Below are 72089 nucleotides of genomic sequence, written 5' to 3'. Positions count from 1 at the left end.
GGTGGACATTAACTTTAAGAAAGTCTATTCTATATCATACATAGTAAAATAAAATATTTTCTGTATCTCTATAGCATGTAGCATGTCTCTACATGTATCTGTTGTATTTCTGTTGTGTTTTTTTTTTTTTTTTTGCATTTCTCTTGCTCTTTAATCAATTAAGCCTATTTTGGTATTAAATGGGTTTTTTCTCATTAAAACATTGATTCCCTATGTACATGGATAAATGTCTGATATCTGGGCATTGGATCACTGGGACCCTACATGATTCCCATACCAGTGCATCTGAATGTCCCACGTGAATGAAGTGGTACACATGCTGGACTGCTGTTCCATTTCTTCCTTGCAATAGAAGTGAATGGTGGGATGGTCCTACCTGTGTACCAGTGCTTCTTTCACATCCGACATTCTGGTGCCCTGGTGTGGGGATTGCTGGGGGGCCTAGCGGTCAGACCCCAGTGTTTGGAAATGTATTTTTCTTTCTTGTTGATTGGGAATAAATGTCTTTAGTGGTAAAACCCTTTTAAAATCCACAGGATTTTTTTCAGTTTTGCATTCAGAAAGCCATAACTTTTTGTTTTTCTGTGCTGGTATCAGTATGAGGACTTGGTGTTTCCAGAATTAGTTGTGTTTTTCAATAGAAGCATTTTAAGGTACATACCACTTATTACTTATCTTTTTTAACACATTCTTGTGGAAATGGAAAAAAACCCCAGAAATTCTGCCATTGATTTTGTGTGTTAAAGGGGTTGTCTCGCGAAAGCAAGTGGGGGTATACACTTCTGTATGGCCATATTAATGCACTTTGTAATATACATCGTGCATTAAATATGAGCCATACAGAAGTTATTCACTTACCTGCTCCGTTGCTAGCGTCCTCGTCTCCATGGTTCCGTCTAAATTCGCTGGCAGCTTGCTTTTTTAGAAGCGCTTGCGCAGTCCGTTCTTCTCCTTTCAGCACGAGCCGCTTCAGTGTGCTCCCCGCTACAGCTCTTCTGCGCATGCGCAGACGAGCTGTCACTGCTCGGGAGCGCGCTGGAGCGGCCATTCTGTACCTTCCTCTGTTAGAGGAAGGTGCAGAGCTGCCGAGCTGTCCGGAGAAGCCGCCCAGCTGTCCCGCCGTCCTGGTAAGTGATGGGCCGGGGGGGCTGCCACTGTGATGAGCTGTCGCTGCGATGGGGGGGGCTGGTGTGTCGGGGGGGCTGCCGCTGTGATGGGGGGGCTGCCGCTGTGCCGGGGGGGGGGGGGGCTGCGCTGGTTACCTGCTGCCTGGCGGTGGGTGACTGGTCGGCCGTGTTCACTCCAGGGGTCCAGTCGGCGGCTGCGGGGCGTCTGGTTGTCAGGGAGACACAGCTGGTAGCGTCTCGGGAGCGCGCACGTCGGGCTGCAGCAAGCGAAGGGAAAAGAGCCGGCGGCCATCTTGGGAAAATTTTTATAAGTTGCTGAAACGCTGGAACGGTAAGTACAAACCAGCTAGAAAAGTCATTTACCGGGGGGCTTAGTAATGTATGCTTAATTAGGGGGACTGGGCAATAAAAAAAAATCCACTCCTGCCTCGAGACATCTCCTTTAAGTTTTGGGCTGTTCAAGTGCAACATGAGTAATGTTACTTTTATTCTTTGGGTCTTTACAATTAGGGTATTACAAAATGTATATAGAATGTTTTTAATTTTACTGCTTTTACACAATAATAGCACATCTCAATGAAAAAGAATACCAATTCTCCCATAGTAGTTTGCATGCTAAATTTATGCTGTCCACCGTGAGAATAACTGGTAACTCACTTTTATTCTATGAGTCAGTACAACTATGACATTACAAAACATGCAGCTTTTTTATGTTTTACTACTTTTGCACAATAGTGGTACTTCTCACTCCAAACTTTTTTTATGTCACCGCATTCCAGGGTCCATAACATTTTGTAATTTTTCCGTCAATGTGGTTGTGTTAGGGTTTTTTTTTTCTTTGCATGATGAGATATAATTTTCCTTGATACCATTGTAGGGTGCACAGGACTTATTATTATTTATTATTTATAGAGGGGGGTGTTGAAAAAAAGCTATTTTATTGGGTTTTCTTTTTACACTATTCGCTGTGCAGTCCCATTAATTTACATTTTACTGTTTTTTGCTGCAGAAATTTAGCTTGCATTCCGCAGCCAAAACTTTGCAGCAATTTGATAATGTGTGAACTCACCTTAACAGAACAAATAGTTTGTTTTTAAGTAATCTTTTAATAAAGATTTATTTAACTTTTTATTGAGTCCCACTGGGGGACATCATAATGCAATTGCTTGATTGCTTTTATCATGCTTTGGTATACCCAGTATACTAAAGTCTTATAGACTGTCGGTGTAAAAGTGAAAGCCAATGTATTAGACACTGCTGAAGGCTGTCACGCCTGTCTCCTGAGTCCTGTGGTTCTACAGGGGCTCTGGAGTTCTCCTGCGCAGGTGTAGGTGATTGTACTGGCTGGGCGTTTGTGTGTCTCCAGTCAGCCAATCACTCTAGGTCAGTACACATAAGAGCTGTCTTCCCAGGTGTGAGTGTGTTCAGCTTTCTCTGTTCTCATTCTCTCTCTGTGTGTGGTGTGAGCAGGTTCTGTGTGTGATGGCTATAAGAAAGGTTTTTTGTTTTGTGTCTGTTTGGTTATGCCGCTGGAGTCGTGGTTAGTGTAGGGACTAGCGGTATTGCCGGGAGCCGTGACGTGGCCCGCTAGCTTCCATATTTTGAGCAAAATGTCAACTAATACCTGACATTTATAGTATTTACATCTGCTACTAGTGTTTGCGTATTGGCTGCTGTATGGTGTTATTTAGCTCTGTGTGTCTTCTTATGCTGTCCAGTTGTCCCTGTCGGTGGGGGCATGTGTATGCGTCCTAGCCTGGGTGTGTGGGTTCCTAGGAGCAGCAAAGGCCCAGATCAGAAGACCACTGGGCCGCCCCCTATTGGGGCATTGTTCCCGCTCAGGTAGGTCCTTGGTCATCTACCTTTGCAGAAGATAGGGAGAGGTGTTAATCAGTAGTTGTTTCACCTGGTGTTCCCTAACCAGGCTATATTTTGTGCGGGCTCACTTGCCCACATGAACATAACAACACCATAGCCTAATCGACATTCAACCATGGAAGGTTTGGAAGCCCTTGTTAGGCCAGAAACCTATTGATTCTCAGTGACTGTGTCACAGAGGTTGAAGGGGCCTGGTTGCCATGGTTGCTATTGACAGTGGCACCTAGTTGGTTAAACAGCTGGGATCAGAGTTATCTCTGATCCCCGCCATTGAAGCAGGAACCTGGCATAGATTTCATTAGGTGCTCATAATATTGGATTCAGGGTTCATCAATTCATGCTGCTTATGCTAGATTCTGGTTAGCAGTTGTTGAATTTCTGGTAAGTCTAGCATCAATTTCAGGCCTCATTGGAAGTTGCTCAGATCGTTTCATTTTTCCATTCTAATGTGGATCCTCACTGAAAATGATCGAGAGAAAACTTGCTTAATGTTATGCTGTATTTTGGAATCCTGAGGCTCCAATCATGAAAGGGTCAGTGTGTGTAATAAAGTAGCCGTTCAATGTACAGTATATATGAATCCATCTCTAGCAGCACATTCTATTTTCTAATACAGACTTGTGATCACTTAAGTTTACCATGTTAGGTATACAGTATTTCCTTGTCATCTCTACATTTTAAGAATTCCTCTTTCTGGGCTAAAATTAGGAACTTGTGGTGTTGTCAGGCTTTATATATTAAAGAGCAAGAGGAAGTTCCTGAGAATAGAATGATCTTGATTTACATCGGACCATCCTTCTAGTATTTTGTTGGAACAAAGCCTTAGAATCCTAAATTTCTAGAAAGGTGAGTTTTTCTAATATTTCATGTAATATATAATCAAGGAATGTTTCATACCACTCTGATAATCTAATCCATAGTAAGGAGAACTAGATCACTTTATTTACATTTCTATATTTTAGTTAATTATGATGATTGCCTGGATGCTGGATATGGTTTTTTGTCCTGACTATGTAGCTGATTAAGCATCAAAGGAGATTTACTGCTGAATTTACTAGTCAAAATGCGAAGGCGTCTTATTCCCTCATGGATCAAGGAACTGTTGGCCTTTAGACTGGCACATTCTAGTGGTTATAATGTTGTTTTTATATTGTGGTGGATGAGGTTTTTTTTTCTGTTTCAAAATGTACTATATATAACATTTTAATTAATGATTATGAAGACTTTGAATAGGTATAGTATGTGTTTAGTACAGGTTTTTTTACTTTTAGAATTTTTTTTTTTTAAATGCAAAACTTTTCGGGGGTGTTTATTTATTTATTTTTTTACGTCTGCAACTTTTTTAAGTGTTAAGCTTTTATTAAACTTTCTTAAACTTTTTCCAATTAAGTTTAACTACTCTTATTCTAAAATTTCTATATTCTTTACTGCTGTGCACTAATTAACTGAGGCATAAATCACAAAGAAGTACCGATTTAAATGGCTAATGAGTTCCAGATGTGTTCTTTTTCCAGTGGAATTCTGCAGTGTTTCACGCATCTCCTTGCGGATTGCGTGTGCATTTGCGCACCCCCCCCCATTGACTTCTATGGGAATCTTTGATGCAAAAGTATGCAGAAAAAACAGAGCAAAATATAGAAAAGTGCAGAAACACATTGAAGTCAATGGGTTCTATTCTTGGCATATTGCAAATTTTGTGCACGCAAATATGCCTGTGTGAAGCTGGCCTTAGCTGATCTTTGTTATTGCCAGTTATTGCATTACTATGGGGTTCATAAATGAGCATACATTTACTAGCAATTGTAGAATATTTTAGCACTATTTATTTTATTTTATTATAGAGAAGCAAATGCATCATAAAAGTAGTAAAACAACCTTTTTTTTGCACAGTGAAGTAAAGCCTCAGATAAGACTTTTGGAACAATAAAGCCCATATGCTGGGAGTATCATTTAGGTAATCTTCATAACTTTGTTGGAGCCTCTATCTAAGATTGTCATTTATACATAAAAACAATGCTGTATGCTACTTTTCCCATTGGAACATCAGACACCTTGGTGAAGACTGATGAACAATATTATAAACACCCTTTTACATGGCAAGATAAATTGGAACGGACATGCAACCAGCGGTGAAGCAATGATTGTATATTGCATACTTGGCATTCATTTGCATTGAACAATAATTGAGTATGTGCAGAATGATTGTATTGTGTAAAGAGGTTTTAAGCCAATGACATTCATTGGAACCAGTAGAGCATTCTACATAGAAGCCACAGTGCGAATGTGGACAGAACCCTATACATACATTTTTAATAACCTTTTCTTTGCATGTTGTATTTTATGTATATGTGTACTTACTGTAAGCCTTCTTCTAGGAGAATGTGTGTAGGCAAGTGTGCCCGCTGTACTGGACTCTCACTAATGTTACTGGCTATACTCTCTATTATGGCAAACCTTTTCCTTCTCTTCCCCAACCTTGATGGGTCATATTTACGAAGAAAGCAGATCAACAGCTATGCTACGTTCCTGTCAGGAGTTTGGGCAGGAGGGGTTATGGTATGTAACTGAATAATGTCCAGTTCCCTCTTCTCATTGGTTGACATGTTTGTTAAAGGAGTTGTCCAGTAATAAGCTATTGATGGACTATTGTCATCAATAACAGATCAGTGAGGGTCTGTTGTCTGGGACCCCTGCTGATCAGGTTTTTAATAATCCAGGGCACTCATGAACTGAGCTGATTTCTGCAGGAAGCAGACAGCTCTGTTCTCACTGCAGTGGCCAGACTTGCGATTGCAGGCCAAGATACCATGCATTTCAATGAATAGCTGATCGGTGGGGGTCCTGGGCAACAAACCTCTGCCAATCTACTACTAATGACTTATCCTGTAGATAGGTTATCAACAATTTACAATTGGACAACCCCTTTAACTTTATGTGTAACTCTGTGATTGTATAATCATTGTAATTGTGTTAAATTTTTGATGTTAAGGTCCTGCACCTGTAATAATAAAAACTCATCCAACCACCATTGTTAGTAGACTGTGACATAGTAACCTAGACTAGCCACAGTTTACTGTAGGCAAATTTATATAAACATTCCACAGTTCAGATACTATGGATACGATCTTCTTAAGAAATACAGTTGCAATAGGATTTATTTGCCCAGACACTGGAAGACTCCAAATCTCAGCTAGTGAGCAGCGGGGCCAGGTTCCAAATGTGCAGACAGGAGAAGGTCCACTTTAGCAACCTTTTTTTTTTAATTGTGGCAATGTATCAAACATAAAAAATGAAGTAATTTTGGAAATAGCCTTAAAGGGGTAGTCTCATGTATGCAACACCTGTACATATGCCCTATAGACATCATTGAGAGGAATTCTCTGCTTGATACCCCTTCTATTTCCAGAATGTAGAGGCTCTTTGTATGAGCAAATCTTGTTAGGCCCATCCTTGTATTATATGGATGATTGTTCAGCCTGAATGGCTGCTGTGTCATACTAAGGGCCCATTTACACACAAAGATGATCGCTCAAAAGGTTACTTTTGAGCATTAACTTTGCATAAACTACAAATTGGTACTAATGCCAATTAGTAGCTTATTAACGCCTGTGAGCTGCCTGGAGCTATATTCATAGAACAGTGGGTGGTCTCTTTTTCTAAATACATTCCCTTTGTCCTGCCCCGGGACTGACAGCCGAGACAATGTTATCAGCGCTCCCCACAGAGGACACAGCGTGAATCCTTGCTATCAGCTCTTCTGCTGAACTATGGATTTTATGCCGAACATAAAATCATTGTTTGGCAGAAAAGTGAAAGATGGGCACATTTACAGAATACACCCCAACCTGCTCTCACACCTGTCAATTACCCCTAGCTAGCCTGGGATTGGATAGAGATATATACCCAAGTTTAGGATTGATTGAGGAGAAAGATATAAAAGGTAGAAAGTCAGTCAGTCTATTCTAGCAGTCTAGCCAGCTCAAAAGAGTCTGATGGAGACCGGGGAGAAGGAGAAAGACTCTGAGAATCCTCACAGAGCCAGTGCATTGGGAAGTTAGAACAGCTAAGAGTGAGTACCTAAAGCAAAGTTATGTTGGAGTGTTAGCAGTGGAGAGAGAGAAAAGAGGAAGAGAGCAAGGAAATCAAGTTAGCAAGTCATCTTTAAAGTAAAAGTCAAAGTCAGGGAGAAAGGCTGGAAGTATACAAGTATAATTTCTTATAACCGTGCCCTGAGAACAGTTCAGAAATAATCGATGTCTGCAAATGTAATGCAAGTTCATCATCTACCTCAATTGAATGCAATGTAATTGAGAAGACAAGTACCCTCTCTCCCTGCAATAAAGAGTTAAATTATTTTCATCATCTCAAGTCTGCTTCCTGAAGTTTCTTCCCATCATCGACATACTGCACTGAGGTATCACATGACACTACAGGAGACCAAGGACTACTATCCTCATTATTGTTTATTATTTTTGTCTGGAATGGGTACCTACGCATATACAGACTGGCGTCACGAGAAACCAACATCTTCCCCTATCCGACTCCATGGGTAGCAGGCTATAACAACTGCCTATTTTTATAATTTTATTTTAATATTTTTACCACTGGTGTAGTCGGCATCTTTTCCACTCTGCTGGGAGGAGCAGCAGAGCCACTGTGACTACCATCTCATTTTCCCTCACTGCCTAATACCTCCTACGTGTGGCTCGCTGCAGAAGAACTAAAAAAATTGCACCTTTATTTTTTGTGTCTGCGTTCAGAAAAATGGCTGACTCTTGTCCATGGACTGTGTGTAGAATTGCATTTCAGTCCTTTTTAACTTTTAATCTCAGTTGATTCCTCCACATTGTAGGAACAGATCTGTGAGCTATGTGTTAGCTTGAATCTCTTGACTACATAATTTATAGACAGGTTGATTACTATTATTATAATTTCTTTCTTAGGTGCTTCTGGCCAGTATACAAATCACAACCACGGGGTTTAAAATGAGAAGATTGTCTTGCAGTGGACCACGTTGTTATGATGTAAGTGGTAGGGAAAATTTTGAGATCACCTGATGAATTCCATTACTTGTAAGGGGAGGTAAACCTAATTTCCAAACACCTTTAAGGAGCTATCTCAAAATTGACTCCTATCGGCTATTCATGGGTGGGATGTCCCACTCTCTTCTGCACCCCCTCCATTCATCTTCAATGGGACTGACATTGTAATAAGGGGGTCCATTCAGAACCGTTTGGCTCTGGCATGTGTCAATTCTGGCAGTTTTAGCATTTTCATTGTTAGTCTCCAAAGTGGAAGCCGAATAATGGAAATATACAGGATCTTTTAGGAATACCAGACCATTGCCTAATGTTTTCGAGTACCTTAAAGGAGTTAGCCCACTTCTAGCTATTGATGGCCTATCCTAAAGACAGGTCATCCATAGCAAATCGGCAGGGGTGTACCAACTCAAACCCCAGGGATGAACTGTTCTCCAAAGGGTCGGTGTCATTGTGTAATCAGCTGTTTTGCTGCAGCAAGCAGACAGCTCTGCACATTGCATAGTGGCCTGGGATGGTACTGCAGACTTAGTCCTATTGTGAATGTAACTCAGCCAGTCAGCAGTACCAACTTGGGTCACTGTGCAAAGTACAGAGCTGTCTGCTTTCTTTAGCAAAACAGCTCAGTACACAATGACACTGACATAAGAGAACAGCTGATTGCCAGGGCATCCCAGTCAGTAGACTTTTACCAATCTGCTATTGATAACCTCTCCTGAGGATAAATTACCAATAGTTAGAAGTAGGACAACTCCATCAAGAAAGTGCATGACTTTATTTTCTTCTTTCAGATGTTCCTATTGGGTATTTCTTCCTTTGTGGCTTTGCTTGGAGCTGCAATCTCTCTGTTAGTCTCTATCGCTGGGTTATTCAGTGGTCCCTACTGCTTGTATCAGGAGAATGAAGGAGCAACACAAAATTGGGGCTATCCTAAGCTTAAAATCTTAAACAATACGTAAGTTGCAATATATTTAATTGTGTGCACCTATATAAAGACCCTTTTACATGCAAAGATAATCTTTTAAACGAATAAAAGATTTAGCATTGTATTTGCAATTGTTAATGACCATTAACACTTTATCATCTTCATTTGCATGTAAAAGGACCAGCAGGAGTTGTTTACAGAGCCTAGTGTGTGTTTAAACACATGTCCAGCTGCCTCCGTACTCCATTGCTTTCCTCATGGCTAGTGTAGACCTGCTGCCAGGAGAACATCCTGCAGTCCTTTGAAAGATGAGCAAAATGCATTCAAATGGAATGTATTTGCTCAGTCTTTCAGTGGCTGAATGATGAATATTAAGTGAACCAAAATCCATTGTTCAAACAAACTCCATAAGGCCCGCGTTTACATGTAACGGTTATCACTCATTTTCTGTCGTTTGGACGAATTTTGAACAATAATCATTGCGTGTAAAAGGGCCTTAAGATTTGAACTAGCAACCTGTGCAAAATGGCAGATGCTCAAAAGACTGAGAATAAATTGTGCTGGTGACATGTTCTGCACATAACCTTGGATTACAGAAATATGCATCCCTTAGGCCTCATGTCCACGGGGAAAATAAGATCCGCTGCAGATTCTCAATGTAGAATCTGCAGCGGGTCCCTCCTGCCCCGCGGACATGGGCGCTGAAAATAAGAATTTAAAAGCATTTACCTATCCGGCGCGGGCGGGGAAGGTCAGCTGTTCCTCACGGCCGGATCTTCTTTTTCGGCCGGCGGATGAATTCGACACGCCGGCGGCACGTCGTCGACGTGCCGCGCGCATGCGCCGGGCACATCCGCCGAGCCGAAGCAACAAAGATGCGGCCGTGAGGAAGAGAAGACCTTCGCGGTCCGCTCCGGATGGGTAAATACTTTTAAATTCCTATTTTAGGTCTCCCGCGGATCCGGACGGCTTCCATAGGCTTCAATAGAAGCCCGCGGGAGCCGTCCCTGCGGGAGACCCGCACGAAAATGGAGCATGGTCCAGATTTTTTCATGCTCCATTTTTTTTAAAATGCCTTTTATTGACCATCCGCGGGTATTTATCTATGGGTTGCTCTTCCGCATGCGGGAGATCCGCTGCGGATCTTAAATCATATTTTGCCCGTGGCCTTAACCCCTTAGGGTGGTTTCACATCTGCGTTGGGCCTTTTGCTTTCCTGCTCCGTTCGGGAAAGAGAATCCCCACAGTCCAACGGTTCTGTCTCCGGATGGAACTGAACAGTGCTGGGTGGACTCCATTGACTATAATGGGGTCCGCCTGCTTTCTGTCCAGCTGCCTGGGCTTTGGACGAAAGGATAAGCACTGCATGTATTTCCAGCCAGGATCAGCGATATATAACCTCTGGTCGGAGGTTCTGACACAGATGTGAAGCCGGCCTTACTTATGCAATAAATAGAAGAAAGAACATAATACTTATAGGAGACTAAGAGCCTTTTTAATTACATTTTACATTATAAACATACAGACTTTGAGTTTTGGTGCATCCAGATATGTAGATAAACTGAAATGCAAATGAATGGAGGATAGGGACCTTGGTCCATGCTGATTTCAAAAATATTTTATGGCATCACTTCAGTCAATGTGTGTAGAACCATATATATATTTTTCCATCCTGACCACTACTGGTTTATAATCTAGTACTATATATTTGATCTGCAGAAGCTTGGTGTCAATAATGTCTTTGAAGGTTAGCAGCATTCAAACACATATAACATGAATATAAATGTGCATTTAATAGACAACCCTTTCTTTTCTGTCTTGTAGCTCAGAGGTCATGACTCCAGATACGTCCAGCTGGATTGGTGTCTGTATCGATCCTCCTTACATTGAGACATGGCATTCCAGCTTCTTCATTCTTTTGGCAATGAGCAATATTTTACAGATCGTTTTGTGTTTCTCGCAGATTGTTAATGCAATTTTTGGACTGCTGTGTGGACACTGTGACCAGAAAAAAGTATGTGAGCTAAAGTATTTTTTGTGTTTGTTGACCAGTAGTAGCCATCCGACATCCCATGGATGATTGTTGTTTAAAACCACCATATTTGTGCATGGAAACAATAATGGCAGGAGTCAACAATCGTTATCTATTTAACCAATGCTCCCTAATATAAGGAATCAAGTGGGGCTTGTGCATCAACTGTTCAGAGAACAGTTGGTCCGCTGGAACAATGCCTCTACAGCGCCACCAATTGGAAGGCAGCATTCCTGCAAGTTAAAGCCAGGCCTTGTCAAAATGACTGGAGATATAAGACAAAGCCAAAGTCTTCTCCCGAAGGAAAAGATGACCATGTACAGACAGACTGCTTCAGGGTTTTTGCCTTTCATCAGTGTGTAGTAGGTTACTGGCTTGGCTGGGTGAGGGGTTTATGATGCAAGTCAGGGAGGTTATAGTTTGTCTTTAAGGAGAAGAGCATGCATGGCCTTTTAAGTCTCCTCACACCTTCTAGGTGCTCTCTTTAAGCAAAACTATAACCTCTCTGACCCCTTTGAGAGGTAAGACTTTGCCATTATCATTCTCAGAGTCTTTTAAGATGTTGAACAAATTCTTTTTATACCATCTTGTTTCGATGATGGATGGAGAAAGGCAGAGTTGGGGGGCAAGTTCTGGATAACTTCGTATAGTGTAAACATGCTGAATGATATCTGCTCATAGGGAGATTTTATACCATTTTCATAAAGACAACCAAAAACAATTATTGGTGCAGTCTTCATTGCTCCAAGTTCTCCAGATTGTATCTCTATATATGCTAGGTCAGAGTAGGCGCTCGGTCCTTCATAGATAATCCAAGGGCTGGTCCAGCTATCAGAATCTTTAGGATAGGGACTGAGGTAAACACCCAGATTCACACGGTTTTGAGCACTAGTTGGATGCGAGTACAAGACCCAAGTAGGTAACTGGAATTGGTAGTCAGTCTTTGAAAGACTTCTTTGTACTTGTAAGTTTATTAATGATGACTGCACCATATTATCTCTACTGTCCATGCCAATTGTCTGCCCTTTTGTCGGTTTGTGAAGCCTTGCTTTACAGATATTGCTCTTTCTATCTAACTGATAGCGTTCTAGATTGTTTCCACTTTTTTGAAAAAACGGATTTACTCCTTTAGTTCCAATGTTAGTTCCTATGTTCGATGTCTTAGCTAGACTAATTGCGTTCATGAACTGCTGCAAAAGTACATTTTGAGCATTAGGTCTTGAGGAAAATTTTAGTGGAGCAGGAAAACCAATTACACTGCCATGGCATCCACTAGGTGTCTCAACCAATTTTTCCACTAGTTGCCCTTGCTGGAAGAAAATACCATTATCGGAGCTCAAAGCTTGCACTCTGAATCCTAAAGAGCTTCTGGCATTGCAATACAAGACATTGCTGCCATCTTCCTCATCCACTGACACCAGTTGGCATTCCACTGTTTCCAGGTTTGGCACTAGGTCTCCAAATGTCCAAGTCTTCCCATGATCATCGCTGCGGAAGGCAAATGCTCGTGGTGTAGTACGACAGAGCTTCCCAAAGCAGTCTCTGCAATCTATGTGATAGGTGTAAGCAGGTAAAAGGAGACGACCAAATTTTAGCTGGATACCATGTCCTGGTCCCAAAGCAAAGGTAGCCCACTCTGCAAATAGGAAGTAAAATAGAGAAATTAACCCCTTAATGCCACAAGATGTAAGCAACAGGATGTAAACTTATGTCCTGTGTTTAAAATGTCACCAAGGTGGCAATCACATCAACATTGTAGTGATGCCTGCTAACATAGTTAGCAGCTAATCACTACTTGCTGCTGGGCGACCAATCGGAACAGTCCTGTTCCAGTGATTGGTCAGTCAGTGTAGTGACAACGTATGATGTGTCAAGTATAAGGACAAGAGGGATGTCCTTATATTGAGCACAATGCATAGCCATAGCAGTAACCCCTGCCCAGTAAGAGGTACCAGTACAGAGACCCTCAGACCAGACTCTGTCCTTGACTACAATAGGATTGACCTGTTTGCTCAAACACTTGGGCCGTACAATGCAATGCTGAAAACAAGGGTGTGGTATATAAAACTGGCTTTGTACAGCATACAGGTGACACTCTATAATGACTATGTGCTATATCAATGTGTGGGCCAAAGGGGCACCTTCCTTGAATTCCAGGAGGAGGTCATCAAGTCCATAATATTTGGAGACCAGTAAGGAGAGGGAAGCTCAGTACTTCTGGAAGTGAGGTCACATGTATAGTATCAGGGCAGCATTTTCCTAGTGAAATTTCCTCTACTAGTAAGAAGGGAAGGACCCAGAAAAGGTGCAGAGTCTGCTACAGACAAGGGATTAGGGAGAACACCATTTATCATTGTGGAACGTGTCCCACACAAGCAGGCCTGTGCATACAAGATTGCTTCACAATATACCACACTTCTCTGGAATTTAAATTCTATTGTGTTTAACCACTATTTTATGTTTAACCCTGATGTACTCCGCACAACTTATACATGAAGACACATGCTGACCCCTCTGAGTCCTCCCATGTGCCCAAACAGCAATATACATCCACTTACTGGGCATTTCTGTGCTCAGGAGAAATTGGCTAACACATCATGGAGTGCTTTTTTTCCTATTGGCAAAAATTAAGAATCTGGGGCTAAACTTATACATTACTGGGAAAATTTGAATTTTTAAATTCAAATTAAAATGTAAAAAAAAAAAAACACCAGTCGATGAATTCCTTTAGGAGTCTAATTTCTAAAATGGGGTCACATCTTGCGGATTTCAAAAACACTGGTACATCAGGGGTACTGCAAACACAACATGGCATCTGAAACTTACTCCAGCAAAATCTGCATTGATAAAGCCATGTAGCGCTCCTTCCTTTCAGAGCCATGCCATCTGCCCAAACAGCAGTTTACGTCCACAGATGGGGCACTTCTTAAAAACTGCAGAATCAATTTAGCCTGAACTGGATGGATATATGTCTTTTTTCAGCCTTACATACTATGTTACTAAGGTAATAAACGTTTTGTTGTATTTCACTGCTAACTCCTGCTGTGTTTATAGAAAAAAAGGATTTTTAATTGAAAATCTGCAAAGAGATAAATGAACTGTTCTAATTTCTGATGTACTGTTTCAATTTCTGTGAAAAACTAAAGGGTTAAAAAAAACTTCCTAAATGCAGGTTTAAACACTTTGAAAGGTGCAGTTTTTAAAATGGGGTGATTCATGTTATATATATATATATATATATATGCTCTTAAATCCATGGCAGAGATGAATTGGTCCTGGAAATTTGCTCGTAATTGTGAAAACTTACTGCTAAACCTATATACTATGTGGAGTCCTAAAAGTGATCACTTTCTTGAAAGTTACTCAAAAGCTATAAAAAATTTTGAAATTGAATATTCATCTATCCATTTTCTTTGTACCTTTTAGTGATTCTCCAATGACCTTCTGAGTCAAATCTGTGACATCACTCCACGTTCTGCCTTGGTCCAAGCTTGTGACATAACACAGTCTTGCTAGATTATGGCCAGTGATGATCTGGTAGGATTCTGTGACCCTACCCTGGATAGCAATGAAGAAAAGGAAGATCTGTCCTGTAAAGTCATCATAGATCGGACAAGGGTTCATTGAGCGGTGTCCAGGCAAATGGGCTTTCTCCACTGCAAACATATCCTCCCACTGCAGGAAGACGTAATAAGACTTTAATTCTAGATATTTTTATCAATACATTTAACTTCAAGAAAATAAATGTATAATAACCATCATGTTATTATGTTAATAACACTTCATGTACAATTGTATGTTATCACTGTAAAATACATTAATTTTAGATATCAGGACTTCATTGTATTGCTTCCTTGGCCTTTAGACTGTGCCCATCTATAATTTTCCTATATGAAGTAAATCCAGTACTGGAATCGTTCCAATTACATGTTATTCACATAGATACATAATAATGGATGTAGGAATCTGACGCATTTCGAGCACACCATGTTCTTAATCATAGCTATGATTAAGGATCCTTGGTGATAAAAATGTGTTTGTTCCAGAAAAAACTGTTAACCTGAATTTATAGGCTTTATGGTTAATTTTGTACTTCAGTATTTCTAACAGCTACTGTTATGGCCCGTGTGGATGAGTGTATGAGTTCTGAGCCCAGACACAGTGACAACTGAGAAATGCTCTGCAATTGGTCACAGTGCTGGGCAGAGCCTGTGCAAATCAGAGAACATGTTGTGTGAGGTTGTGCAAAGTGAAGTATAAAAAGTGAGATGTGGCACCCAGAGGCGTAACTTGAAGATTCTGGGCCCCAATGCAAAACCTGGAACGGGGCACCCAACTATAATGCTTTATTCATAGTACTGGGCTCCCTATATGGAGAAGCTAGGCCTTATGGCCCCCTAAGGCTCCTGGGCCCGGGTGCAACCGCATCCTCTGCATCCTCTATAGTTACGCCCCTGGTGGCACCTATCCTGTTGTCTGTTATTAAGTCAACTGCGCAAGGAAGACTGAGCGAGTGGAACAAGGTTGGAAGCCTATGCAAAAGGCAGAGTCATTTGAACTGTGCAGTAATTCTCTGGAGCCTTCTGTTCAGACTGGGGTGCCAGTGGGAGCTGATCATTTACTGCTGCGTTGTTGGGAGAGTGAGAAAAATATCCACCACAAGGACTGTGATTCTTAAAAACGCTAAGTGTCATGTTGAGTACCCACAAAACTATGAGAGGACTGATAATGATTAAGAAACTCAATATGCTTCACAAAGGCTTGTTCTTTTTACATGTGGGGTATTGCAATCTTACCAGAGAATCTATAACAGGAGACACTAAGGCCTTATAAACCTTCTTTGGAGTTTCCTGTTGTCATTTGACCCCAAACTTCCTGATGACGCTTGGCTGTTCAGCAAAATCTTTCATAAGGGGGAGCTAAATTCCGTTTTTAATTTGCTAGGTAGGAAAACCCTAGACTTACAAAGTTGACAGAGACGCTGTGCGTTGTTTCGTCATCGCGTGGTGATGTCATGACGGCATATGAATGCTCTAGTGTATTTAAGGAAGGGAATCATATATAGATGGATGCTTCAAAAAGGGGCTGTTTGTCCCGAAACTCGTTTGCATCGTCACCATGGGTAGGCTATTTGTTATGTATGTTATGGTATTTTTGTTTAATAAAACTAGTGTTTGCTAATCCTGGAGGATTGTGACTTGGACATCCCGCCGGTGGAGATATCTTAAGGCCTTTTCATCCAAAAAAAGGGGGGTCTCTAAGAAGTAAGTGCTTCTTTTTCAACATAAAAAGGAAATTTGTGTACACATCCCATCCATATAAAGAGCGCGGAACCACATATATATTTTGTTTGTTCTGGTTCTTTCTGTTATAAGATTTTTGTTCTCATATTTTTAGTTGATTACCAATTAAATTTAATTTTTTTTACAGTGAATGTAGTATAGTGAATAATTTTTTATGAGAAATTGTTGTATCCAGCACATTAACAGGGGGTCCATTAATTTCTGCATTAAGCAGAGACACAATACACTGCAATATAGAAATACTGCAGTGCATTGTTCAAGTGCTCAAGAGATAACATGTTCTAGTTCTACTAGGGGATTAATAAAAAATGTAAAATAAAGTTCAATTAAAATAAATACATATTGTAGCAATGTCTACAAGGGAGTTGGGTCGGCAACGTCACAGAGGCTCACGTAAGGCCCTTTTACATGAGAAGATAATCGCTCAAAGATCGCTGAAAAGACAGTTTGAGCGACAGCTTTGAGCGATTATTTTGCAAAAAAAATTAATTGGTATTTAAGTAGCTACTTAAATACCAATTATGTATGCAAATGGAGCCCGGGAAATTTAAAATCTTCTTGCTCCTGGCTACTAAAGGTAGCTGAGAGCCTGGATCAGTGACCAAGGGCCGCAGTGAGCAATCTCTGGTCATGTGCTCGCTGCTATCCTATGAATAATGACAATCACGTAAAAGTAAAAAGGCATTTGAAGTTTGATGCTCCTTTCAGCTTGGGCCCCGTTGTGCATACGGACATAATATTAGGGCCACAACGGGTATGTTTCTGAACACAGGACAAACAGGGAGATCCATTTTGGGGTAAAAGTCTTCATTCATGTGTGTGCTGTACAAAAAAAACTGTTTTTAAAATGACACAATTGCCAAAAAAAACCAAAAATCGTAATTTTTTCCTTCTGCTTTGCTTAGATTCATTCAAAAACTGTGGGGTCAAAATACGCAGTATACCCCTAGATGACTTTGTTAAGGGGTCTAGATTTCAAAATGGGGTCTTTTGTGGCGGTTTTCCATCATTTTGGCTGCTTAAGGGCTCTACAAGTGCACAATGGGGCCTAAAACACCTTCAAGCAAAATGTCTGTTCTGAAAACCACCAGCTGCTCCTCTAGCTTTGGGCCCCATTGTGCATATGGACATAATATTAGGGCCGCAATGGGTATGTTTTTGAACACAGGACAAACGGGGATAACCATTTTGGGGTGCAAATCCTCATTTCATGTGCACTATAGAAAAAAAACCCTGTCTTTAAAATGACATATTTGCATAAATATGACATTTTATTTTTTCTCCTCTAAATTGCATTAACTCCTGAAAAGAAACTATGGGGTCAAAATACTCAGTGAATATATTAAAGGGGGTATATTTTAAAATGGGGTCATTCGTGGGGGTATCTATCATTCTGACACCTATGAGCCTTTGCAATCTTGGCTTGGTGTAGGAAAACAAAATGTCCGTCTTCTAAATGGGTAAAAAATTTTTTTTAATTTTTTCAAATGCGCATTCAGAATAAAGTAAATAGATGGAAATGTATGTCTTATCAAAAATCTGTACAGTATGTTTGCATATATTTGAGATCTTGCAATTGAAAATGTGACAATTTGTTTCCCAATTTTGGCGCTTTTAATAAATATAAGCAAATTCTATCGGCCTATTTTTACCACCCAAATGAAGTCTAACATGTGGTTAAAAAACAATGACAGAATCACTTGGATATGCAAAACCTTTACAGAGTTATTTTATGTTAAAGTGACGTCAGATTTCCAAAGTTTGTCCTGGTCATTAAAGGGGTTGTCCCGCGGCAGCAAGTGGGTCTATACACTTCTGTATGGCCATATTAATGCACTTTGTAATATACATTGTGCATTAATTATGAGCCATACAGAAGTTATAAAAAGTTTTATACTTACCTGCTCCATTGCTGGCGTCCTCGTCTCCATGGTGCCGACTAATTTTCGGCCTCTAATGGCCAAATTAGCCGCGCTTGCGCAGTCCGGGTCTTCTGCTTTCTTCTATGGAGCCTCTCGTGCAGGATGCCGGCTCCGTGTAGCTCCGCCCCGTCACGTGCCGATTCCAGCCAATCAGGAGGCTGGAATCGGCAATGGACCGCACAGAAGAGCTGCGGTCCACGGAGGAAGAGGATCCCGGCGGCCATCTTCACCGGTAAGTATAGAAGTCACCGGAGCGCGGGGATTAAGGTAAGCGCTCCGGTAAGCTTTCTTTAGGTCCCTGCATCGGGGTTGTCTCGCGCCGAACGGGGGGGGGGGGTTGAAAAAAAAAAAAACGTTTCGGCGCGGGACAACCCCTTTAAGGCACAAACAGGCTTTGTCACTAAGGGGTTAAAAAATAAACTTTTCTCGCAAAATACACATTGTCATGTGGTTATGCTGCTAGACAACTCCTAGATCCTCTCTTCTCTCTTCTTTTCTCTTTATCCGGACCCTATCTGGCCACTGTCTTGAACATTTTGTTCTCTTTCTATTTGACAATTAATCTCAGCTTGTTTTTCTGCCATCTATTATCTATCTAAATCTGGTATTTCCCTTTCAGGGTGTGGTACTACCATAACTCCTTGGCAGTACATTTGCTGTTTACGGGTCATATTTAACTCCAATCTTTCTTTCATTCCCTATATTCAATCCCTTGCACACTCATGTCACCTGCACCTCAAAAACATCTCCAAAATCCGTCCTTTTCTTACTATGGAAACAGGAAAAACTCTTATTGTTGTTCTGATCCATTTCCGTCTTTACTACTGTAACTTACTACTAAATTAGGGTTGCTCATCGTGAACTGCTAGGTGATAAATGTGGGCCAATTTTTGCTAAATTGGATCAGATAATCCATTACAACTTTTAGTTTGGAGCAGAAAGGACAAGTGTTGGCTTGGCACTGCTGCCTTACAGTCCAGGAGTTCTAAGTTTGAATCTAACCTTGATGGGGATTTAGCCAGATACAAATACCAATTTAGCCACATACAAATACAAGGTACTGTCTTTGTAGATACAATCTTAGCCGGCTATTAGAGCATGAGTGCATGTATAAAGTGCATATAATATGGCTCTTATTCTGTTTGCTTTCACTGTTAAATGGGTAAAATATTGAGGACCTATTCTCAGGTTAATTCATCAATGTCAGATCGGTGGGGTCGAACACCCAACACTCCCGGCAATTGGCTGTGCTAGTGCGTGGAGCCATTGTGTTTTGGTAAACAATCAGCCCTGCATACTGTGCAGTGACTCAGAATGGCATTACAGGCTCAGTACCCATCCCTTTAACTTGAATGTCCAATGTAAGTGGTCACACATGCTCAGTAGCTCAGTTACAGCACCCGGATCCTCTTGTACACAGGCAGTAGAGTGAATCTTGTTATTGTACCGACTGGTTAATAAAGCTGAGCGCACTAAAAGCAACTTCTTCTCACAGGCACTGGACACATTAGTTGAATGTTCTGAGAGGGAATTAGAAGAGCACCAGAGGGCATTATATCAAATATGTAACAAAAAAATAGTAGTGCAGCTTCCTACTGTCTATTAGATGACATATCATAAAAACTTGCAAAAATTGACAATATGTATTCTATAATCAGAACCCTTCTGACCTCTACATAGCTGTGGTAAAGAATCCCACGACGTAACACAAGTAGATTGGCATGGGCATCATCAGCGCTAAGCCTCTCTTCTGCAAATGCCAACAGCGTTGACCAACGTGGGATGTAGAGGAGTGCTGGTATACGGTATGTCACGCCATTCTTCTCTCTCTCGAATAGAACTGTGCGAGCAGGAATACGACGGGACCCCATAAAAAACTGAAAGCGTTAGGAGGAAATGCTGTTAGTCTTAAAATTTTTATACATATATTGCCGTGGCAGTAGGAACAGTGATTGTTCTCAACAAGACAAATCAAGTAATCTTGTCGATATGATACCTTTTAATGGCTAACAAAAATACATGATGTTATAGCGAGCTTTTGGACCTCTCAGGGTCCTTCCTCAGGCATAATGGAACAAATCTAAAGACGGATTTAATAAATACACATGATCACATGGGAGGGTACAAACATGATGAACTTAATTTGCACTAGATAAATACCAGGGGCAGAGGGTAAGAGGGCACATACATGTTGGGATTAATAGCATTTAGATAAATACCGGGGAAGGACGACCATAACAGTAAATAATTAGTCCAGTGACAAGGAATGTGAAAGAAATGTGAGATCTCTCCTTCAGACCTGCCAACAAGGAAAATGGAACAACTCCTTTAATGTATGAGTTTTTACCAAATCTGTAAAACAATTATTGGGAATAGCACCCCTTCTGGGTGCTCTCTTTGGGAAGAGACAATGTCATCCCCTGACCCTCTAACCCCCAGGTGTCTCCACAACCTCCCTGGGTGCTCTTCTTAAAGACACCCCTCTTGACCTCCTTCAGACCTTTCATATTCTCCACTGATGCAAGAACCCTGTTCCAAGGTTCATTCCATTCTTGATGGTATCAATGGCCATAAATTTATACTCCCAAATTCTTTTGTGATGCTGCAACTTGAAGTTGCCCTTCAGTATAATTCTCATCTGCTCTATGTTGTGTCCGTGACCACAAAAATATTTTGCCATAGGTAATTCAGTCTTCCCCTCTCTAATTGTGTGGCGATGAGATCTCATCTTGGCTCTCAGTTTTTGTCCTGTTTTGTCCAAATATACAACATCGGATGTAGAACATGTAAATGTCCCAGGGATCCTATAGTCCTGTTGTGTGTTGGGGATTTGTATCCTGTCCATTATCCGTACATGTGAGCAGGTCTTGCAGCTCCTTATATTACAGGGATAAGTTCTTTTTGGTGTTACGGGCTCCAAAGTACAGGATGAAGAAGCTTGGGTGCTATTTTGTGGGTCCACAGTGTCTCCTTCAATAACAGTCAGAAAGTGCAGATTAGGCAACTCAACTTAGTCTAACAGCTCAACTTGTCCCTGTCTCAGGGTATAACGCATCCTGGATACATAAGAATAGGACTTAGGTGAAGAATCTCTATCTTCTTGCTGCATTTTTCTGCAGGTAGTCAGCCTTGTCTCTCCGGTAACTATCAGAGGGCTGGAAAAACTGAAAATCCGTAGAAACTCAGATGCGGGCATACAACTCTTTCTCTGGGTCTGGAAATATGGGGGAGGCACTTCTATGTCTTTTTACAACAGGCATGGAGGAATCATTCTGTTTGTGACGCCATAAGCTTTGACCTGCAGCGTCCAAGGAGGGGGCCGCAGCTGAGGAAATTGAGCGTGGTAGAATGCAGCCTTGTCACGGAGCTCTACCATCTCCTCCCCTGAAGGTAGCATGGGACCCGACCAAGTTACTGTTGGGGGAGTTTCACAGGGTAACCCAGTATGCAGTTTACCTAAGTCCTTTGTCACTCATGATGCCACTGTTCCGTCCAGTGCGGTGAATCCAGACATTGGTAATAAAGAGTCCACACACAGGGATTACGTTTCAAAGCAAAACCTGGAATGGTCGGTAGAGCTCATTTACTTGTAGAACAGTTACAGTCGAACACTTTACATGCACCAGCAGGATAATGGTGCAAACAAAATGGTGCTGTGACAGGGAGGATTCACAGGATCACAGATGACTCCATAGTCCCAGTTATCTGTGGGGTTCTGCTCCTAGCCACTCCCTTTCTCTCTCCAGCTCTCTACCGGTCAACAATCATGCTTAGCGGTAGCACCCAGCACTGCATGGTGGATCCGCTTACTCTCTCAGTCCTGCATATTAAAAGCAAGGAGACCTGGGTGAATTGGGCCCAGGGCACACATCAGGCCGTCGCTCAGCCTCTTCCATACTGGGGTTCCTCACAAGATGAGGCACAGTCTCTCCCACTTGCTAAAAAACTTTCTCTTAGACTCACTCGCAGGTAGACCTTTGCAAGAGGAAGCTTGCTAAGTAATTCCTCACCCAGACTAAATTGCATACACCTTGCAGACACATATATGCAAAACATGATCATGTGACACACAACAAGATACATTTTCCAGACATAACCCAGACATTTACCCATTCAGCGCTGCAGAGGTGCAATACACATCACAAATGCACACACATTAAAGACACTGACAATACCATGCACAAGACAAACACATTCATACTTATGGAGGGGCCCCGTTAACTCTGACCCACTACAAGTGTCACCATTCACATCAGTTAATCTCCCACAATCTAATCACCTTAGCTCAGCCACATCCACTAAAGCCAACTTTATGGAAAGCCAATTCACATAGCATGATTTTGAAATGTGAGAGGAAGCCAGAGAACTGATGCAGACACAGGGAGAACTTTGCACACTCACTTAATTAAAGTCATGCTCTCTAGAACAATATGTTGGTCTCCATTTGGCTGAAAGCTCCATATAAACCAGTTTTACAACAAATTACCTGTTGATCACCTGTCTCCTGGTTAACAATGGATGCATTCAAAAGCATTAGTTTTGGTTGACAATTATCAAATGTGTTTGTGGCTTTTACACTCCTACTTGTATTCTGTAGACGTGCAAAGTATTGCGTACAATCTTCTCATCAACATTCTATATATATAATTCTTTATAATAATGGTTATTATTCCGGTCCCATACCTGCACAATGTACTCCAAACTCATCACCGTCCTCTGTGTGTGATCTGTACTACTTGCTATAAGCATGTTGCTCTCACTTTTATGTCCTGCACTTTCATACTGTAATTTATTCCATCTTCTGCATTCTGCTCCGCATGGTCCTTGCTAATCATTTATTAGCCTTGCCTGCTTGTCCACCCGAGCTCATTTAGAAAGCGTTCTTCGTCACACATGCCACAGCTAGCACATAGATCGGGTACTTGGAGCTTTCAGTTGCCCTTCTGTATGGCAATAATTTGAAGCCCCATCTTTACCCGGAAACATCACACTGTACATTGTATAATCCATCTGCCTGTAAGAAGATGCTAATCACTTACCTGTGCAATATCTTCTTTAGTCCGATCTGCTTGTGTCTGGTCTGCAGGATTTGTCCTCTTCTCTCGTTATTCATGGCTTCATGTTCTTTCATCTTCCAGGCCTTTCTACCTAGAAACCTAGATGTGATGACCTGTGCTGACAGATGCCATTGTATGTGACCCAGAAATTCCCCCCAGTCAGCAGCCATTGACTGACACTGTGTTCTCCTGGAACATCTGTTTTGTTCAGATTTCATGCCAGTAGCTTTAGCTCCTCTTATATTGTATTTATTCTTTTTCTTTTAGCCATAATGTGAATTTTGATGCAATACAGTTGCAAGAAAAAGTAGGTGAACCTTTAGGAAATACTTAAAATTTCTGCACTGGTCTGATTGTTATCTAAGTTACAATTAGATGAAAACAATCCAAGTAATAACACACAAGAAGTTGTACTGTTCATGTCTTTTATTGAGCACCTTGCGTAAACAGCCACAGAGCAAGGAGAAAAAGTAAGTGAACCCTTGAATTTAATAACCTGTAGATCCCTTTTAGCAGCAATCACCTCCACTAAACATTTCCTGTAGCTGCAAATAAAATGAGGCTGAGGAGGAATGGTAAATGTTTACTTCAGCAATATTTTTGGAATGCCTTGCATGCACAGCCCTCTTCAGGTATTGAGTGTATTGAGTAAAGATCTACAGTGCAAGGAGTAAAAGTAAGTGAACCCCTGTATTAATGACTTTTCCAAAATCTGTTTGAATTAAGGAGATGAGATTGAAAGTGAGAGTTTCAAGGGTGTTTTGTCTATTAAATAAAGGTACACAAAGCCTGGTTACTGACAAATCTGTTCTTCTCAAAAAACATTTTTTAGTGTGCACCATGCCTTGATGCAAATAGCTTTAGAAGACTTCATATGACACTTTGGTAAAGATTTGGATGTACATTAATCCACAGTTAGACAAATGATATACGATTAGAGAAATTTCAGGTCTGCTGCTGATCTTCCTAGAAGAGGGCTTCTTGTTAAGGTCATTTCAAAATCACAATGGGCATTCCCAAGCAAAGAATAAAAGAGTAACAGCAAAAGAAATAGAAAAGTCTCTGCATACTGCAAAAAACTCTGTTCATGTCCATAAAAGGTCACCAGGAAGGAAACCACTGCTGTATAAAAAAGCATTATAGATTGTATGAAGATTTCCTAAGACCACCTCAATGTTTCATAATGCTTCTTGGAAAATGCTATATGAACAGGTGAGACAAAAGTGGAAATTTTTAACACAAATGCACCATGTTATATTTGGAGAAAGAAGAACACTGCAAACAAACACCAAAACCCCAGCGCAATAGCAAATAATGGTGGAGGGGCAATCATGTTTTGGGGCTGCTTTGTTGCCTCCGTGTCCGGAAACCTTGCGATCATTGAGCACACAGGTAAATCAACTAAAGAATGGTTTAAAAAGAAGAAAATTTGTGCTTCGCAATGGTCTACCGTAGTCAGAGTCCCAATCCTAACCCTATTGCGTTGCTGTGGCATGACCTAAAGAGGACTGTGCACACAAAGCATCCCAAAAATATTGATGACCTGAAACACATTGGCAGGGAGGAATGATCCCTCGCCAATCATCAACAGAAACAATTCCATACAACCCCTTTAAGTTATTCTTTAATTAGTCACTGACCTGGTGCCATCACTTGACCAGCAGCACTGCACTTACTAAAGGCTGCCAGGTATTGGTTGGATTTTGACTCAGAAATGCTGTGGAATTTGCCATGCACATTATACAGCATTTACACCCGTGGAAATACACCCTTAAGGGTTTTTTCAGGCAAACGGTGCATTTTTTGGTGCAGATATGCATTAAAATATGCTATGTACAACAGTGGTTCCTCTATCTCTGGCCTGCCCCCCACACCCCACTGTGCTGATCACATAAGTGGCATTTAGATCTTCAAGGTACGGGATGGTGAGATGGTGTGCTGTCAGTTCGACTGTGAGCCCCTTTCCCTGCTAGTTTTGTTAGGAAGTCTGGTGGTGACGGAGTTTCATCAGAAGAAAGAAAAAAATTAAGAAAAGCTGAGAGATTCCCAGCCTGGGAGCCACGGCGCCCCGATTGGTAATCACTTCCCTAGACATTATTACTACCCTTTTTCTGAACCCCCACAAAGTAATTATGTTCCCCCATTATAATTAGCCCTCATTGCACCCATCTACAGGTAATAGTGACCACTTTGTGCTTCCAAATAATTCTTCTTAATTTCTCCTCAGGTCCCTCTGTGCTGCATAAGGTAAGATTGTGTTACCACAAAAGACCCTCTGCATTCCCTCTGTGTCCTTCCAAGTTATTCTCTGCTCCAATGGGTCCCTCTGTGCCCTTCAAGTCTCTCTGTGCTCCTTCAAGTACCACTGTTCCGCTGTCTTTTCACTTACAGTGGGTAGTTTAATTCTAATGTTAGTTACTTAGAGTAGGGAGGCGGCGGTGCACAGCAGTGTGTGTATCTTATCCCCCTCTCGCTTCACTGTGGCACCTCTGAACAGCAAAGAGAAGACAGAGAAGGTTAGTTCAAGATACCCCACGACCATGTAGTCTGAGGAACTAAGATAATTAAACTACATATAGTGACCTAAGGTGGTGGGGGGACCTTTGTAACTCTTTGGTTTAGGGTCCTGGATGATTGCAATTGAGACTGTTGTAATCCATGTAATGGACAGGCTTTTCAGGGTGCTGATGCCGGCCCTGCCTTAAATGATAAAAGTGGCTTTGATAAGGGCATACAAAGTTGGTGGGCCTCTTCCAATGAGGTATTTCTTAAAAAAAAAGTGAAAACGAATATAATATTTTTTCTTCCTCTCCTGTAGGGAGATTTGGCCGCGATGGGCAGATGAAGTTCCATATTGTTTGTTTTTCTATATTTAGGAATAAGTAAAGGTAAAAAGAAAACACACCTTTTGTCTATATTATCGAGCTGGCACATTTTAGAGAAAAAATGTGATCCGTAGGTCATAACAGTAAATCCAAGTCAATATTTAATCTGTGATGATAGACAATAGACTATGGATCAAAAATGAGGAAATGTATTTACCATGAACAGGAATGTGACTAACCTAGGGAATTATGGGATATTTACTTATTTTTGCTTCTCAGGTGAATCTGAATGTAACAAGGCTTAGATGGCTGTGTTAATGGGCTGGGATAGCAGGTAGCTGCATATATGACAATGTCTGATGTACACTCACAGAAGGCAGCTGCAAGTATATTCTCTTTCTAGGGGAAAAAAAAAAAGGGTACGCACAGTGGCAGGAATTTCAGGAGAGCCGTATTTCAGATATACTTCAGGTATGAGATGTCGATCTTAGTAAATTTACTCCAATATACTTTTTTTGGATTAGGAAGCAAAATCTACTATGCTGAAATTGCTTTCTTATTCAGCAGTTCATTATATACAAACAAATATCTTTATCACGTCCAACCCGGACCAGCTGGATCTGTCACTCGCAGATCTACCAAAGATGCAAATAAATGAAGACAAGACAAGAATAGACCCAAAATATGGGAAACACTGTCCATATACAACAAAACACTGGAAAGGGCCCTGCCTGAGAGGAGGGCGATCGCCTCGCTAGGGACGACTCTGACCGCATGCCTCGGCCCCTAGTTGACCCTACATGGGGAAAGGAAACAAAACCAGAAAATCAAAATCACTATGCAAACAAATGCAGTACTTAGCTTGAGCTGCAGCAAATAACTGAACAATCCAGTAGAAAGCTTCTGACTGATAGCCCAGTCAGGGAGAGACTTTAAAAAAATCACCCGCAGTTCAGCTCAGTTTCAAGCCAGGCTAAATAGCCCTAGTAAATATCCACAGGTGTGACTAAGCACATCACATCTAATACCACACCCACTGAGCCAGAAGATGTAGGAACGTCTCCAAAACCATCACCAGCCTATCAGCAATGCGGCACTCCCAGATCGCCGCAACAGTCTTTTTGTTTTTTACCAGTTCATTAGGGTATATTCACATGGGTATTTGCGAATTGGGTACTTAAAAATTGGTCAGATTTGACTTTTGATTTTCATGCGTTTTTGTGATTTTTCAGCACAATTTCCAGCTCTTGTGTGGGTGCTTTCCAAGCAAGTATAAAGACCACTTCCTAATTCTTTTTTTTCTTTCAATTATTGTCAGCATGGTTACATGCGTTTAAGACTGATCACACTCATGCAAGTGCAATCCATTTTTTTAAACACAACCTTAGATTTGAATACCAAAAAAGGACATGCTGTGATTGTGGACTGTTTAAAAAAATACCAAGAATATTCATATTGAAATGAATGAAATTTATTTCCGTACAATTTTTATTTGTTTCTGAAAATCGGACTGAAAGATTGTCAATATACCTTTGTTGGGGAGAATGTATCATAATAATGCCATGTGGCAAACATAGTTGATACAAAAAATAAGTAAATACGGTAAGAGACCAATAGTTGGGAACCGCGAGACTCGGTATATAAAGGAATTCAAAGAACAGTTTTCAGTAAGAGCTGAAAAGAGGGTAAAGAATTAGAGTAAGAAATGGGATGTGATATAGAGGTAGGTGGGGGAGGGGTATGTTGCGAATTGTTGGAGGTTTAAACTGCTTTAATGTACTCAATCCAGCGTTTCCAAATTGATAAAAAATTTCTCTCGACCCATTCTCCCAGCTTGCAATTTCCTCAATGTGATATATCTGTGATACTTTATCTTTCCATTCAGGCCTCGGTCAGACGACCGTTTTTTTGCCGCGATTTGCGGATGCGCATGCGATCTGCGCATATATAGAACCATTGCTTCGCAATGGGATCGGTCACATAGCCGCTTTTTATGTGGATGTCCAATAAATTATAGGACACGAGGAATCGCAGATCGCTCCTATCTGCATTCTGCGATTCCTTGTGTTCTATATATGCGCTCAATGGGGCCGGCGCCGACCCCATTGACAACATATACTATAAAGATCATTCCCCTCTGCCACAGCTGTAACAGCTGTGGCAGAGAAGAACGATGTTCGCCCATTGAATTCAATGGAGCCGGCAATACAGCTGGCTCCATTGAAAGCAATGGGCTGCCGGGGAGCGCGGCATGAATTTTCGGGAAGGGCTTAAAAATATAAGCCCTTCCCTGAAAAACATCCAAAAATGTGTAAAAAAAAAATAAAATATATATATACTCACCTTGTCCCTGCAGCTGGAGTTCAGCCGCGGCCGGCCGGCAGTTCTCCTGCACACTGAGGGCTTGGTCAGACGAGTGTGTTTTGTGCTTCCCAACAGGACCGAAAAAAAATACGCCGCTCACTTGGAGAAGTGCATATGCTCCAAGAGGAGAGAGAAGCCCCCCAGGGCTATGGAATTTCCCCAAAGCAAAGAGAGTGAGTGGAGCTATGGGGGGGGGGGGGGGGGGTGAGGCAGAGAATCCCTACAGCAAACCATAGGGTGGCACGCGGCGGGAGGGGCGGGGTTAGAGGGCGATCCGTCTAGTTCCGACCCCTTCTCCCATGCTCTCTGGGGAAGTCAGAAGGGGAAGCCCTGTAACCCTGCCCCTTCTCTCTCCGCAATAGGGAAATCCCTTGTGGAGAGAGGTGGCGGAGTCCCCTACTGCCGCCCACTGCTGAGGAATTGCCCAGCAGGGCCACAGGGGGAATACCCCGCTGATTACAACGGGACATTTAAAAGGTGCTTCTGGCCAGAAGCACCTTTTAAATGTCCTGCTGTAAGTAACGGCGAAGCTATTCCATGTGCAGGAGTTTTCATTAACTCCTGCTCCCATAGGACTCAATGGAAACTTGTGCCCGTCGCACAACGAAAATAGTGCATTTTCTATCTTTCTTAGGTGCCCGACATTGTGCACCCTTAATTCCATGCATATGAACGCTTCTATATGAGCCCATTGGTTCTATTAGAAGTGTTCATTTTGCGCACGCAAAACACACGCTCATCTGACCGAGGCCTGAACGCTGTAAAAATGAAATACAAAACACAAATGGCAGAATTTTTTTTTCCAATCCCCCTAAAAAAATGTATAAAAGTTTTACAATACATTATATGTACCCAAAAATGATGCTATTAAAAAATACAACTTGTCCTGAAAAAAACAAACCCTCATATGGCTATGACAACGGAAAAATTAAAAAGTTATGGCTCCTGTAATGCGATGGTGAAAGAAACAAAAAATTGAGTTGGTCATTAGGGAGCAAATAGGCTTCATTGCTAAGTGGCTAAATTAAAAATTATACATTGAATACAAATGAGAATTAAAAGTAACACAGTAAAATTTTGAAAAATTGCTCAGAAATGTGCAAAGGTTTTCAAATGTGCTTCCAAAATAAAGTTAACAAGTTGACATATATGTCTGATTAAAAAATGAGTAGAATATGTCTGCATAAGTTTGACATACTGCAGTTGAAAAAAATGAAGAAAAAAAAGACAATTTTTCAACATACTCCTCAATTTTGTCATTTTTAATAAATATCCATAAATTTTAACAGTCTACTTTTACCACATAAATTATGTACAATATGTGATGAAAGTACAATATCAGTTGTTAAAGAGGAAATGTATCCAGCAGCACTCAGTTAGTTAACCCACTTCATGTGGGGGAGCAATAAATCACGTTATTCTATGCAAAGCCAAATGCAAGGGTTGTGGACCATCCGCCCAAATTTCATTCAGGTGTATAAAAAATAGAGCATGGCAGCATAAATGGTGCAGACGGCTGTCTAAGAAAAAAAGCCTTTATTGTTCCATAGATAGATGTATAGGCAACGTTTCGATCTTTCCGGTCTTTATCAAGCCTAAAATAACACCAGACAATATATACAAAGTGAATGCACATACAATATAGTAAACATACAACACAGAATAAAAACAGAAGGTGTATTACATACCACTATCAATAGAAGCAGAGCAGTAGATCCATGCTCCAGATGCCCGACATGACTGAAGGCCATACTTATATAGTGACGTCCAAATAGCGTAACAACCACAGCACCTCCCTTCAACGAAACCACTTCCGGCATTAGCAGGTCACTACAGGTCTAGCCGCTATCCCAAATAGCCCTCATCATTCCAAGGTGTTAATGCGCATGCGCCAGGTGAAGTCACCACGTCGACGGCGTGCCACGTCACTGCGCATAAGACGCGCGCCGCGGCATACCTCTGTGAGGATGCACCAACAGTGTAGATATGTCTCATGACGCCAACGCGTCAATGACGCGTGACGTCATCACGCATGCCAGCTCAAGCATACTCAGAAGTGTATCAATAAGGGGACATCATCCGCGCATGCGCCCGGTGTCGCCACCATGTCAACAGTGTGCGACATCACTGCGCATATGACGCGCACCGCAGCATACCTCTATGGGGATGCGCCAACAGTGCGGAGGTATCTCAAAGAGATATGTGCGAATGATACAATATCAGGATTACTTGGAAGTGTAAAACATTTAGGCCTCATGTCCACGGGCAAAATATGATTTTAAATCTGCAGCGGATCACCCACATGCGGGTCTGCACCCCATAGGGATGCATTGACCACCCGCGGGGTAGATAAATACCCGCGGATGGTCAATAAAAGTGAATTTAAAAAAAATGGAGCATGAAAAAAAGCGTGACATGCTCCATTTTAGTGCAGGTCTCCCGCGGGGACGGCTCCCGCAGGCTTCTATTGAAGCCTATGGAAGCCGTCCGGATCCGCAGGAGACCTAAAATAAGAATAACTTACCCACAGCGGACCGGGCACGTCTTCTCTTCTTCACGGCCGGATCTTCTTTGTTCGGCCTGGCGGATGTGCCCGACGCATGCACGCGGCACGCTGCCGGTGTGCTGAGTACATCCGCCGGCCGAAGGAAGAAGATCCGGCCCTGAAGAAGAGAAGACCTGCTCGGTCCACTGCGGGTAAGTTTATTCTTAATTTCAGCCCTCATGTCCGCGGGGACATGAGGCCTTACAGAGTTATTCTCTGTCAAAGTGAAACCAGATTTCCAAAAGTTGGCCCGGTCTTCACGACACAAACATGTTTGATGAGGAAGTGGTTAAATCCATAAGAAGTAGCTGCACGTCCACTTTGCTTCTAGCATTTATGTCCAGAATCACTTTGGCCCAGACTGACCACAATTAAATTTGTATACTGATGGCCCAAACTCATTTAACTCAGTTACTTAATTAAATCAGTTAAAAAAATGGCCCCTTGCCCGCTCATGCCAGCTTTTATGGCCAGAACGTTATTGAGCCAGGCTGAACTCAATTGTATTGGATGCGGGTCATCATCCTCTGTGTTTGCCGTGTAAGATCAGTTGCTCAAGCCCATTTAACCCTTTAAATCACACTTTTAAGTCCTCATTAGGATGTTCATTTTAGTACCAGTTTTTTTTCTCTTTTTAGGCTTTTTTCAACTGTGGATAGGTCATCAATACTTTAGTCTTAGAAAACCTTTTTAACCTCTTCTCACCGTTGCCCATTTTAAATGTATTTGTTCTCCTTATTAATGGAGTTGTATAAAACAAAAAGATATTTTTTGTGGATATGAACTTACTGAATAAGAAACCCACGTCCCCACTGTACAAAGATTAGTCTGTCTTAGGAACGCAGGAGCACCCATAGTGTACAAGTAATTGATCGCAAGCAGTGCCATGGCGATGTGATACATCTGATACAACATGGGGATTTGTATAGAAAATCAGTGGGTGTGTGCTAGCAACACATGTCATTAGCATACAATCGAGTGTGAATTTTACACATAGAAGGGTGCCAGAAGACATTAATATTAAGGAAAGGTGCATGAAAAGTCCTAATCAAAAATCTAGCAGGCACAGAAGACATGACCAACACCAAAAGGTACATATATTAGTATACATAAGCAACTAAGTAAATGGTATTATCTGTATTTTGTTACTATGTTGCCATATCATATCTAATCATAAGACAGTGCTTTTCTTGTCATTTATGATTTTTACTACATTTTTGTACGTGTATTAATTTTCAAACTAATTAATTAGTAGTTAATTAAATAACAAACTTTAATAAATGCATAGAATATTCTTAACTATTGATGACATCTTCAGGATAGGTCATCAATAATTGATCGTCTGGAGTCCGTCGTTCGGGTGCCAGCTGTCAGAGCCACAATACACAGCAGAAGCTGCTGCTCTGACCCCACTTTAGTAGAGACGCTTGTAATTGCAGGCTAGGGTCTCATTAAAATCAGTGGGCGTCCGCTCAGCTGAGCGGCTGGGCTCCCAAACAACTGCCACCAATGCTCCTTACACACCTACTGCTCTGCCTGTGTGTCAGTCTTTACTGCAATTCTGGCATCATATTCAAGATGCCGAGTTGCCTATTAAAACATACACAATTTTTAATCTACAAAATAAGAAGCACGCAACAGCAGAATATCTTTGTAAACAAATAGGATAAAAAATGGTTTGTTTTTACCCAGTCTGGAGGTTAGTTGACCAACTGTTAAAATGGTAGACAGTGACACTGGGCTCCATAAAGGCATAGGTGGTTTCACACTGTCACACTGTAAAAACGGTTAGTAAACAAGAAAGGGTTAACTGCCCTGCAAAGGCGACTCCTCCAGATACTGCTGTGTATATCCTAAAGAAACCCCTGTATATCCCTATGTGTTTATTCCAACCATATCATCAGATTCATTAATGGACCAAACTGCATGGAAAATGCAGAACTGTAAATATAATCTTTAATTAATAACATAGCCCACTATAGGCAAACTAACTGTATATGGTGAACCCAGGGATATGCTACAGTATGCCATCAATGTCCAATCAACAAGGTCTAACTGCTGTGTCCCCCACGACTCACTAGAATGAAATGGATGTGGTGCCAACAAGTCCTGTGCTGAGCAGTGTTGGCTCTGCTCGGCTTTCTTTGCAGGCTGCATGATCATCCCATATACTGTACTCAATGGGGGACCATCAGCTGCCCTAAAAAAAGTCAAATTGAGCCAACAAGACGCCAGCACTTCATCTGATGTAGTGGTAAGAGTAAATCTTTGTGCTACTGATTACACAGAGAGTATAAGAAGCATGTACATTTTGTTATAACAAAGGTGAAGAGCCAATGAATACAAATTTATATATTTACATGCAGAGGCGTAACTTAAAGCTTCCGGGCCCCGATGCAAAACCTGTAACAGGGCCCCAACTATAATGCTTTATTCATAGTATTGGGCTGCCTATATGGAGAAGAAAGGACTTGTGGGCCCCCTAAGGCTCCTGGGCCCGGGTGCAACCGCATCCCCTGCATCCTCTATAGTTACGCCCCTGCATCCTCTATAGTTACGGCACTGTTTACATGCTTTTAAACCCTTTAATGAACAGAAATGTCTTTAATTTTCCTTTTTGATTTTTAATCCCACTTTTCAAGAGCTGTAACTTTTTGTCAACACCACTGCACGAGGGCTTGTTTTTTTGCAGGATGAGCTGTATTTTTTAATGGAAACATTTAGTTTATCATATAATATATTAAAAAACCTAAAATTTTAAGTGGGGCAAAATAGAAAAAAAAACACAGTTGCATTATTGTTTTGGGGGTTTTGTTTTAACGATGTTCATAGTACAGGAAAAAATGTTAACTTGATTCTACCGGTCAGTACAAATGGGGTGATACCAAAGTAATGCCGTTTTTTAAGGTATTATTACGAAAAACATAAAAAATGCTTCTGTTGTCATATTCTGAGGCGCATAACTTTTTTACGTTTCCATAAATGGCGCTGTGTGAGGGCTTCTTTTTTGTGAGGCGACCTGTAGTTTTTATTTATACAATTTTGGTGCACACACCGCTTGATGATCACTTTTTTTTAGAAGATGCGGTAACCAAAACAGCTCAGTCTGAAATTATGGGTTTTTCTCACAAGCTTTGTTGTGTGGGATAAATAATGATATATCTTAGTAGTTTGGACTTTTAGGGACACACCAATATCAAATATGTTTAATTATTTATTTTTATATGAGAAATTGGAAAAGAGAAGTCTTTTAACTGTTAATATATATATTTTTTCAATTTTATTAAACCTATCTTAACATTTTGAACACCCTGTCCATGTGCTGTCAGATGTGAGCGACAGTGAGCATTGCATGACTTATTCTTCTCTGTGACATGGACTGGAATAGGACATGCTTCAATTTTTTTCACACAGACCATTGGTCCATGTGAAAACTTGTATATGTAAATAGTCTCATACATGGACAGCACATGGATGGAATATACGCCCATGTGAATGGACCCTTAAAATGTGTACTCAGAACTTGCCCAGTAAAAAATGAATTGGACAGATTTAAAGGGGTTTACTGCAAGTAAACTATTGATGACTTATGCTCTGGATAGGTCATCAATAGTTGATCGACGGGGGTCTACCACTTGGGATCCCCACCGATTAGCCAATTGAAGTGACAGTGGAGCTCGTATGAGAAATGAGCACTGGTGTCACTTCAGTTCATACCAGTCACAGCACCACACATTGTAAATTGGCTGTGCCTGGTATTGCAGCTGAGTCCAATTCCCTTGAATAGGACTGAGCTGCTCTCAGGGCATGTGACAAACTAACGTGAGGGCATTGGCCTAAGGAGAGGCCACAGCACTCAGAGTGCTACTGCATCTTCAAACAGCTGGTCGGTGGGGATCCCGAGAGGCAGACCACTGACAATCATTTATTGATAACCTATCCTGAGAATAGGTCATCAATAGTCTACTCCTGGAAAATCCCTTTAATAATCCTGTTGTAAGAACATGTAAGGGCATCCTGGGCCTTCCCCGAGGAGTTATGTGTGTAAATGTGCAGCCTCCGAGGAATGGGCCCACAGCTGAGAAGATAGGGGAAGATTGAGGCCTTGTCACGGGGCTCTACCATCTTCTCCCCTGGGGGTAGCACAGGACCCTCCAAGTTACTGCTAGGGGAATTTCACAGGATAACCCAATATGCGGTTTACCTTCAGTCATTTTTGTCACTCGTGACGCCACCGTTAGTAATAAAGTAGTCCACACACAGAGATAACGCTATAAGCAAAATGGGGAACGGTTGGTAGAGCTCCTTTACTTGCAGAAAAAAGAACTATGTACAGTCCAAACTTAACATACGCTAGCAGGATAATGGTGCAAACACAGAAGTGGTGTGACAGGGAGGATTCACAGGATGACAGACGAATCCACAGTCCTAGTTATCTGTGGGGTTCTGTTCCCGGCCACTCTCCTTCTCTTTCTCTAGCTCTCTACTGGTCAACACTCACATTTGGAAAACGGGCACTCAGCACTGCATGGTGGTTCCTCTCACTCTAACTCAGTGCTTAGGGGTAACTCTGGTACATCCTGGGTAGGCTGGTTCCAGACAAAGCAGAAGGGAATTGCTCAGCTTCTTCCATTCTGTTCATACACAGACTAATCTGTGTCTGTGGGGTTCACTCACTTACAGACTTTCAGACCTCTGGTAGACTGCACACTGACTCCTGCAGGAAGACTAATTTGTACTCACCTTGCAAAGACATATATGTAATACAATCATTTGACACACAAGATACATTTTCCAAGACGTTAACTCATTCAGTGCTGCAGAGGTGCAATACACATCAAATTATAATAGATCTGCTGCATTTTTAGACTCCTTTTAGCCACATCGTTGTTTCTAACTTTTGAGGCAGATGTAAATCGTTTCACAATACATTCACTGTAAACCACTTTTTGGCACAATTTATGATATGGAAAGTTATTTGGTGATATTTCAGTTTTTTGCTCAGAGACGACAATATACAATTGTTTTATTTTTTTCTACAGAAAGCTTCAATGCCTCAAGATGGTATGTGCCGCTTTCATCTTCCTCGGAATATCAATGATCAGCTTCCAATTTTATGACATGAAATTACTTTACAGGTGAGAACAGCAATTCTGGGGGGAACAGCTCTTTGTGCCATGAACTTACCACACCACGTTTGTTCTGACCAGCAGCTGCTGTTCTAATTGGCATGTGTGAAGGTTATATGGCTGTAGATATCATAGGCTGAGTGCACAAGTCTGTGTGTTGTCTGATTAATGCAGAGACAACTCATTGACATGCAGTGGCATGTCCTATGTCTTATCCATAAAAAAGGTCAAGACTAGGGGTCAGAAACTCTCCTTAGGGAGAGCACCTAGACGGTGAGTGAGGAGACTCAAAATGCGATTTATGCTCCTCTGGGTAATATGCAAATAAAGGAGATGGAATAATACCTCCACAGTGCCACCTATTGTAAGGAAGGATTCCTTCAAGCTAAAGTTAGACTCTTTATACAAGCCTTGTAACAATGACTGGGAATTAAAAGCAAAGCCAGACTCCATGTACAGACAGCTGTTTCAGGGTGTTTGCCCTTTATCAGTGTACAGCAGTAGTCTGGCTTTGCTATTATAGAGGGGCCCCATTGTTCTGGGCCACTACAGTTCCCCCCTACTACAAACAAGCCGACCTTGGCGCCTCTTAAACAGAGTGCAAAGTCTGGAGCAGACTAGTCTTCAGTGCATCTAGTGGAACATCTACACAGTCACTGAGTGTGCAAGGCAGAGCCTGTAAACACAACTCACCCTTCGGTTGCTACTTAGAGCTTACCCACCAAAGTGTACTTTAAGACGTCACTTTCTGTGAAAAGAATAAATTTATGACAGCGTGTGCTGAAATAGTATGGCCATTACAGCAAAAAAACTGTTAGGTTGGATGGAATCCAAGATACACTAACATTGCTATGGGGCACTATTACATAACTCTTTGCCCCAAAGACTAAAGAAGAAATGCAACACACTGTAGCTAGACAAAGACTAGAGAAGGGTTGACTGGTAGGACTGAATACAGAATAAGTGGCATTATCATCACTTTCCCGGAAAATTATCTCATGGAGGGCAGTACCCTTCAGTAAATACTTCCAACTGAGCTGACTAAAGATAAAGATGTAAATTGTGGATGCCTCCCATGATACAGAAGGAAGAGCATGCCAACACAATGAAGTACAGTAGAAGAACTTGCAGACAGAAAGCTCCTAACTCATTTGCATACAATTACTCAGAACAAGCATATATGCAAACACCTTTACTACTCAGACTTGCATTACCTTCCTGTACATTTTCTTAAACATATGAACATTGGAATGACATTTTCAAATAATAACAGTTTTGCCCGAACTATGCAAGGGGAAAATAAACTTTAAAGTCTCTTTTGGGCTTAGCAAAAAGGGGAAAATAAAGTCCAGAAAAACAAACAACAGTCTCTTTGGCTCACAATAAGGGAGTCTCTTAACACCAGGCAACTACCTGATGAGCAGCAGCAGTAAGCTCCTCATGGTGTCCCTCTGGCAGTGGGAAAAGAGGGGACAGCAACAGCATCACCAACCTTTGTAGCTCCGGTTCATGGCCCCAGTAGAGCCTAGGTTGAGGCGGTGGATATCCAACTGGCACGCAGCGCAAGGTATAGCAGCCCATGCTTTCTCCTTCCTGCGTGTCCTTCTTGGTCTGCTGAGACAGGTTTAGTGGTTCACTGGAAGCAGAGGAAGTCTCCTCCCCCGGGCGATTCCCAGCTGCAAACTGTTGCTCCGCAATGGGGACAACCCTCCCTACTTTTTCCTCAGCCTTGGCGGGAACAGCTTGGCGGTAAATTTTCACGGGCTGAAGATTGGTTAATGAAGACCATGAGGGCTGGGCGCCATCTTGACTCTTAGTGCAGACAAAGTCCATATTAATAGTTGGTTGCTCACCATGCAACATGGGCAATTCCACACGGTCTAATAACACAACACAGTCCTTCTTTAACTCTGGATTGCTCCAGTTAAGTCTACAGTCAACTAGTACCCCCAGGCCTTTCTCCATATCCCTTTTCCCTAGCATGTGTATATTGTATATTGGTGACATCCATTTCTCCTACCCATGTGCATAACCTTACATTTATCAATATTGAACTTCATTTGCCATTTTTCTACCCAAGCCCCCAGCTTATCTAGGTCCATTTACAGCCTTACTTTGTCCTCCCTTGTATTAATTATCTTGTATAATTTTGTATCGTCTGCAAATATCGATATTTTACGGTGCAGTCCCTACATCAGGTCGTTGATAAACATATTGAACAGGATGAGGCCTAATACTGAACCCTGTGGCACCTAGCTACAGTGGCCCAATCAGAGTACAAACCATTTATTACCACCCTCTGCTTTCTATCCCTGAGCCAGCTCTTTACCCAGCTACACATGCTTTTGCCCAAACTGAGCTGTCTCATTTTATATATCAACCTATTATGCGGCACGGTGTCAAATGCTTTACAAAAATCCAGATATATGAGATCAATAGACTCTACCAGGCCCAGCCTAGAACTTAACTTAGTTGTAGAAGCTGATCAAATTGGTCTGACATGATCGACTCCTCATGAACCCATGCTAATGAGGAGTTATACTTTTATTTTCCTTGAGACATTCCAGGTTGGCATCTCTCAGAAACCCCTTGAATATTTTTCTAATTATTGAAGTGAGACTTACCGGTCTGTAGTTACCAGGCTCTTTTCTTGACCCCTTTTTGTATATTGGACCACACTGGCAATACGACAATTCAGTGGTACAACCCCGGTCTCAATAGTGTCCCTAAATATGAGAAATAGCGGTCTGTCTATCACGTCACTTAGTTACCTTAGAACCCTTGTGTGTATTCCATCTGGGCCCGGCGATTTTAATCTTTTTAATCGGCTCTGCACTTCCTCCTGAGTTAGGCAGGAGATATTTTGTGTGGGGTTCGTTTTATTCCCCTGCATCTCATGTGACATTTCTTTTTCCTTCGTGAATACACTTGAGAAAAAACTATTTAATAGATTTGCCTTTACCTCATCATCTATGATTTCTGCCGCAATATTTGTTGAAGGGCCAGTGCTCTCAGTGCAAATCCTTTTACTGTTTATATAATTGAAAAATAGTTTGGGATTATTTTTGCTCTCTTTTGCAATCTGTCTCTCTGTCTCCTCCTTGGCAGTTTTGATCTTTTTCTTACAAAATTGTTTTTTTCCCTGTATGTTTTTAGCACTTCCTCACTGCCTTCTTGTTTTAATAATTTGAAACATTTGGTTTTTTTTGCTTATAGCCCCCATTATGATCTTATCAAGCCACATTGGTTTCCTTCTACTTGTAGTTCTTTTATTTTTGAAGGGTATGAACTGCTAACATGAGGTTAATGGGATGTTTTCAAACTTCTTCCATTTATCGCCTGTACTGTTATTTTTTGAGGTCATTGTCCCAATTAATGCTACCAGGAGTAATTTTGAGATGATCAAATTTTGCTTTACTAAAGTTTCGTTTTTTGGTCGCTCCCTGATAAGGCTTCCTATTAAATGACAATTGGAAATTAATTATATTGTGGTCACTATTTCCCAAGATAATTGTTCTCAAGAACTTATTCCCCTTGTGTGTGAGATGCGCATATTATAACTGGATAATTAAAGCCTCTCATAATAATTACTTCATTGCGGTTTGACACCTCTTCTATTTGTCTTAATAATAAGTTTTTCATTTTCATACATATCTGTCCTTGTCAGCAGCAGTCCTCTTCACAGCTCATCTGCAGCCGATAATGTCACTCACAGGCTCAGCGCAGGGACCTCTCTCACCGGCAGTTGCACTCTCCTGCCCCCTGCCGCTCCGAGACCTGCTCCTCTTCTCCCCGTCGGATGGATCCTCGAGGAGGAAACCCACACAATCAGAGGGAGAGCATACAAAATCCACACACAAGTTGTCTTTGTTCAGATGCAATCCAACTACCCAAGTGCAAGCCACTGTGCCTCTGTGCAAGCAATCACCAGGGCACTGGCTTTGACAGAGACTATACACCACAATTCATGAGATACAGTTACATTATTTACTTTGACAGCATCATTTTTTTTTAAACATTATAAGCCATGGCCATGCCAAATGTATCAGGAGTCAACCGTAGTTCAACAAGGGAGATTGCCAAGTACTGACTAAAACAAGTGGTAGCAATCTTAGACAGACCCAGTTTTATGGGAAGAGTAGGCAGTAAGGCCTCCTGCACACGGCAGAGCCAGATTCCGTATACTGAATCCTACAGCGGAATCCCGCTCTGGCAGCAGCGGCATCCCCGCTTACCTGCTCTGTTGCCATCTTTTCTATACTGCGAATGGCCCCGGTGGCTCGCCCTTCTTTACATGCGCAGTATAAATTTTCTTTCTCAAAATTTTTTAGCAATGGTGCGGAATCTGCAACCTGTCCTCAATTGCAGTTCATTAACGTTGGGCAGCGGGTCGGATGGCTTCCATTAACTTCAGTGGAAGCTGTCCTTGCGGAATCCGCATGAAAATGGAGCGGGTTGTGATTTTTCCACCGTGAGTGGAAATCGCAATTGATTTCTGCTCACAAGGTGGAAGCAGCGGATCAGCATAGGAAGTAACGGACAGTATTTGTTGCGGATTTGCGGTGCGGAAGCCGACCATGGATTCCGCAGCAAATATCCACCCGTGGGCAGGAGGCCTAAACCTAAAATCATGAATTGCTCTCTGCCTTCTCCATACAGGTGTGATGAAAACCACATTTCTCATTTATCATGGCTACCCAGAGAAATCGGTAAAAACCTATCAGAGACAGACTGGAGGGAGCTGCTACAGATGGTGAACCTCTGGATCATGCAAAAAGAGGACTTCAGCAAGAAGCCCATCAGCAAGGAAGCGGACACAGACTGGGGATCTTGTAATCCGAGGACAAACATCTTCTTCTTGAAAATACACAAGACAGGAAGCAGTACCATCATGAATATACTCTTCCGTTATGGGGATTTCCATAACCTGCTGTTCGCCTTCCCTACAGAAACACATCAGTTTAAGTACCCTGCATATTTTTCAGCAAAGTACGTGAAGGGCTTCTCTTCAGGAAAACAGCAGAATATCAACATCATGTGCCATCACATGCGCTTCTCCTTCACTGAGGTATCTCTAGGGTTAATATGCCACTTATAGGAATTATAAATTATTATATTGTGTAGATCTATGTGAGATATGGAGATATGGTGAATTTGTTCAAAGCAGACACTTCACTTGTGGTGAAACTCAAGGCTTAATAGTCAATAGAGAAGTTCATCTTTTTGTCTGCACTTTAACACAACTACTGAGTCTTAGCCAGCCAAATACCATTCTCCATTTTCCTTAAAGGGGTATTCCAGTTGCAGGTTGTTTTTTCAAGTTTTCACCCATCCACTGAATGGGTGAAAATTGATAGATAAGTGGGGCTCCAACTGCTGAGACTACCACCGTTCCCAAGAATGGCAGACCCTTGTATTTTACAGTTCAAGATACATGCTACCATTTCTGTAGTGTAGTGGGAAATGTAGCTGCTGGTCATGCATGCACAGCAGCGGCTCATTCCACACAAAGGGGCGGACACATAGCTGAGCGACCAGCTACTCCATTCGCCACTACACTATGGAAATGAGAGTCTGCATATTGAAATGTAAAATAGCGGGGACACAGATACCCCATTCTTGGGATCGATGGGGGTCCCAGCGGTCAGACCCCGATGATCTATCAGTTTTCACCCATCACTCTCATCCACTTAATGAGGAGATCATTCTCTTCCAGGTGAACTTTTTCCCCCAAGAAAAAGCAGGTATATTTTTTTCCCTGCGATATTCTCTGTTTTTATTTGTTCTAGTTGCTCTTATTCTTTGAGATGATGCTTAAGGCCACCTCCACAGGGGCGGGTCGGACCTCACATGCAGGACTCCGGCAGCGGAGTTCGACCCAGTGCCCGGACGGTGACCCCATCTCACCTGTCCGGTGTCTTCTCCTCTGCTGCAAATGTGCCAGCCGGAGCACTGGCTGGCACATGAGCGGTACAGAGGACGCCACGCCATCGCTATGGTGAATGACGCGGCCTCCTCTGCTGCGAATATGCCAACTGGCACATGCGCATTTGAGAGGACGCCGTGCCATTGCTATGGCAATTAAACGGCTCCTGTGGCCATTCTAGAGTGATGATTGCAGAATGGTCGTGGGACGGACAGCTTCCATTGACTTCAATGGAAGCCAGCCGTGCGTGGCCTGCACAAAATCGCAGCATGCTGCGACTTCTCCCTTGCGAGCGTAAAATCACAATCGATTTTTGCTCATGGGCAGGAAATGGCGTTTTCTCAAAACATGCTACTGGCTGGATTTGCTGCAGAATCCGGATTTCGCAATGCACATCTGCCCAAGTGCAGGAGGCCTAAGTTATTTCTGAGTTTGTGAGTAACAAAATGTTTTCTTTGTTAATTTTTTTGTTTCATTTTATGCCTAGTAACTTATATACTTACGAGGGTCCTTCTAAGATGCTTCTTGATATTTATGTTCTATGTCACTTAGAATTCTTTCACTTTCCCTATTTAAAAGATCTCTTGTATGGAAGGAGGCTATAGGTAACAAGAACAGATATCCTCTGCATTCAATAGACACCCTTTGCCTCACTGGCCGTCTCTAATTTTCACACAAGAAATATGCAAAGATCAAAGCATGTTCCAATAAAAAGAAAGCAGAAGTTTCAATCACTATGCATGAATGTTGACTTTAATCTTACTGAATTGGCGATTGATCGCAGAGGTAGATTTATTATTGTGACTGGATCTATAAACAAAGTCCCTGTCATTATAGCTAACAGTTATGCCACAAATTCTTCTCAGATCAGTTTCTTAAACTAATTGATCAAAAATATCCATAACCTCTACTTGGGCAAACTTATTGTATGCGGAGACTTCAACATTGTCCCTGACAGAGATTTAGATACAACAGGTCATTGAGTTAGGAATCCTCCTTCCATAAAGAGGCTCTATATGATACCTTTTGCTGCCTTAATGCCTCTTCTAGAGAATTAATGTATTATTCCACTCATCATAAATCTTTTTCATGAATAGACTTATTCCTTGTTGAAAGGAACATTTCTCTCAATCACCCTCTCCTCACTTGGCACCTCCACCTGGTCTGATAATTCCCCTATTTCATTAACAGTATCTTTAGACACTCCACTAAATAATGTTAGGTCCTTGAGAAATAGGTCCTCCTTAGGAAAATCCCTCACTATAATAAATTGATAACTGAGAAACTTAAAGAATATTCTCTAATTAATGACCTACCCGAGACTGACCCTTTTTCGATTTGAAATGCTTGCAATGCCTTCCTACATGGTATCTGGATCAAAATTAGTGCACAACATAAGAAACTAAAACCAGTCCATGTTAGTAGCCTCCTTGTGTAAATTAATAAAAATGAACTTGAGTTGTAGCTTCTTTCCTCAAATTCTGGCCATAGTCACTTTTTTGGGCTACGTAATTAGCTTGGAAAGTTTTTTTTAGAAGATTACCAAAAAGATTTAAAATTCTTTCAGGTCTCTTATTATTCCCCTTATATTAAACCCACAAAATTAATAGCGACTACAGTCAACGTAGACAACCTAATACCCCATTTACACTGACAGATGATCGCGCAAATGTCGCTCAAACAATAGTTTAAGTGACAGTTTTGAGCGATAATCTTTGCATACTTTATAGTAGCTAATTAGCTACTATACAGCTATGCAGGCACAGCAGGACACAGCCGAGGTTGCTAATAGAAAAATACAGCTTTGTTCTGCATGAGCAAACAACTTTGTTCTCTGTGCGTACAGCCCGTGCCACGCTGTGAATTCACAGCAGGACACAGGCACAGAGAATCTTATCAGTGCAGCCAGCTGATAACAGCCTGCTCCACTCATAACAGCTGATCGCTCAATTCTAGCAAGCTAGAATTCAGCGATCAGTGATCCGTGCACGAAAACAGCATGATGTCAGTGCATTTAGACAGAACGAGAATCGCTCAAAAGATTCTTTTGAGTGAATTTTGAGTGACTCTCGTTGTGTCTAAATCAGCCTTAAAGCAAAAATTCCATATCTTTATAAATTTGTGAATTTAGTTGCTAAAATCACTCATCCCCAGCATATTGCAAATAATTTCAGCTACTTCTACTCTGAACTGTATAATTTGAAAGATGACCTTTTCTACTTCTCAACCATCACATTCTCTGATTACCGAATTTCTCAAAAAAAAATCAAACTCCCGACTATTCCCGAAGATCTCCTTACATAGCTGAATGCTCCCTTTTTCACCTCACAAGTTAAAAAAAATAATTAAATCTTTGAGGAACCACAAAACTTTTGGACCAGATGTATTCACTAACAAGTACTACAAATTATTTGATACCATTATTTCCCTGCATCTAGCCGAAACTCTAAATAAAACAGTTTCCTGTAGTCGACTGCCGGACAAAATGCTCCATACAACCATAGTTACAATCCCCAAACCAGGTAAATCATAAGACTCCCCAGCTAACTTCCGACTAATTTTCCTGCTCAACTGTGATGCTAAAATATATTCTAAACTGTTTGCACAAAGACTTCTAGAGGTACTGTACTTCCCAATTTAATTCACAATGACCAGGTGGGGTTTATGATGCCAACACTTACCTTCCCTTCTTCTGGCCTTGGACGTGGAGAAAGCATTTGATAGAATCCATTGGGTCACTTCAAAAATTTGGATTTCACTGCAATATTTTTAATGCTATCCAAGCCCTATATGGTGCCCCCTCGGCCAGGGTGCTGGTGGATAGTTTTTTTTTTCCAAACCTTTTCAAATAACCAATGGTATCTGTCAATCATGCCCCCTGTCTCCTCTATTGTTCTCCTTAATAAAAGAGCCTTTTGTAGAAATGATCGGTTCAAGGTCCAACATTAAAGGGATTGTGGCTGATCTTAGGCAGTATGAAACAAGCCTCTTTGCGGATTATGTACTTCTGATCTTTTCAGATCCACCTCACTCTTTAAGAGAAACATATAAATCTGTTTCACTTCAGGAAACTCTCCTATCATAAGCTTAATATTAGTTAATTATTCATTTTTGGCAATACTATTACAGGAGAACCTAAAACATCTATTCAGCTAGAATTTCTCTTCCTAATATTATGTGCTTGGGGATTAAGCTATGCTTTCCTCTAACAAATCTCATTTCTAAAAATTTCAAATAGAATTAAAAAATCTCTCAAGCCATGAAATCTATTGGCCAGGACGTATTGTATTGTACTGATACTAATTCTTCTCAACATTCAATAATATTTCCGCACAATTATCGTCCCTATTCCCCATGCCATAATAAAACAATTCCAAATACAACTTTTACATTTCATAAGTTATAATAAAATACAGAGGGTTGCTTCATTTACTATAAACCTTCACCACAAACAGGAAGGGAGGCGCTGGCAGTACCAAATCTATGATGCTACACTTCCTAATCAATTTAAAAGCTTGGAATCCTATTCTTCAGACTCCAGTTGACCTTCTGAAGAATTGTTCTTAAATAGAGATGAGCGAACCTACTCGGCCACGCCTCTTTTTCGCCCGAGCGCCGCGATTTTCGAGTACTTCCGTACTCGGGCGAAAAGATTTGGGGGGCGCCATGGGTGAGTGGGGGGTTGCAGTGGGCAGTGGGGGGGAGAGGGAGAGAGAGAGAGCTTCCCCCTGTTCCCCGCTGCTACCCCCGCTCCGCCACGCCTCCCCCCACCCCCCGGCGCCCCCCAAATCTTTTCACCCGAGTACGGAAGTACTCGAAAATCGCGGTGCTCGATCGACTAATTACTCGAAACGAGTATATTCGCTCATCTCTATTCTTAAGCAATAATATGCCATTAAAACCACTTCTATTTGCACATGCGATGGTCTGCTCAAATGTAAGGACTCATACTCACCCTCCTCTTTTGGCTAGTATCCAGGCTTGGAATAGTCTTGTCTTGGGAAAGGATTCAGAGTAGGGAGGGAATTACTATAAAAATTCCTCTGGAGACTCTTGAGTACTTTGTTTCTGGCTTGAGAGTGTCCAGTTAGGGTAGGAAAGGAGTCACTTTTATATCAGATCTTGCTCAGTACCACAAAATTATGACTTTTTCTGAGCTAAGGTTAGAATTTGGAATTTCAAGTAGGGATCTTTTTGAATTCTTCCAGATTTCCTTCTTTTTAAAAAAGCTTAACATTTTTGAAGTTGTCTTTCCTTCCACACTACATTGTATAATATCCAAAGACTCTTTAAGGGGTCACTCATTTGTAAGTCGGATATACAGTATGTTGTTGGGATACATGGGCAAATCCAAAAAAGCTCATTTCCTAAATTGGGAAAGAGATGTATCTACTAAATATACTTTAAGCCAATGGTTTTCAGCGTTTGAGGGTATTAATAAATCTTCCCTTAGCTCCTCTCTTATACAGGTTACACCTGTATAAGATGGTAATTAGATGGTACTTTACTACTATCAAAATTGCTAAATGTTTCTCTGGTGATTTGTGCTGGAGAAGTTATGGTTATCGATATTTTTCGGAGGTATCAGGTTTTGACCTCGTTTTTGGAAGAAATACTATCCTTGATCGGGAGTACAACTGAAGTGACTATTTCTAATAACCCTGCCATGGTACTCCTCTTGCTTGACTCCAGCTTGATTCCCTCCTTTCTGTAAAACTGATGATAGCTAGAGACTGGGAGTCCCCCATGTCTCCTAGTACAATCTTGATCTCCCTTATATTGGAGCACAGCTCTTATGAAAAAAACTATACCCTTCATAAATATTATTTGATGAAGAATCCTTGAATTCATAGTTTTTCTCTTTGAACCGTATTCTGGTTATAAACCCCTTGTATCCTACTTTACACTTCTTATATTTGTTTCACTCTTTCTTTTCTCTATCAATGACGGTGTGTAATTCTTGAACTTTATTTTGCTCTTATTGAATATTTGTCAATTCTTATGTTCTCATGCATTTGTACAAAATTAACCGTTGTTTGTTAAAATCTCTTATTCAATATTAGTTCTTAATTAGGGATGAGCGAACGTGTCCGTTACGGACACATCCGCACCCGGACACCGGCTTTGCCGAACACTGCAGTGTTCGCGCGTAAGTGTCCGGGTGCCGCCGGGGGCCGGGGAGATGCGCGGCGGCGCGGGCGGCAGTAGCGGGGAACAGGGGGGAGCCCTCTCTCTCTCCCTCTCCCCCCCACTCCCCGCCGCACCCCCCCGCGCTGCCACGGCGGCCCCCGAACTTTTTCGCCCGAACACTGAAGTGTTCGCAAAGTTCGGTGTTCGGGCGAAAAAGGGGCGGAGCCGAACGTGTTCGCTCATCTCTATTCTTAATGAAAAAAAGCATAGTTCATTCCGTGAAAATGCAGTGCTGAGGTGTGTGCAAATGTGTATATACCCGCAAGAAGGAGCCCTTAGGGTGGATGCAGACAAGCATGTTTATGTGCGCACAAAATCACAAATCTATTGGAACCATTGGTTCCCTATGTGTTCACATGTCCGTGCTTTACAGGCATGCAAATGTGCGCACCAGTAAAAGATCCAGGCCTGCTGAAAGTGCTGTATCTGATTCACAGGCAGCACTCAGCCATTCATTGAATTCATTGAGAAGCGCCGCTCCCATTAAAAGCAATGGGAGAACATCGCAATCCTCTGCCATAGCTATCACAGATGTGAGAGCTGTTGCAGGGGAATTCTTCAGCCTTGCGTGGAGTCCCCTTGTCACTGAACACTGTGACAGTGCTGTCACAGTGTTCAGTGAAAAGGGGACTCCCCGCGGAGATGAAGAAATCCTCTGCTACAGCTGTTACAGCTGTGACAGCTGTGGCAGGGGATTCTTTACTCTCCTATCGAAGCTGTATAATGCCTTGTATTTTGCAGGATGAGTTCTAGTTTTTATAGGAACTAATATCTGGTATATTTAATATATTGACTAACTTTTATTCATTTTTTGCTGGGGGGGCAATGAAAAAGCAGTTTCACTATTGTTTTTGGGATTTATTCTTCTGGCATTCACCATGTGGTATAAATATATTACCTTTATTCTTCAAGTTATTTTTCCGTATACAGAGCTGTATCAGGCCTGTTTTTTTTGTGGGATAACTGTAGCCTTTATTGGTACCATCTCGAGGTATGTACAATGTTTTGAATAATTTTTATCCCTGTTTTGCTGAAGCGAGATGACCAGAAAACTGCTATTTTGGAATTTTATTTTCATTTTGGAGGATAAATAATATATTATATTTTCTTGCTTGATATTATGTAGTACAACAGGAAAAACAAACTTTCTTTTCAGTAAAAATGTTTAGATTTTTTGTTAGCAATGACTATGGCAGGGGTGTCAAACTCATTTTCTCCGAGGGCCACATCAGCCTTATGGTTGCCTTCAAAGGGCCGATTCTAATTGTAAGACAGTAAAGTAAAAGTTAACCCCACAGTGGCCTGATTGGTAATAAGGTCCCCCATAGTGGCCAGTGACGCACACCATTCTGCGCATACACACGCACAGACGCCCACCATTCTGCACATACACACGCACGCCCACCATTCTGCACATACAGACGCACGCCATTCTGCGCATACAGACGCCCACCATTCTGCGCATACACATGCACAGACGCCCACCCTTCTGCGCATACACACGCACAGACGCCCACCCTTCTGCGCATACACACGCACAGACGCCCACCCTTCTGCGCATACACACGCACAGACGCCCACCCTTCTGCGCATACACACGCACGCCCACCATTCTGCGCATACACACGCACGCCATTCTGCGCATACAGACGCACACCATTCTGCGCATACACACGCACAGACGCCCACCCTTCTGCGCATACACACACACGCCATTCTGCGCATACAGACGCCCGCCATTCTGCGCATACAGACGCCCACCATTCTGCGCATACAGACGCCTGCCATTCTGCGCATACACACGCCCGCCATTCTGCGCATACACGCGCACGCCATTCTGCGCATACACGCGCACGCCATTCTGCGCATACACGCGCCCACCATTCTGCGCATACACGCGCCCACCATTCTGCACATACACGCGCACGCCATTCTGCGCATACAGACACACACCATTCTGCGCATATACACGCCCACCATTCTGCGCATATAAACGCCTACCATTCTGCGCATATACACGCCCACCATTCTGCGCATACACATGCCCGCCATTCTGCGCATACACACGCCCGCCATTCTGCGCATACAGACGCCCGCTATTCTGCGCATATAGACGAACACCATTCTGCGCATACACACGCACACCATTCTGCGCATACACGCGCCCACCATTCTGCGCATACACATGCCCGCCATTTTGCGCATAAAGACGCACAGGATTCTGCGCATATACGTACAGACACACACATATATATATTTATATATATATATATATATATATATATATTACATTACACATACAGACACACACACAAGGATCCCACCCTGCAGCTGCTCCTCCTCAGCGTCGCTCTCTGCAGTCTTCTTCCCTCCCCCGCGGCCGTGTCAGTCTGCTATCAGCACTCCTCTATTACTGTCTTCACTAGACAGAACAAGCCGAGAGCAGACTGCCTACTGACAGCAGCACGGAGGAGTGAGGGAACTTACTGCACAGCCGGCGGGCCACAGAAAATGAGGCAGCGGGCCTTGTGTTTGACACCTGTGGACTATGGCATCTGCATGGCTAAATGGTGCAGAGTCCTCATTTTTTTTAACTTATTTTTTCATCATGGAAAAGGCAATCAGAGAACAAATATGCTCTCTGATTGATGGGGGGTTGTTACCATGGATGTAAACTCATGTCACCCTTCACCTGAGACAGGGAGGTATACAGGAGAATCACAGATTTTGAAAAAGTTTACTGGTGTAAGTCCTGAGTGGCAGACCCTACCAATCAGATATGGTTGACAAATCCTGAAATTCGGCCATTAATATTTTAGCCCCAAAAACCCTGTAAGTCCTAGAACTGGCTTGATAAAGACCCATGTTTCGGGTTGAAACGGCCGTCACTGTTATGACCAAGGAAGAAAAATAATTAGACGTGATGGGAGCAGATTTGTGACCCTGAATTATTTTACACCTCTGATACTGCTGTTTTGGGCTGAAAACTCGTGGATCTGATTGGGATTAGCATCTTATCCCAAATAAGCGGGCATCTATTTCCACTCCATCCATTAGGAAGACTGGTAAGTGTGGTTGACATTTTCCTTGTTTTGGTTGTGGAGTCCTATTGAAGTTGGCATTGCTAAAGATATTGCATCATCCTGCATATTTCCATTTCTGCATGCATAATTGCTCAAACAGGACTACAAGATATTTTAAATCGTTATGAAATATTTAACATTGGAACTAAAAGCATCTAGTAAATATTGGTATTATCTTTCAGGTAGAAGAGGTCATGCCGAAGAATACATTTTACTTCACCATCCTGAGAAATCCAGTCACCCTAATGGAATCGGCCTTTTCCTACTACAACCACATAACATCCTTCTCTAAAGCTACAAATTTAGAAGACTTTTTAAGCAAAACTTCCACATTTTACCAAGGTGAGAAACAAGATAGTGCTTATGCCAAGAATCTAATGACTTTTGATCTTGGCTTTAACCCCAATACGCCGGTATCATTGAAGCACTCTAAGCTACTTTGGCAAGCAGTAAATACAATGTTTGATCTGGTATTGATAACTGAATACTTTGATGAATCGTTGGTGCTACTTAAAGATGCCCTGTGCTGGACTTATGATGATGTCTTGTCTTTCCCTCTCAACACTAGAAGCAACATCAGTAGACATGTTCTCTCTGTTGAGACTAAAGAGAAAATCAAAAGCTGGAACCAGCTGGACTGGCAGTTATACATTTACTTTAACCATTCATTTTGGAATCGTGTGGACAGGTTTGGAAGGGAACGCATGAAAAATGAAGTGGCGGAACTTAGAAAACGAAGAGTGCAGCTTTTTGAGAAATGTGTAGACAATCAAGTGGAACCGAGTCTACTGAAAAACAAAGCCATGGTTCCATATCAGTCTGGTTCAGCTAAAATTCTTGGATATAATCTTAAATCAGGGCTAAAAAATAATGACACACTGCTATGTCACAGGCTTGTTCTTCCAGAAATCCAATATAATGATGAGCTCAGGAAAAAGCAGCTTGGATACTAGAGTGTATAACATCAATACATTTTCTTCTTTATTAATACCTTAGTGACCACCCATATGTGTTTTCACGTCCCTGCCAGCCCTGTGGATTAAAGCTATGGGGGGCTGTGAGTGTGACAGGTCCCTGCTGTTGGGTGCCAGAGGGAGCCAACAACCTGGGATGCCTGTCTGTCGGCTGCCTGTCTGTCATGAGAGCCGTGAAATGTGACCCCCAGTCACACGATCACCGTTATCCAATGGATAACGGAAATCGCATGAAAGTAAATAAAAAGTCAAATAAAGTTAAAAGTTCAGCTTCCCTCATGGATCGGAACCACGAGGGGAGATGAAACTACTCATCTCCATCCTCCATGATGTCCTGTGGCAATCTGGGGAGGGCCTGGGAAATTTAAAATCTCCCTGCTCCCAACTACCAAAGGTAACCAAGAGCCTGGAGCAGTGTCCGAGGGCCTCGTTAAGCGGTCCCCGGTCACATGATAAAAAGGTAGCAATCTACCTTAGGTTGGGCTCACACGACCTGATAGAAATTGCAGATTCCACATGCATTTGATTCACAGAAATTCAGGGATCAATCCAATACATTGGATTACAAAATTCAGTTCACATTAGAGGGTCAGAATTACGTAATCCACTTGCAGAAAACAGAACGCAGCATGTTCTATTTCACTGCATTGTGCTCCATGGTTGTGGATACACCCGTAGCCCAAACGCAACTATATTGTGTACGGGTTGCAGATACCCGCGTCATCGTTAAGCGACTGCGCTGTAATTCTAAACAAAATAAGATTTACTGCGCATGACCACCTGTATGAGTACTCAGTTAAGTGCAGTACATTACACGGCCATACGCAATGTCACCGCCGGGCTTACAACTGGGAATCACTGTGGGCCTCCGCAAGCGGATTCCATATACGGCCATGTAAACCCGCCTTTATTCAGATCACTACCTGCAATACGTAATTTACAAGAAGTCCTCGGAAACGCTCACCTTCCTGCAGTTCCAGGAGCAGCTTGTTGAGAGCCTTCGGTTTGAGACTGCCACATCTCAGCAAGCTTACGAAGCCTCACGGAGCGCCATTTACACCCCATCCCTGCCACTGAGGTCAAGAAATATCTTTCAAAAAAAGTGTTGGGTTTGCAGCAAGCATAGGAGGAGGAGGGATACCTGGTTTTATTGCCCGATGTGCCCATCCCAACCAGGCCTCCAAAATTACCCCCGTTTTTGGACATTTCACACAGTTTACATTAATACTTTTATCTAAGATTTAGGTAGGCAAATTTTTTTTTCTGCACAAGTGTGCAATGGGGCCTGGAATTTATTTAGTTGTACCATGAAAGCCAAAGAGTGTTCCCTCCATTACAGGCCTAGCCATGTGTCCAGTAAGCAGATTGGGGCTACAATGGGTATGTTTCTGAACACAGGACAAAACACAGGGGTATCCATTTTAGGGTGAAAGTAGAATTACTTGGGTATGCAAAACCTTTACGGTGTTATTCTATGTTAAAGTGACACGTCAGATTTCCAAAATTTGGCCTGGTCATTAAGGCGCAAACAGGCATCGTCACTAAGGGGTTAAAGCAGGTCAGATCTATAAAAGTATAAAATAACATTGATGTAGAAGTTCATGACTGGTAATATGGACATTTGCTCTGTAACACTGCGCTATCAGAAAATTGCATGTAATACTTTGTCCTAAGGTGTATTTGACATTCAGGTATTTTAAGCCCTTAGGATGGCTTCACATGAGCGTGTGCCGTACATAGGTGTGCATAAAAGTGCGCACCCACGTACGTGCACAAACACGCGTGAATGCAGGTCCGAGCATTGCCTTCAATGGAGCCATGGCTGCTGCCAGTGGCTCCATTGAAGACAATGGTTTGCCAGCACCCCTTAATTGTTTTTTAGGGAAGAGCTTTAAATATAAGCTCTTCCCTGAAAAAGTACCATTTTAGTTTTTAAAAAAAATTCAAAAAAATACCTGTCCGCCGCTGCTGTGTCCCCCGTAGAGATGAAGAACACATCTGCCGCATGCGGCAGATGTTTTCTTCATCCGCGCGGGGATTAAAGAATTCCCTTCTGCACCTGTCACATCTTGACAGTTGCAGCAAAGGAATTCTAAATCCCTGCAGGGAATAAAGAATTCTCTACCACAGCTGTCACAGATGACAGCTGTGCTAGAGGATCCAGCTGCCAACACCCCGTAATTGTTTTTCAGAGAAGGGCATATAAGCCCTTCCCTGAAAAACAAAGCAAAGTAGTGCAAAAAATATTTTTTAAAAAACATACTCACCTTTCTTCAGCTGCCGGGGCTCAGCCGCATCCTCTCTGCGCTGTCCCTGGCTCTGTAATGCAGTTCTTTTAGCAGGCAGGGATTTAAAATCCCTGCCTGCTGAAAAAGCTGCTTGTGATTGGCTGAGGCGCTCAGCCAATCACAGGCAGCTCTCGCCTGTCATTCATTCAGCGATGGCTGCTTGTGATTGGCTGAGTGCCACAACTAATCACAGACACGCCTGTAAAGCATGGACATGTGAACACACCATAGGTAATGCATTGGTTCTAATAGACGCGTGTATTTGTGCGTGCGTATGCACGCACAAAAACGCGCTCGTGTGAAGCCACCCTTAATAACGGCCCATTTGATGACCAACCAATTTTTAATTTTTTTCGTTGCATTCCTAGAACCATAACTTTTTAATTTCTCGCTAGACACAGCTGTTTTTTGCAATACAAGTTGTCTATTCTAATAGCATATTATTTAGAGATATATCTAATATATTATAAAACTTTTATTTATTTTTGGGAATATATATTATTAGGAATAAAATTTTAAAAAATCACAATTATTTTTTTTATTTCATTTTTACAGCATTCACCTTGCAGAATAAATACAATTATTCTCTATGTCAGTACGATTCTGTAAAAATAAATAAATTCTACAGTTTTTTTTATAGTTTGCTATTTTTGTACTCTAAAAACACTTTTGGTTTAAAGATTTGTTTTTGTGTCGCCACATTCCAAGAATTATAACAATTTTGTTCTCCTATAGACGGAGCTTTATGAGGGTTTGTATTTTGCGGGATGAGCTCTAGTCTTCATTTATCCCATTTATTGAAACAACATTTCAATCACTTTTTATTCAGTTTTTTTGTAGAGGCAAAATTAATAAGATCTACAATTTCACCGTGTGGTATAAATAATATGTTAGATTAATTCAGCAGGTCAATACAATTACATCAATACTAACTTCATGTAGTTTATGTAATATCTTCCTACTGTTTCACACTTAAAAAAAAGGTGTACACTCATTGCTAAAAAACATGAAGCCCCTAGAAGGAGTTATAGGAGTTAGATGAAACGTTATACGTATGATTGTAACGTTGATATAAGTAATTGATTATAATATTAAAGAAAACTGATAATTTACTGTGGAAAGCTGAATACTAGAGATGAGCGAGCACACTCGTCCGAGCTTGATGCTCGTTCGAGTATTAGGGTGCTCGAGATGCTCGTTACTCGAGACGAGCACCACGCGGTACTCGTCTCGATTAAACGAGCACTGACCATTGAATTCAATGGAGCTGGCAATACAGCCGGCTCCATTGAAAGCAATGGGCTGCCGTCGAGCGCGGGATGAATTTTCGGGAAGGGCTTAAAAATATAAGCCCTTCCCTGAAATTCATCCAGAAATGTGTAAAAAGTGAAAAAAAAAAATATACTCACCTTGTCCCGGCAGACGGAGTTCAGCCGCAGCCCGCCGGCAGTTCTCCTGAACTGCTGTGAGTAGTATTCAGCAGCTGGGGATTTAAAATCCCCGCCTGCTGAATGAGCTGCCTCTGATTGGTCACAGCCTCACCAATCAGAGGCAGCTCTCACCCACCCATTCATGAATTCATGAATGGGTGAGTAAGTGCTGCCTCTGATTGGCTCAGCGCAGGGACCAATCAGGGGCAGCTCTCAGCTGTCATTCAGCTCAGCGCTGAGCCAATCAGGGGGCAGGTCTGACTCACACCCCCTTCACACCCACTGCAGGCCGGCCGCGCGGAACTCCGGCTGCCGGGAGCAGGTGAGTATATATATATTTTTTATTTTAACACTTTTCTGGATGAATTGCAGGGAAGGGCTTATATATTTAAGCCCTTCCCGACAATTCATCCCGCGCACGCCGGCAGCCCATTGCTTTCAATGGAGTCGGCTGTATTGCCGGCTCCATTGAATTCAATGGGCAAACATCGTTCTTCTCTGCCACAGCTGTTACATCTGCGGCAGAGAAGAATGATTTGTCTTCTATATGTTCTCAATGGGGTCAGCGCTGCTGCCGCCGGCCCCATTGAGCGCATATAGAGAACAGAACAGGAATCGCAGATCGCAGATAGGTGCGATCTGCGATTTCTGTTCTATAATTTATCGGACGAGCGCATAAAAAGCGCTCATGTGTCCGATACCATTGCAAAGCAATGGTTTTATAAAATCGCCGGACGCATGCGCAAATCGCGGCAAAAAACGCCCGTCTGACTAAGGCCTTAAAGCCCTTTTTTAAAATTATTTTTTTCTAAACTCACTGCATTCAAAGTCCTGTAACTTTTTTATTTTTCCATGGACGGAGCTCTATGAGGGCTTATTTTTGGGGAGATGAGCTGTAGTTTTTATTGGTACCATTTTGGGGTACATACGTTTTTTTAATCACCTTTATTGCGTTTTTTTGGGAGGCAAAATGCTAAAAATTACCTTTTTTTTACATTTTTATTTTTTGTACTTTATTTTGCTCTTCTTTTTACACCATCTGTGTCCCTCTGAGGGACTTACACAGCAGGACAGCAGATCGCTACGATAAGGCATGGCAGGACTTCTCTCCTGCCATGCCTTATTGCTTACTATAGCAATCTTAGGCAATGGCAATACAGGACGCCGGTATCTGGCGTCCTGTTGCCATAGCAACCAGCCGGGCTCTCGCAGCAGGGAAGGGGTTAACTGCGGGTGAGCGCATCTCCGATGCCCCCCGCTGTCGCAGTGGGAGGCCGGCTACTAGTGACAGCCAGCTCCCGCTGCGGGATAGTGCAAGATCTGCTATGATCTCGCGCTATCCCTATGACGTAAGGGTACATCATTTTGCAGGAAGTACCCCGCTCCCATGACGTAGCTTTACATCATGGGGAGGGAAGGGGTTAAATACTAACTGGACTGAATTGACTGGCTATAATAAAGGTCAGTATGTCTGCTTGCTGTAATATACCAACCTAACTAAGGCACATATCTGCCTGAGATGTAACTACATGCCATGTTTTGCAGCAAAACAACAACTTCTTCTAGGTGCTTGATTTTTTTTTTTACAAAAAGTGTATTTTTTGTATCATCAGATAAAAAAGCCCCTTAACATTATTTTCCCCATCAAGAGTATGGTTTGAGGGGAAGGAGGGGAAGGGATGGATGGATGAATTTTACTTTTTATTGGTACCATTTGGTGATCCATATGACTTTTCGATTGCCTTCTATTCATTTTTTGTGAGGATATATATACAAAATTAGTTATTTTTTAACTTTTTTCCATGTAACATTACAAACACGGTGATACCAAATTAGAGATTTTTGTAATTCTTTTTTTTTTAAATAGTAAAGGGGAAAAGGTAGGGTTTTAACTTTTTTTTATATTTTAGTATTTTTTTACCCCTTTTAAGACTTTTTATATTTGTACCACTATAGGACTTAAATGTACATTTGATCATTGGTACAACACACTATTACAACCCCAATTTCAAAAAAATTGGGACACTGTGTAAAATGTAAATAAATATAAAGAACATATACAATAGAAGAACACATATCGGAGGTTGAAAGAGAGACATTTTGGCATTTTATTTAATTAAAAATTTGGTTCATTTAGAAATTGATGGCAGCAGCACATCTCAAAAAAGTTGGGACAGGGCGCTGTCTACCATTGTGTAGAATCCCCTCTACTTTTACAACAGTCTGTAAACATCTGGGAAGCGAGGGGACCAATTGATGTGGTTTGCGGAAAGGAATGTTGTCTGATGTAGGTTTCTAGCTGCTCAACAGTCCTGGGTCTTCTATGCTGAATTTTCTGTTTTATGATGCGCCAAATGTTTTCTGTTGGTGAAAGGTCTGGACTGCAAGCAGCCAGCTCAGCACCTGGACTCTTCATCTGCAAAGCCATGCTGTTGTGATGGCTGCAGTATGTGGCTTAGCATTGTATTGCTAAAAATGTAAGTCCTTCCCTGAAAGAGAGGTCTGGATGGTAGCATATGTTGTTCTAACACCTGTACATACTGCTCAGCATTAATAGTGTGATTCAGGATGTGTAAGCTGCCCATACCATAGGCACTAGTGCAACCCCACACTATCAGAGATGCTGGCCTTTAAACTGTGCGCTGATCAGCTGGATGGTCCCTCTCCTCTTGAGTCTGCAGGACGTGGAGCCTATGGTGTCCAAAAAAAAAATTTTTAAATTTTGATTCACCTGATCACAGAACAGTTTACGTTGAAGAACGTTTATCTGAAATTGTTCAACAATTTTTTGATGTAGTTTTTCACAGATTTGTAAATCTCTGACCATCTTTACATCTGAGAAACTCTGACTCTCTAACATACTCTTTTTATAAACAGTCATATGATTGTAGAAAATGAACACCCCAGCTGTTTTTCATTAGTATAACTTATTTCCAGCCTTTTGTTACTCCTGTCCGAACTTTTTACCTGGCCTTGATGGTCCCCCTTGCATCAGTGCTGGTCAACTGCTACCCGGCCGCTTCTGGCACCTGCTGAGCTGCCTGTGTCCTCCGTTCCGGCCGCACGCCGTCAAACTTCTTTTGGCCTGTGTCTTTGCCGCTGCCAACGGTGCTGGCATTCCCCATTTTTGGCCATCTGTGCTCCAGGACCAGGATGCTACTACAATAGGGGCAACCGCCGTCTCTGATGCCTGTGCCGCAGCCGATAGAATGGCAATTGAAGAGGCCCCGATGCTTAAGCTCCCAGGATGGATCTTCAATAGGGGCCACAGGCGGCAATGCCGCTCCCAGGACGGAACATAAATAGGGACCACTGTCTCTGCCATCCATGCTGGTGCCGCTGCCAAGGTTCGACCTCTCCTCCAGGAGCAGGATGGCACTGGAACTTGCCCCGCCCCTGACGCTCCTGCTGTGCTCCCCAACCAGGATGGGAGTTGTGGGAATAAACACGCCCCCAGAAGCTGGGGGCGTTAACAAGTGTCAATGCTGGTGTATTATGTCGCCAGCCCTAACTTCTGTTGACAATATAATACACCAGTACCCAGCACTGCTAGCAGCACAGCTGAGTGAATACCAGCAGGTATTCACAAGTGGGGAGCTGCCAATGGCGGCACGTGCCAGTAGGGAAGGCTATGCGTGCCACCACTGTTCTAGATGTATGTGGGTTGTTTTTTGTTTTTTTCTATAGCTAGGGCTTAGTTTAGGGCTTTGACAGTAGAATTTACCACTATCAAAGTTGCATCGCAGCACATGAAATCCGCATTTTGTTCGGTATGATGCAACAGAGAGGAGGGTTCCATAGGGAGACATGGGCTACAAAGCCTCGTAAGTTGCATGCTGATGTTATGGGAATAATATCTCATTCCAGATGAGTTTACTGTCTGCTCCAAATTGGTTATAATGAGAAGTTGCATGCATGCAAATGTATTTGAGTCTGACTCCATCTTGGTCATTCTCTAGTACACTTCTGATTTATTCATATCATAACGGTACATATATAGTTGAACATGACACATCAATAACCACGTACGCCCCCAACATCATAACAACTCATGATTGGTTTAGTACGTAAGGACTCTATTGATTAACATATGTTAACGCCCCCGATGTATGCCACTACCAAACACGTAATTCCTATATACCCAAGTAGCATAGACTAATATCCCTGCCTGGAACAAAGAAATGCAGTAGCAGATAAGAAGTTCCCCCTCTTGCGAGCTACAAAACATCGCTAATGTGAAGGAACCCATAGGAAAGCATGGGCTTCACATATATGCGATTTGTAGCATTGTTGCTATGCCAGAAAATCGTGCGACTTTGTCACCCGTGTGAAGAAGGCCTTAAACCCATTAGTGACTGCCGTAAGAAGATGTAAGGGAGGTCACTAAGGGTTACATCAACACCGATCAGTGAGATCAGCGCTTATTTAATGTGTTTGCAGAGTCCGATGCTGGCTGTATTGGAGATGAACACGAATGATCACTACCACGATCGTTTGTCTGAAATACAATATCATCAGTATTGGCAGTGCATTGCCCGTTCACACAGGGAGATGTTGCCAATAACCACAATTCTTTTGGCTGCATAAATAATCCAATCAGTCAATAAACGAGATTTTGCTTATTTGTTAGCTGGTTGCTGCCTAGTTTACGTGGAGAAATGATTCATTGTTCATTCAAGCCAACTTGCAGTCCCATTGCACACACTCCTTGTCTGGCACCAAACACAGATCTTATCCCTTTAACCCCTTAATGACGCGACCCTCCCCCCCCTCATTTCTGTTTTTTCCTCCCCCCTTTAAAAAAATCATGACTCCTTTATTTATCCATCTACGTCGCTGTATGAGGGCTTGTTTTTTGCGGGACGAGTTGTAGTTTTTAATGGTGTTATTTAATGTACCATATAATCTACTGAAAATTTAAAAAAAATTATAAGTGGAGTAAAATGAAAGAAAAAAAACAACATTCCACCATCTTTTAGTGCGGCTTGTTTCTACGGCGCACAAACTGCAACAAAAACGACATGATAACTTTATTCTATGGGTCAGTACGATTGCTACGATACCAAACTTGTATAGGTTTTTTTTTTTTTTTACTATACTACTCTTTTTTTTAAATTCAAAGACATTTACTTTTTTAATATTATTTTGTGCTACATCTTGTACGCGCAATAACTTTTTTATTTTTCCATCGACGTAGTTGAGCAAGGTCTCATTTTTTGCGTGATGTCCTGAAGTTTCCGATAGTACCAATTCGGAATACATACGACTTTTTGATCTCTTCTTATTGCGTTTTTTCTGGGAGACAGGGTGACTGAAAAAGTGCATTTCTAGCTTTCTTTCTTTTTTTTTTTTGAACGACGTCCACTGTGCAGGAAAAATAATGCACTACTTTGATAGATCAAACTTTTACAGATGTGGCGATACCAAGTATGTATTTTTATTTTATGATTTAGATTTTTTAATAATAGATATGGCAAAAGGGGGGTGATTGACACTTTTATAACTTTTTTTTTTTTACAATTAATACTTTTTTTTTACTTTACTCTGGGGGGACCACAACCAGCGATGCTTTGATCGCTGCTCTAGTATGACGAAATACTATAGCATTACGTCATACTGCCATTTGACAGGCAGTCTATCAAGCCACCCCACGGGGATGGCTTTTTAGGCAGTCTGCTAAGGCAGCCCTGGGGCCTTTCAAAACGCCCCCGGCTGCCATGACACCTGCATGGCTCCTCCGATCTCACCGCGGTGGGGCAGTGCGGGACCCCCGAAGGGGGGGATTTAAATGCCGCTGTCAGAATTGACAGCGGTATTTAAAGGGTTAATAGTCACGATCGGCCGAACGGCTGTTCGCAGCTATTGCCCGCGGATGTCAGCTGTATTAAACAGTATTGTATATTGCCAGCCTCTCTGCTGTCGGAGCCTATCCAACGTGTCACCTCATGCAGTACTGGCTTTAGCCAGCATATAGCGCCATTGTATAATGGCAGAAAAACAGTAAGCCCCCTAGGAAAACCAGGATACAAATTGGATTGGAAAGGGATAAAGAAAAAAATACAATGGCAGAATTGATTATGTGATTTTTCTCCCTGCCCTCCAAAAAAATTAGGAACAGTTTTACAATACGTTATATGTACCCAAAAATGGTACCAATAAAAACTACAGTTCGCTACGCAAAAGATAAGCCCTCAAATAGCAAAAAAAAAAAATGCAGAATAGGTGATTTTCACAGTAGATTTTATCAGCCTATTCTGTACATTTTTCTTCCAAAACCCCTTTTCTGCTATGCAGCTAGGTGAAAACAGTGCTGAGAAATCCATCTTCACCTAGCTGTATGACACTAGAGGGCGCTCCATCCACCTGTGTCTACACTTGTTCTCTATAGAACAGCTGTGGACACTGTTCTCTCCACATATTGCAATATTTTAAATAAATGTCCATATTACCATATGTATACTTTATTTTAAATAACCCTGTGCCTCATCAATCCCGTGTTTTGTGATTCTCACATCCCTCTCATATGTTGCTGTCCACTGGCATGATTTCTCAGCACTGTCTTCACCTAGCTGTATAGCAGAACAGGGATTTGTAAAAAAAAATAATGTACAGAACAAGCTGACAAAATCAAATATAAAAATGCTTAGAATTGTCTATTCTGAACATTAAAAAAAAATAAAAATGCAGGTACTCTTTAAGTCTGCCCCTCCTACCACCATTGTGGCGCCGAGTACCAGCAGCACAACACTAACACCTACAGCAATGTCAGGCTCTTGTTGGGCCTGCGCTGATGCTGGCACCGGTTTTAGAAAGTTGAGTCATTGAACAACCATGTCCGCTACCCAGCTAATCTAACCTTGCAGTAGGTTTTGAGATTTAATTACAATTCAGTAATGCGTAATTACGGGCCATCTGAACAGGTGTACAAAAGGCATATTTGTGCCTGTTCACGCAATTTTCCGTTGCACTGTGGCCATGACGGTTAGGACCCTGCAGCTCTTCCATCGTGCTATGGCCTTGTCTGTTAGGACCCTGCAGCTCTACCGTGGCAGGGAGCACCTGGCAGTCACACTTCCGCTTTTTCTCTTCACTGCATAGCGCTTATTGAGCACTATGTAACTTGTACAGGAGAAGGCAGATGTGGTTAAAAATTGTTCGTGTCTTCTCCTCTGGGTGCTCGGCTGTAACTAACAGCTGAGGACCCAACCTGTTCCTGCTACATTGCCAATTCTTTGAAGTCCAGAAAGGGGCTTTAGGATGTAGGGTGGATAACATCTTCAGCTGGCGGTGTAAGGTTTTGGTGAATTGTTCTCAGAGGGCCTGACTTGCTCCCTCTTGGGGATCTATCTGGATGACTGCCCGGAGAGCCTCTTGAAGAGATAAGGCATAGTCTCGGAAAAGCTCATTAGTTTCCTGTTTCTTACTAAAGAACTACATCTTCAGCTCTGAGGTGGTTTGGGGCTCAAATATATTCTGTCCCACCGACTTTTTCTGGGCTTGGGAACAGAACTGAACTTCCCTTAGAGCAGTGCCTTCTATTTGGCTAGTCAGGATTTCCACCTTTTATTCTGTTGCTATGGGATAAAGGCGGGACATGGCGATCATTTTATCCTGAAAGTCTCTGAAAGTGTGGCAACCATAGGGCCCCCTGGTAATATGGCATAGCAAGTGGTATAACTAAAGCAGTGTCAGTAACAGAGGATACTGAGGAACCTTGTGACAGTGTATTACTAGTGTCAGACGTCGCTATAGCTATTTCTCACTAGTCTTCACACAGTGTTCACTTATATATAAACAGTCTCTGAAAGGTGACTAGACGTTCCAATTTAGGTGGGACAGTTCTGCTTTGGGACCCTGTGTCCCGCTTTCCAACACTTTTCTGACTTCAAGTCACCATCATAGTGATTACCAGCCAGGGTGCCGCAGTGCCGCAGGGTGCTGCTGCATCACTCTGCAGTGCTGCGGGCCGGATGCACACACTAATGGCAGTGTGTGAATCCGGGTTCTTTGTCCACTCTTCCCCCGACTTTTCCTCACCTCTTTTTTTTGGTCTTGCAAGTGAGGAGAGCGGAGGAGGTGCTGCTGTGGGAGCACACACTGACACCGGCAGCAGTACTGAGAGGAGCAGAGGCGCTGTGAAGACTAGGAGGGGATAAGTATATGGGTCTTAAAGAGAGCACTAATACTACTGTGGGAGGTCACTATTATTGCTGGGGCTGCTGTGGGGGTCACTATTACTACTGTGGTGGTCACTATTATTGCTGGGGCTACTATGGGGGTCACTATTACTACTGGGGCTACTGTGGGGAATCACTCTTATTGCTGTGGCTGGTATAGCGGAGCGATAAGACTATTGGGGATACTTTAGGGGTCACTATTTTTGCTGGTGCTGGTATAGGGGAGTGATACTATTGGGGCTACTATAGGGGTGACTTATTGCTAGGGCTGATATAGGGGAGTGTTAATACTATTGGGACTACTGTGGGGGTAACTATTATTGCTGGGGCTACTGTGGTGGTCACTATTCTTGCTGGGGCTACTGTGGAGGGGTCACTATTCTTGCTGGGGCTACTGTGGCGGGGTCACTATTCTTGCTGGGGCTACTATGGGGGGTCACTATTCTTGCTGGGGCTACAGTGGGCAGTCATTATTTCTACTAGGGCTTCTGTGGGGGGATCACTATTATTCCTGGTGCTGGTATAAGGGAGCGATAATACTAATGGGGCTACTCTGGGGGTCACTATTATTGTTGGGGCTAGTATAGCGAAGCGATAATACTATTGGGGCTACTGTGGGTGTCACTATTATTGCTAGTGCTGGTATAGGGGAGTGATAATACTATTGGGGCTACTGTGGGGGTCACTATTATTGCTGGGGCTGGTATAGGAGAGTGTTAATACTATTGGGGCTACTGTGGGGGGGTCACTATTATTGCTGTGGCTGGTATAGGGGAGCAATAATACTACTGGAGCTACTGTAGGGGTCACTATTCTTGCTCGGGCTACTGTGGCGGGGTCACTATTCTTGCTGGGGCTACTGGGGGGGGTCACTATTCTTGCTAGGGGCTACTATGGGGGGGTCACTATTCTTGCTGGGGCTACAGTGGGCAGTCACTATTTCTACTAGGGCTTCTGTGGGGGGGGGATCACTATTATTCCTGGTGCTGGTATAAGGGAGCGATAATACTATTGGGGCTACTCTGGAGGTCACTATTGTTGTTGGGGCTGGTATAGGGGAGCGATAATACTATTGGGGCTACTGTGGGGGTCACTATTATTGCTGGTGCTGGTATAGGGGAGTGATAATACTATTGGGGCTACTGTGTGGGTCTCTATTATTGTTGGGGCTGGTATAGGGGAGCGATAATACTATTGGGGCTACTGTGGGGGTCACTATTATTGCTGTGGCTGGTATAGCGGGGGAATAATACTATTGGGGCTACTGTGGGGGTCACTATTATTACTGTGGAGCACTATTACTAGTGAGGCCACTCTTCATGTGGCAGCATACCTCAAGCTGACTTATGGTATGTTTACAAGGGGTGGAAATGCTGCGGAATATCCGCAGCAAATTCTGCATCTAAAAAAAGCTGTCAAAATCTGTACCATTGGGCTGATTTCATACTATGCAGTGCTCCCCCTTACCTCCTCCAAAGGACTCCCGCTGTCAGTGCTCCCCATCTTCCAGTTCCCAGGGGCCAGGTCAGGTGCGGTGCAGCTGGTCAGGTGTGGCCCTACAGGCCTCTGAGAGCCAGAAGCTAGGGAGCGCTGACAGCGGGAAGCCTATGGAAGTAAGGGGGAGAGCCGCATAGTATGAAGTCAGCTGTGGGTACGCGGCTCATTTCCAATCAAAATCCACACCAATGATACATATTTTGACTGTTTTTTGGATGCAGAAATGATGTGGAATTTGCTCCCCGTCTTTTTTTGAACCAGCCCTGTACTTATGATAACGACAGAGGTAAAATCATAGGGCGTGATAAGCCCCGCCCCTGACCACACCTTTTTGTCCCGCTTTGACCCTGGGAAAAATCTAGTCACCTTAGGCTGGGTTCACACTGCTCATTTGCCGTGGAATTTCCCTGCGGAATTTCGCTGCGGCAAACCCGCTTGCGGCCACTAACCCGAGATTAGCCAGCCATGTGGACGAGATTTGTCAAAAATCTCGTCCACACGGGGTGGACAATCCGTCACGGTAAAACCGGCATTAGCCGGCGCTGCAGCGTGGATTCCTGGGATGCAGCATGTCAATTCTTTTTTTTTTCGTTGCAGCCTCCTCTCCATGAGAGAGCTGGCTGCAACGGAAAAGCATGCGGTGAAGCCTCTCCAAAACCTGTGGCTAAGGGCGTACGGGTTTGGAAGCTGCACTTATCCCGAGGAAATCTTGCGGTTTTGCGCTGTGGCAAGACCTCAAGATTTCCGCAGTGAAACAGTCCCATGGGAACCCAGCATTAGTCTCTGCCCTAACCAATATCACATATTTTCCACACATACTATATAGTGCTGTCTACTGCTGTGGTATTACCTGTAGTAGGTGGGGAAGTGTAAAGCTTAGTCTTCAATCTACAACAGCAGCAGTGCTGGCAACAATACTGAATTCTGCCTCTCCTAAAATGGCTACACCCAGGGGTTAATTACTGTGGGTACTGCTGAAAGCTTACTCACCAAAGAAACAAGCAGCTGAAACTTCAGTTCTCCTGATGGGCAGAGCTGAGCATTAAAGTAAGGGCCGTAACTAGGCCTGCAGGGGCCGTGGGAGGAGGCCCGGCATGACAGCTTTAACAGGAAAGTGCGATGGAATAGGTTATACAAAAAGAAGAAAAGGCGGACCTAGTGCGAGGGAATGGCGCAGTTTAAAAAGTGGTCAAAGAACCCTTTGTGACATCAGAGGTGAAGCAATCTTAACCCTTTCCAATCCACTGTCTGACGTCTGAAGACATTCTGATTGAAGGCTGTACAGCTCCGATGTTGGAAGACGTCCGGCAGGGTATTCTTACTGTATATTACTGGCTGCTCTGTCGTCGGGGGCGTCTCCAGCATGTCCCATACCGCAGTACTGGCTCTAGCCAGCAGAAGGCGCCATTGTATAATGGCAGAAAGAGAAAGCCCCCTAGGAAACCCTGAATCCATAATTGGATTGCAAAGGGTTAAGAGGAGAAGAAGGAAGTCAAGAGCTGTGAAGAAAAGAGCTGATGGATGTGGAAGGGATGATTGAACAGTTCTGCGCTGCTGTAACAGTTCATGGCGCTAGATGGCCACAGAGGACAATCGAAGAAGCCCTTGGAACGTCTGCAAATGCCTCTGAAACACCAATGTCCAGGGACAGAAGACTGAGATGAGCACGCACTCCAGCACGGTTTATTCCGGAACAGTAGCCAAGAGTTCACCACCATCTGGGGAGCCCTTCTGAGGATCCTTCCAGGTCTCTTCCACACCACATGCCAGGGGGTGAGTTGACCTGGGAGGAATCCCATGAGATGACGTAGCTCAGTGCTGCTGACTAGGCCTCGTTATAAAAAAGGGGGCTGGGCTGACACCAGGGAGCACAGGATGTGCGAGGGAACACTCACCTGGTGATGAACTGGTCGGGGACTGTCCTTATCGCATTTTTGGATTGTTTGGGGGATGAAGAACATGCCAGGAGTCCATGTGCGGAGGGCCAGGAGATCAGTCGGTCACGGAAGGCAGATGACAATCGGTCAGTTCGATCACGCAGAGTAAGGTTCCATCTTCAGGGAGGTCAGGGTCGGCTGCGAAAAGTGGGGAATGATTGCAGACCTTCCAGAGTCCTTAGACCCTTCAAGGATGTGGAGAGGCAGAGTCAGCGGCTGATGGCACAGTCGGTTGGCGCATGCTGGAAACAGGTTAATTAGGGGTTTTAGCAGTGAGGCAGCTGTTTTTAGTATGCGCAGTACTGGGGAAGATATGAGCCACAATTTGGGGTGTATGCTAGAACTGTTAACCAGGTGTGAGAGGGGAGCTGGGCTATGATTGAGGATTGATCCATTTCCGGTTGCGGTGTGGATGGCATTGTTGCTGCTGATTACCAGCGGAAGTATTCCAGGCGGGAGCTCGGTGACAGGAACAGAGGACTTGCAAAATTCAGGGGTGGCAGTAACAGTGTAGACTGAAAAAGATGGTGATGAGATCCGTTAAGACAATAGGACAAAAGGGGAAGTTTACATATGTTACGAGTGTCCGCTGGGGGCACACTTAAAAAACGAGGTCAGGGAAGAAATATGGCGGGACGAATATGTGGAGATATTTTAGCTCCTCCCTTTGGAAAAATTCAATTTGGACAAAGGGAAGAGGTCAGAATATAAAAAGGAAGAGGAAGAAAAGAGGAGATGGCGTCTAATTTCGCAGACTCAATTCTAATTGCTAAAGACAAAAAAAAAAAATACTCATAGGCAATATCAACTAAAATATAACTTAAATACTTTATTATTCAAAAAAAACAAAGACCCCATCAAATAATATTTAAAATAAAGGCGCACATGGTGGTAGCAAATGAAATGTGACCAGCAGTCATAGGTTAGAATCATGTGTGTAATTGTGTGCCGTTGGCTCCTGATAAAACGCAGGGTCCGGCGACATGTCTTAATTTTTTGGGCATTACCATCGATAGGGAGAGTGTACACTGGTGGTTGAAAAAGTCCAGGCATTGCAACAAGAAATGCTGAGGGCTCAGCGAGTAAACAAGGTCACACTTCGGGAATTGCAAACGCTATTAGGTAAGCTTAATTTTACATGTTGGCTCATGCCCATGGGACGTTTTTTTTGCAGAAGGTTGGCATCTGCAACATCGGGAGTAAGATCGGCCCATCATTTCATTTGTCTGGGAAGAGAGTATAAGGAGGACTTGAAAGTATTGTTTTAGAGCGCTATGTTGGAAAATCAGTGATGATTTAAGAGGTAGTGGAGAATTTTGATTGCGAGCTGTTTCTGAATGCTGCGGATAGTTCGGGGTTTGGTGCTTATTTTCAAAGTTCAATAGCTGAGGCTCTCTCTCGGTTTCGGTGGGAACGTTTTCGAGAGTTGGCTGCGGGTGCATAAGAAGAAGGGAAAACGTGCCCGGCTTGGCTTTTGAAATTGGTCGGCAAGCAGCGGATCACCTTATTAGTGCATCACTGGTGCCAGATACATTAGTAGCATATGAGGCAGTGTGGCAGGAATAGGAAAATTAAGTCTTGTCTTTAGATGACATAAGGACGGATGACGACAGAAATGGAGCCTTATTATACTGATTGGGAATGGATCCATGGTTGTGTTAGGGTTCACTGCTAGGATCTGTTGTACTACATAGGTTTTCAGTAGCACAGCCTCACAGGTGGTGTTGATTGAGCTGGCTGGGTGTGGCTTGCTCCAGCCAGACAATCCCCAAGATCTGTTGCTCATATATGCCAGTAAATTTACTAGAGGTTCCTGGCCTTTTCTCTGTTTGTTCAGGATGTTCAGTGTGAACAGTGTCATGCTCCTGCGTGTCTGTGCAGCTCTCTGTAGGTGTAGTGTGAACTGTGTCTTGCTGTGGGTCCTTTATCATCTAGGACGAGGTAGGTCTCCCTCTTGAAGTTTTTTTGGCAGAAAAGGGATGTAGGTGATCTAAACATCTGACAGAATAAAGGTCACACAAGGATGCACTTTGCCACACTAGTTACAGTTAGGGCTTTCTTAGGCCTAGTAGCATACTACTGAAAGTGGATATTGAATACATCAGTACTAGAGATGAGCGAGCGTACTCGGAAAAGCACTACTCGCTCGAGTAATTTGCTTTATCCGAGTATCGCTGTGCTCGGGTCTAAAGATTCGGGTGCCAGCACGGAGCGGGGAGCTGCAGGGGAGAGCGGGGAGGAACGGAGGTAAGATCTTTCTCTCCCTCTCTCCCGCCCGCTCTCCCCTGCTCCCCGCTGCGACTCACCTGTCAGCCGCAGCGGCACCCGAATCTTCAGACCCGAGCACAGCGATACTCGGATAAAGCACATTACTCGAGCGAGTAGTGCTTTTCCGAGTATGCTCGCTCATCTCTAATCAGTACTTTTGCAGCCATTGTATGTCTGCTTATTAGGGGAACATAAGAACTACCCACTACAACTGACCAATAAACAGTATCAGGATTTCAAGGAGTTGAAGTCAGCTATACAAACAGCCCCTGTGCCCTCACTGTCTAACTACCAACTATTATCATTGTTCTGCCACGAAACCCAGGTACATGGTCAAGGGGTTCTTACACAAATACATGGGAGAGAAACCCTCTTGGATACTATTTATCCAGACTTGGCTTTGTCATTAGAGGCTCTCTCTCTTGCGGTAAAACTATGGCTGCTGCAGTTTTGAAAGACAAGTAAGAAGATGTGGTATAAGGACATCATCTATCCATCATTGTGGTGCGAGCACTCTGGGTGAAAAATGTGAATCGACCAAGGTCTGTGCGCACATAAAATAAAATAACCATTTCCTGAGAAGATCCTGAGTTGTCCTGTCAAATATGCTATTTCATATGGGGGCTCGTCCGGGATTTGATGGAGACGGCTTTTTGCCACCTGACTTTTCTGGGATGTGAGGTATGGGTGATTCTGCAGATGACCGTCGTGGTGCCAGCCAGAGATTTCTCTGGAATGATGGAAAACTCTGCTCAGATATATCTGTCTACCTCTCAGAGGAATAAAGGGAACTCAGACGGGTCCCAGGAAATGGACGGTGTATGGTCACATTCATTTGAGGGCAACTACAAAAGGTAAGACACAGTATTCTGAGATAGTACGGTAGTGATGGTATAGAGGCCATCGCAATTAAACGACCTGTCTCGTATGGGCAGATGAGAGCTCTGGCCACGCTCTAAATAGATAGACCTTAGTAGCTTTATGGGAATTCCAAGTGAAGATGTCTTGAGTAATAATGATGACTGGAGGTCATCGTAGTATGGTTCATAGATATTTGCTAACGAACCTTGCTAGTCTGAAGTAAATAAGGTTGGTAGATGGGATCTACCAAGGATTTGAATACTATCTCAAGTGTCACCTTTGGAATGTATGTTGCAGAATTTCAGTAAATGGTATCGTAAAGTTAGTGATGGAAAAGTGACTGTTGTTTAGACAAGAAGGTTTGAAAAAATGTGTTAGATGATAATGAAGGAATTTTGGCTAATAGACGACTGCTCAAGTTTGCAGAGCCCCGGTGAAGAATGTTTAAGTAGGTGACGAAAAGTTAAAGAAAGATAGTTGAAGTTACAAGATGGTAATTTTTTACATGTGCCTTGTGTGAAAGACGAAGAAAGGCCAGCCCTTCTTCACCATCTGAGGGCTCCACCCTGGACGTGTCATGGAGGGTGTTTCCTCCCTACTCCCCTGCCCCTAGATGGCCATGTTGTTAATGTGGCAAGTAGCAGTCTGCATACCTTGATATGTGTTTAGTGTGCAGAACCATCCCTTACCATCGCCCAGTCAGGCCATGCCCTCAGTGGCCATTTCAGTGCCAACCATGGCCCAGCAGCCATTTTAGAATCAGCTGTAACAATATCTTAGACAGCCGCCCTAGCGCCATCTTAACTCCACAACAGGCACGGGCTTCTCACCTCTCATCGATGTAACTTTTACCTGGCATCTCAATGCTTGCATTGGTATTAGTGCAATAATGGGTGCCTTCTCAGAATTGCATAGGAATATTCAAAAACCCCCTGGTTATCTGCATGCAGCTTGTGTTATTACTAGAGATGAGCGAGCATATTCGCTAAGGGCAATTACTCAAATGAGCATTGTCCTTAGCGAGTACCTGCCAGCTCGGAAGAAAAGATTTGCGGAGCGGCAGGGGAGAGCGGGGGGGGGGGGGGGGGGGATGGAGGGGAGATCTCTCTCCCCCCCCCCCGCTCACTCCCGCAACTCACCGCTCTCCTGCGCCGCCACCTGAATCTTTTCTTCCGAGATACTTCTTGAATGGGTGAGTGCTGCCTCTGATTGGCTGAGCGCAGGGAACAATCAGAGGCAGCTCTAAGCTGTCATTCAATAGCTGAGAGCTGCCTCTGATTGGTCCCTGAGCTCAGCCAATCAGAGGCAGCACTCACTCACCCATTCATGAATTCATGAATGGGTGAGTGAGAGCTGCCTTTGATTGGCTAAGGGCTGTGACCAGTCAGAGGCAGCCCATTCAGCAGGTGGGGATTTTAAATCCCCGCCTGCTGAATACTACAGAGAGCAGTTCAGGAGAACTGCCGCTGGATGCTGCTGAACTCCAGCTGCAGAAAAAAGGTGAGTATTATTTTTACACATTTGCAGGATGCTTTTCAGGGAAGGGCTTATATTTTAAGCCCTTCCCCGAAAATTCATACAGCGCTTGCCGGCAGCCCATTGCTTTCAATGGAGCCGGCTGTATTGCCGGCTCCATTGACTTCAATGGGAGAACATTGTTCTTCTCTGCCACAGTTGCGGCACAGCTGTAGCACAGCTGTGGCAGAGGAGAACAATCTTTAGTATATGTTCTCAATGGGGCTGGCGTTGCTGCCGCAGGCCCCATTGAGCGCATATACAAGCACCGATTTGCGCGGAACGCAATTACATGCGTTCTGCGAATCGGTGGGTCATATAATTATCAGCACATCCGCATAAAAAACGGACATGTGACCGATCCCATTGCTATGCATTGGGTCTATCAATCTGCAGATCGCAAGTGTGTCTGCAAATCGAACCCAAAAACGCCCGTTGATCAAGGCCTTAGATAGTAAAAAAAAAAATAAGCCTGCTAATGGATTATGTGCTTCTGATCTTTTCCGATCACCTTTACTCTTTAACCCCTTAATGCCCATTTACACGTAAAGATGATCGTTCAAAATTCATTCAAAAGATAGGAGAATGACAGTTTGAGCGATCATTTTGCATAAGCTGCTAATAATCACTAATGGCTATTATTACATTCATTTGCATGTAAATTGGCACCCGGGAGCTGTATGCAGAGAAAAGCAGGTGGTCTGTTTTCTGTATACAGTTGCTTTGTTTTGCCGAAGGGGTGCAAGCTGAATACAATGTAATCAGCTCTCCCTGTAGAGAAAACAGAATGCGGTGCC

At 42.8% G+C, this 72089-nt stretch overlaps 2 protein-coding genes across 2 annotated transcripts; one reads left to right on the top strand and one right to left on the bottom strand.

The window, feature by feature from the left end:
* Positions 1 to 11555: 11555 nt before the first annotated feature.
* On the bottom strand, positions 11556 to 20097 carry LOC136623689 (sialidase-4-like). Its single transcript, XM_066598202.1, has 4 exons — positions 19897 to 20097; positions 14421 to 14676; positions 12079 to 12637; positions 11556 to 12000 (listed from the first exon to the last, which is right to left on the bottom strand). The coding sequence occupies exons 1-4, from the start codon at positions 20095 to 20097 to the stop codon at positions 11556 to 11558; spliced, it is 1461 nt and encodes a 486-aa protein (XP_066454299.1).
* Positions 20098 to 24480: 4383 nt separating this feature from the next.
* LOC136623530 (galactose-3-O-sulfotransferase 2-like) lies at positions 24481 to 51298 on the top strand. Its single transcript, XM_066598190.1, has 5 exons — positions 24481 to 24495; positions 25511 to 25530; positions 36060 to 36155; positions 40806 to 41214; positions 50528 to 51298. The coding sequence occupies exons 1-5, from the start codon at positions 24481 to 24483 to the stop codon at positions 51296 to 51298; spliced, it is 1311 nt and encodes a 436-aa protein (XP_066454287.1).
* The last annotated feature ends 20791 nt before the right edge of the window (positions 51299 to 72089 follow it).

This window comes from Eleutherodactylus coqui, chromosome 1 (genome assembly GCF_035609145.1).
Source record: "Eleutherodactylus coqui strain aEleCoq1 chromosome 1, aEleCoq1.hap1, whole genome shotgun sequence".
Taxonomy (NCBI): Eukaryota; Metazoa; Chordata; class Amphibia; order Anura; family Eleutherodactylidae; genus Eleutherodactylus; species Eleutherodactylus coqui.
Note: the sequence above shows the minus strand (reverse complement) of the source record. Positions and strands in the feature narration are given on the sequence as shown.

Coding starts and splice junctions, on each gene's coding strand:
- LOC136623689 (XM_066598202.1), bottom strand. CDS start 20,097: ATGGGGTCCCGTCGTATTCCTGCTCGCACAGTTCTATTCGAGAGAGAG. Junction 14,677..19,896: donor TTTACCACAGCTATGTAGAG/GTCAGAAGGGTT, acceptor GTCTTCCTGCAG/TGGGAGGATATGTTTGCAGT. Junction 12,638..14,420: donor CATTGGAGAATCACTAAAAG/GTACAAAGAAAA, acceptor TCCTATTTGCAG/AGTGGGCTACCTTTGCTTTG.
- LOC136623530 (XM_066598190.1), top strand. Junction 36,156..40,805: donor GACATGAAATTACTTTACAG/GTGAGAACAGCA, acceptor TTCTCCATACAG/GTGTGATGAAAACCACATTT. Junction 41,215..50,527: donor TGCGCTTCTCCTTCACTGAG/GTATCTCTAGGG, acceptor ATTATCTTTCAG/GTAGAAGAGGTCATGCCGAA.